General features: G+C 39.9%; 1 protein-coding gene and 1 long non-coding RNA gene across 2 annotated transcripts; one reads left to right on the forward strand and one right to left on the reverse strand.

Moving 5' to 3' along the window:
* Positions 1–5784: 5784 nt before the first annotated feature.
* LOC103697922 (transcription factor MYB36-like) lies at positions 5785–7793 on the reverse strand. The gene is made up of 3 exons (XM_008779863.6): positions 7580–7793; positions 6891–7020; positions 5785–6762 (listed from the first exon to the last, which is right to left on the reverse strand). Exons 1-3 carry the CDS (start codon positions 7713–7715, stop codon positions 5973–5975), a joined length of 1056 nt encoding a protein of 351 aa, XP_008778085.4. The 5' UTR covers positions 7716–7793; the 3' UTR covers positions 5785–5972.
* A 24534-nt stretch (positions 7794–32327) lies between these two features.
* Positions 32328–46835, forward strand: LOC149768367 (uncharacterized). Its single transcript, XR_016399519.1, has 2 exons — positions 32328–32467; positions 40384–46835. It is a non-coding gene; the product is annotated as an uncharacterized LOC149768367 (long non-coding RNA).
* The last annotated feature ends 14113 nt before the right edge of the window (positions 46836–60948 follow it).

A 60948-nucleotide genomic window follows, 5' to 3' on the forward strand; every position in this document is an offset into this window, starting at 1 on the left:
TAGCCAAGCCGAGCTTCCCCGAATCACAGAACCCAGAGATCAAGGAATTGTAGGTGTGCACATTGGGAAGAACTCTTTTACTATCCATCTCCTTCAACACCCGCCGCCCCACCTGCCCTTCATCAAGATGCCGAAGGGGCGCTCGTCGCCGCGGGCGCCGAAAGCTGCCATTTTTCAGCGGAAGAAGTTGCGGGCGAGGTCGATGTCGTGCTGGACGAGGGCGTCGAGGACGGAGTTGAAGAGGCGGAGGGAGGGGGAGCGGTGGGGGCGGAGGAGGTTGGGGACGCGGAAGGCGCCGCGGGGGTTGCCGGCGCGGGAGAGGGCGCGGATGAGGGAGATGAGAGTGGTGTCGTCAGGAGGGGAGGGGAGGGCGGAGAGGAGGCGGAGGGCGGCAACGGGGCGACCGGAGGAGAGGAAGGAGCGGAGGAGGGCGGTGGAGGCGGCGGGGAAGGAGGGGATGCGGGCGGCCCATCGGAAGATGCGAAGGGCGGTGGAGGGAGTCTTCTGTTGAAGGATGAGGCCGGCGAGGTCTTCTTCGGGGGTGGGAGTTGGGGCTGTGGTTGGAGTGGGGAAAGAAGAGGAGGACGAGGAGGAGAAGGGTTTAGAGGGGAGGAAGGCTGGGAAGAGACAGCGGATATAGACTGGGGAAAGAGGAGATTTTGAGGGGTTGGGGAAGATGAGCATGGGACTCGGTATAACAAAATCCCCAATTCGGGCTGTGGACCGTGGTCAATTTCGGGCTGGCATTGGGCTCGGGCTTGGTCCGGGCCCAGGCCGGGCCAATGGGAAACCCGAGCCCGGCCCGAAATAAAATTGGGCTTAAGTTTGCAGCCCGAGCCCGGCCCGAAATTCATTGGGTCGAGCCCATAGCCCGGCCCGCAGGCGGCCCGACCCGATGGGCTTCGGGCCGGCCCGAGCCCACTTCCAGCCCTAACCTTGGCTGATGGTTTGAGTGATTAAAATCATTTAACACATTGCTTAATGTTTGAATTTAAATTCAAATAACAAACAATGTCGCCATGTGTCAAGCAATGGGTCCATGTGCCATGCAATAATTTTGGTTTATTTAAAATTCATGAAATCCAATTCCATGTCATCAATAATTGCCACATCATCTGAGCCTAATCCCCTTGGGTTGCACCTAATCAAATTTGGTCAAACCCGAATTAAAACAAAGCAATTTGGTTGAACCCAATCTAATCAGGTCAGAAACTGATTGAGCTCAAATTGAATCCAATTCAATTTTGGCTCATGCAAACTCAATCAAATTGAATTATTACTTTGTGTTGGACCTAATTCAATTAGGTCAATCCCCAATTAAGAACAAATTAATTTAAAATTAATTTGATCAGGTTAAGTTCTTTTTGGTTCTGACCTAATCCAATCAGGTCAAAACCCTGATTGAGCCCAAACTTGAATCCAATTCAATTTGGCTCATCCTTAGCACAATTACTCAATCAAATTGAGTTTATTAGTAATTTAATTACTAATTAATCCTTCAATAATTACTTTAATCATTTTATAAGATAATTTGCCAATCAAATTGACCAAATTACCCCTGAATGATTCTTAATCATTCACCAGCTTTCTTGATCAATCAGGAATCTTCTATGCGTGTGACCTCATAGGTTCGAACCTAAGCCGGTGGTATAGGAACAATTTTCTACACTAATCGATGTGACCATCTAGCAATGGTACCCGACGTCCGGATAGGTCGAATATATGCGAAGCAAATATTCTGGAATCCTGAACTATGGTTACTGTATAATTCAATCCCTTTGACTCCTAATGCCAGGATGACTTAGAGCTCACTGTCAACCCTATAATTAGTACATCCATTATGTGATTAACTTTAGATATCCCGTGACTCCTTACTGGGATTACCCTGGCCAAGGTTTTGCTAAATTAATCACAAGACATTATCTCCTATTTTCAGGAGGGGTCAATTCCATCTTGACTCACAACTGACTACGCAAGTACTTGACTGCACCCAGTGACCTTCCGTCACTGAATTAGAAATTCAGGTAGTCCGGTACCAAAGTACAGTGAGTTGCTTGCTAGTCACAGGTTGCGGTCTCAGGTCAGAGGGCCAAACTTATACCCATATCCACTCGAAACATCTCTCGACAGTAGAGCGTTCCGGAATTGGTCACGTTCAGTGAAATGTACTCCTACACTTCACTTGTGTGGCATACCAGTGTCTCCACACTCCTTGGTTAAAAGGACAACCAACGTATATGTCACACAACGACCTAATCTCGATAATGTTGTCGTCCTAGTAACAACATATCATTTCGTCGCAAACAAGTTTAAGGACTCAAAGATAAATCCTCCTTTATCATAACATAAGTCCTAAGGACTTCATCATATAAGAGTTCATTTGAAGATGAAATGATGAATAATGCCAAATAACACTTTATTAATTTGTCAATTCATTTACAAAATTCAATCATCAATATGCTGACGATTGACATTTAGGATACAAATTCCAACAATGACATGGGTAGGAGATCTAAAGATTTTCTAGTCGTGTAACCATTCACTACCTCAAATAGACTCATGCTTACGGGCTTGTTGACTGAATTATTGCATGCAAATAATATAAGTGTCGTGCTGGTGCTTCCTAGGGTATCAGGTCCATCATCACACTCTTCCTCAATTTCTTGAATGTCATCGAGGTTTGGTTCGTAGATTTACTCCTTTAAGTCATCTATGTCGCCTTCCTACTCTTGCTGAGCAATAACGAAAGATTTGTTAGCACATTGGGAGACAACGTGACCAAAACTTTAGCATATGTAACACTGAATTTTAGAATGAGGTTTGGGAGGCTCACCAAGGATTTCTTTGCCGTTAGTGTCTCGGCTTGGAACAGAGGCAGTAAGAGGGGGCCTAGGAGTAGTGGACCCTATAGAAGGCTTGGACCCTGAAGAATTAAGATTTTTGGAAGTGCCCTGAATGTTCGGGCACTTCTCAAACATGGTCGATTGGGTACTTTGTCTCAAATTGTTCCATTGATCAAGGAGATCGTCTTTATATTAAGGGGCAAATATTTTTCTTTAAGTTTTTTCTTTATTTCACTCCAATCAGTTATGGCAGGCTGACATCTCCTAGCCAGAAGCTGTTCAGTATTTTGCCAGAAAAGCTTACCTCGACCAATGAGCTTCATTATGGCAAACCGGACTTTCTTTCCATCAGACAAATTGTACCACTCAAAGAAGTGGTCCATTTCGTGTAGCCAGTCTGAAAAAATCTTTGGATCAAGACGATCATCAAATGTGGGTGCTTCAACCCTAACGCTCAGCAGCGCATCATGATCACGGGGCTCTCAGGTTCTATGTTGTATCGATAATCCCTATTGACATTAGAGATAACATTAGGGAAAAGACCCTGTCCTCTATGATGAAGGTAAGTTTGAGGATGACCTGGGAAAGAGCTAGCGTCGAATCGACCCTGTCGGGCCGATCCTAGATGGTCTAGGGTTTCATCCTTGATCTCTGAGCTTTCCAAATAGGAGGCACTACCTTCTTTGGATCCCATGATCCTCTAAAGAGAAGCCGCAGTTGAGTCTAGTCGGGCATAGGCCTGGGTGGACACTGTGGTTAGGTTTTCGACTGCCTTCATTAAGGCTTCGATGCGGGCATCCATGGTCAGCTAGGACTCGAACTGAGAGACAACACGACCACTACGAAAATGAATATACCGGGCATCCATTGTTAGCTAGGACTCGAACTGAGAGACAACACGACCACTACGAAAATGCATATACCGAGGGTGATAAATTATATTTGGCCCTATAATGCGAAGACAGTGGTGATTCCTAGGCAAACCTAATGCATGAAAATATTGTCTAAAATACAACGTATATGCTCAATATAATTAGGAGCTAACTCTAGCAATTGAAATCAGCGTAGAATTACGTAATAAATCCTGACAAGTAATTACAATCAGATAGTACTAGTTTTAATGTGTTGTAGGGCTGCACAAAGCCTCAAAAAACTTCTAAAGATTAGGTAGCCCTATAATTAATAACAAAAATAGGCCACTACTAGGGTTTTGGTGTTGTCTGGAGTGGGTGTGTTGAAATTTTCAAGGAGTAATGTCAATAGAGCACTCTCTATTAATCTTATAGTGTACTCTCTTGTATCCTCCATGTAGATTGTCCATTGTAATATTCACTATTAATAAATGAGGGGGAAATTAATCTTATAGTGTACTCTCTTGTATCCTCCATGTAGATTGTCCATTGTAATATTCACTATTCCTTGCTTGGTCAAAAAAGAAACGTAAAGGTAGTCGAAAAAAAAGCCCCGGATTGGCAAGTTCTTTTACAATGGCATGAGATAATGTCCTTAATATAGGTTCAATACCTTTCTCGTGTATATATCAAAAAATGAAAAGTAAGATTAATTCGGACAGGCCCTATAAAACTGTTGGAACATTATTCTTACCAATCTTTTTCACGAAAAAAAAAGAAAAACAGTTGTCTAAACATTAAAGAGCATATATTACCTCTCTAGTCTTCTAGGTATGTTCCCATCATTTCATGATTTCTTTTTTTTGTTTTACTGATTGCCAAAGGACTTCCAGAAGTTATTAATTAGTTTACATTAGATCTTTGAAAATAATGAAATGATATTAATGAATATTTTATCCTGTAGTATTTTGGATCAGAAATTAAATGAATAGAAAATCAGTTTATCAATTAGGTACAAGATATAACAACAGGAATCTTGATGGCTTTAATCATTTCAAATTAAGCAACATGTGAAGCATAGAGGATCTAGCAACTCAAAAGGAATTTACAAGTTCAAAGCTCATAACCAAAATTCTTGATAGTCTAGCTAGAATGATGAACACCCAACTCCTGTATAAACTGTATTATCTCGTAGTTGCAATGTTACTAAGTATGTACCGTGCAAAGCAATGAGAACAGTAATCAATTTTAGTTAATGACATGCAGGTTATGCATGATGTTATTTTGAAGTCTAGAGAAGGAAAAAAAAAGGTTTACTCTTATGGGTTATAGATGACTTCATATGGAAAATATTGAACTTTTAATGTCACTTTAATCAAATGTAACTGAATCATACATGAAATGTAGAAGGCAAATTAATTAGCTAGTATTCTCTTGGGCAGATCGACCAACCATGGAATCATCAGAGTATAGCAGCTAAGATGAAGGTATTCCTCTCGTACGTGCTCAATAGCTTGGATTCATATTCTAGGACAAAAGGAAAGCTAAAGAATGCATGGTGGGTGACAGGTGCGGGAAGCATATTTTAGTCCCTATATGGATATGATTCCTCACCTGAGTTCAAATACACCATGTAACAGAACCTAACAACAGTGGAAAAAAGCTCAAACATAACCATCTTTAGCAGAACCTAACAAGAGAAGAAAAGGTTAAAACAAAAGAACTGTAACAGAAACTAACCACAGCAGAAAAGTTCAAATACACCAGTATATGACACAACGTAACGAGAGGAGAAAAAAGGAAGCCTGCAATGCCACGTAGTTTAGTAGTTCAAAGATGCAGGCAAGTGCATTTATTAATTCCGAAAGGAAACGTGGCCTCATATAATCTTTGTTGAGGGAGCATGCGAGCTTGCAATGGCTGCAGAGCCAGTGGCTATTTTTCCTTAGAGATCAACTGCTTCAGCATGCTATCCCATGGAATCTCATCACAAAAAGGAAACGGTTGCTAGGAACCGGACAACTGAAACCTAATACTTAGATTCTTCATTTAAAAGTCTCTTTATACTAAAGTCACCAATATGTTATAAATGAGATGGAAAATTATGAATTAAGAAGAAGGAAAGAGGAGCAAAGAAATTCTTAAAACTAGATGATTAATTGTCTTATAGCGAGAAGAACAATTAATACACTATTATTCACACATTTACACCATTAGTCTTAGACTCTTCATGCAGAATCACTAGGACCAGACTCTTAAAGCTCGGCTCTAACAAAAGCTATAAATCATACCCTAGCCCATATTCCTGAAGCAAGTCAGGCTGGAGATTGGAAGCAAAGTCCCAGGATACTGATGACGACTTCTCGTCAAAACCACTGGTAGCCCACCAATTCATGCTCTCCTTGTCGCCGTTCATATCTCTGAAACAGTCCAGCTCAGTTTGTTGTTGCTCTTCCTGCCTGCCGAAACACCCGTTCTTCCCGCAAAGCAAATCATGGAGCTCGTCTTGAAGTCCCACGGCAGCAGCATTGAAGCTTGGGTTGGAATTGTCCATGCTGATAGTACGGAAGATTGAAGGCGAAGGGAACCCTAACGTAGAGCTGTTCGGGTCTTCATGTATATTAGCATTCATGGGATTCGGCATGTTGGGTTTGATCGGTGACACGTTTTGATGAGAGGGCTCTATCATGGTGGCATCAGATTCTTGTTGCACCGGGGTGGCAGCAATAGAGCTGGCATCAGTGTGTTGGATATGGAAGAGCTTATCTCCCAAGGGATGGAGCTTTGGCCACAGTGCAGGGTTATTATAGAAAGAGAAGGGATTGTAGAGACCTTGGAGCTGCATGTGGAGTTGCATCCTTTCAAGGGCCGATGTGCTCAAAGCTTGAGAAGATGTCTCAGGGCTAATCCCATTGGTTTCCTCATTTGTATCTTGGCTAATGGAGAGGCGGCGAGACTCTGATGAATCTCGTCGCTTCCCGAGGAGTTTCTTCTTCAGCCTGGTGTTCCAGTAGTTCTTGATGTCATTATCTGTTCTCCCTGGCAACTGGGCTGCAATTATGGACCACCTGATGCATGAAATTTAGGTTGTAATTAGCCATAATTGCGAATGATGCAAAAAAACTCGTATGCTATTGCCATGAGGGGCATAGAAAGAGTGTAGAGAAGGAAGAGAGAGGAAAAAAGATCGAGTCACCTGCTTCCAATGCTAATATAGAGGCTACAGATGATTTGATCTTCTTCTTCCGAGAACCCACCATGTTTGATGTTTGGCCTCAGATAATTAAGCCATCTCAACCTACAACTCTTGCCACATCTTTTCAGACCTGCAACAGTTATCACCATGAGTTAATCAAAACAAGGCTTCTAGCTAGGTCTTTTTAAGCCCTCTCGTTATTTTCCTCGGTCATATGTAGAGATTGGCGTGCGATGTATCAGTCTTCCATAAGTTAGTGAGCGGAAAAATATACGCATGACAAAAATCTCTCCCACCCTCACAAAAAATTGGATCACCAGAAGAAAGACATGGACCTTTTCCTGGATACAGAAAGAAGAAGGTGGTATAGGACTTCGTAGATCCCTCTTTTCACCCTCTTCTTCCTTGAGTACAAGACGAACCATCCCCACCCCTTTCATTCTAACCCCAACTGTTTCTAGCAAATAATCCAAGAAAGCTCTCTCCTGGTCCCGTATAGGAAGCAATGGATTAAAAAGGCATGTCACTGGATTAATCAGGCCAGACTTAGTAATGCTCTCTCCCGATCGATGTTCTAAAAGCAAAGATGAACTTTCTCCTTGAGAATCCATTCAAAGATAAAAAACTTTATCCTAAAGAAAAAACAACAAATCAAGAAAGGAAAGGAAGTGTCTAGGTTTATTACTAACCAATCTTTTGAGGCAGTGCAATCCAGTTGCCACCAGTCCCGTGCTCGTCAATATAAGTCTTCAGCTTCGCATCCTCCTCAGGAGACCATGGTCCCTTCTTCACATTAGCCTTGTCACAACATGGAGCCCTGCCCATCTCTCTCCACTACCTTTCTCTCTCGCTCGCTCTTTCTTAAGCTACTGCTACCCAAAGAGAAGATGATGTCTTAGGCGTAGTTGGAGATGAACCGAGGATGGTGCGGCGAGCTTTATAGGAAAAAAACCTTGAGAAGATGGGGTTATGTGATGTGATGCTTACGATAGGACAAAGCTGCCGGTGAACGGATTTCTGGGGTTTCTTTTGATCACTTCTTTTCAGCCACCTTTATAAATTTCTTCATTGCATGGCTTTCCCCGTCTCCTCTCTTTTTAACATTTGTTTAATAGATTTCAAATCTAAGATTGACGAAGTCCACCATGGTATGCTTACCGCGTGTCAGTGCTCGAGTCTTGGCCCAGATAACTCAAACTGCCTTTGGAGACCTGACATCGATCACGGCTTAATTTACACAACCTTACACCTTTTTTTATTAAGGTTACCTGCAGGACCTAATAGAGATCATGGTTTGGTTTCCCACTGAAACAGCTATTACAAATATTGTATGGGATTTGCTTTGTTTCCGAATAATATGATTTTTTTTATTTTTGATGCATGTTGTGTGGGATTTGATTCGATATATTTTTTTCATTCTTAATGGATATTGTGTGAGATTTGATTCTTTTTTCTTTGTATATATATATACACGGCTGTTCATGCCACATGAATAAAAATACAGAATGCCTCTCGTTACTACTCTTATCGACAGCTACTGTTCAATTTTGCTGATTAACGGCGTTGAACCGATTCAGATCAAATGTATGGAGGCCACCCAGAAAATGATTGAGGGTACTGATTGGGTGGGAAAATTGATGCCAATGACCACCTTGCTAGAATATTGGTTTCTGTTCCCGTCTTGCTGCTTAATTTTGGTGTTGTTGAGACCACAAGCAGATTATTATTAGGTACATTTGAGACGACTTAGCAAACTTTATGTTCCTCAATAATTTGTTGTCACTAGGTGTAGGTAGTCTTCCCTCATTCGAGAAAACGAAAAAGAAAAAGGTCTCCTGCAAAGGGATTTATTAATCTGGCTGTCAATCTTAAGGCTCGCAACTTGCTAGCTAGTGGTGTTATTAGACGTCTTGTGGCGTGTTTAAATAGATATGATTCAAAAGAAGCTAGCTAGAGACACTTATGTCAATGTTTTCCACTAATTTTCCAAAGTGAATGACTCTTGTTACTTTGCACTTTGAGACTGCAGCCGCGCGTTTCAAGTGCCACATTTCAAAATTTCCACTGAACTTAAACCTGCTCTTGTGAAAGCATATAGTTTGAACACAATGATGCCGAATAAGTCTTTCTCAGAGAAAGATGTATCTATCTGCAGTTGTAGTGGAGGTAGTATGACTCAAAAGATTTCCACCAAATGCTTGTCTTTATGGGAGCATATGTATATAATTTGAATGTAAATGATAGCAAGAAAGCCTCGTGTTGGCTACTAGAAAGATTCTAAGAAGCATGTGTATCTTGGATTTTCTTTTGTAATTTTTAAGAAATTGGATCATTTCTCAATTTGTACGTGGGGCCATGCTAATTCGGATGTCTCTGAAGAGAAATGAATATCCTGGATTGAATAAAGATGATGTTGCCTTTCTTCCAAGTGATGAGGGAAAAAATAGACAATAAGGGTCTAAATGGCTCATTCCACTCACCAAATTGAATGTGAAGATCATTTTCATTCTTTTTGTTTTTAAGTATGACTATTAAAGTTATTACGATACATATATATATATATATATATATATATATATATATATATATATATATATATATATATATATATATATATATATATATATATATATATATATATATATATATATATATATATATATATATATATATATAATCTCATAAAGAAGGCATTACGATCTATAGTTAACTATTTCTGGAACATGCATCACAGATGTAGGAAAGTATATAATTCATCCTTTCTTATTGAAAAAGGAGTAATTCATGCCACGAAGTTGTATTCTGGACTGCTGCCCGATCAATTGCTAATCATGGCACACCCAAAATCATATTTGTGGTCATATAACTTTTTGTTTCCAAAAAAGTTCAAGATAATGTTGGTGACTCAATATCAAAGCCACATAACTCCCTAAATAAAATAAAATATCTCATATCAAGCATTTAATTTGATAGATACTTAATTCCACTATACTCTAGTCTGGATAGAAGGCATGCATATTCACCCATGATGTCAAAAAACTAATGCAAACACAAAAAATGATATCCTATATATTGATAACCCATGAATGGGAAGCATGGGCTACACATGAGACAAAATAATATGTTTTTGATGTTCCCCGAACTTTTATTGCCTTCTGATACTCTAATTTTCTGATGTTTCTCGAGTGTTTCGAAGCAAGCGACATGGAAACAAGGTTTCTATGATAGAAACCAAGCCCTATGTGCCATATACACGATGGAACTTTCTTTATCAAATAATAATTAATTGGATTTATGGTGGTAGAAAATGAGCTATGTAGCGACCCAAATATATTTGGGGTTTTTAAAGGTACTCTGGTCGAAACTTTCTAATCGATCTAAAATTTGGGACGAGTAGATCAAAAGCAGCCAATCTATAGAGCTAGAGCCTTTCACTTTAGCCTGGCAATCAGTCCTCTCGACAGCCAACCTGAGCCAAGTAGAACCTTCTTGCAGCTAAGGCAGCTTGACTCTTTTGCTCAAATATGTGCGAGGTCTTAGCAATTTCATCATATGCTATGTGGTTGCGGCACATCCCTAGATTATTGCACCATGTCTATACGTTGTTATAGCATGATCCCAAATTTGTTAGGATACAATATGCAAAAGAGGGTCTTAATTATAAATAAACTTGAAAAACCATCATAAGACGTAAGAATCGCTTTACTACCCAACACTCAAGTGTTGAATAGTGTTATCGATCAACCATCTTATTCTTCTTCGTTATCTTTCACTAAAAAATTCTATCTGACTTGAACATTGGAGAGTCCGACCAGAGCTAATCCAATGAGCCTCTGACCTTCTCCTATTGTCTTGCAGGTTCGCGGAAACAACTTGCATAGCATCAGGATTAATTAAATATAGTTGTTTATGTGAAACATTCTCAAGGGTCAAGACCGATAGAAAATGTGTGCAGGTTACCGAGCCCTATGGACCCTACATGATAGAACTTTCTTTTATCAAATAATAATTAACTGGATTAAAAGTCAACAAGCAACTATCCCAATTCACAATGAAACCCAACAACCCTATAACAAACATTATGCTTGACCAATAATCCAACCATCTAATGGTCCATTTATATCTCAACCACTAGCAACAAGCTAACTCAAAGACAAGGTTACCATGGTAACTTAGACATCAATCATCAATTCAAAAGTTATTAGTTTCTATTATCTGACAAAGACGGAAGAGTTCTACCTAAAGAATACAAAGACGGAAGAGAAAGAATGGAGAAAAAGTAAGTTTGGGCTATGTCTACCTAGAGAACACCCATACTCTCTTCGACAAGTGGATGGGAGCCTCCTATTATTCTAAGGAATGGAGGAAGAAAAACCCAAAGGGAAGGTGTGGGGATTGCCAAAGTTTTGTGGGCCGACGACGAGAGAAACTCGCATTGACCTCGGTTTGGGATTTGGCGTAAACTTGGGGTCCATGACACGGCACCACCACCTTTCTAAAAGTTAGAGCGAAACACCGTAAAAGGGAACCTTCCCTCCTACAAAGATAGAATTAATTACACAAGGAGACTTGGATATGAGGAAGCAAGGAAAAAGAGAGGAGGGCGCGGATAATTTTTCTCCTTGTCCTTGCCTGGTGTTTGGAATCTCATGGAAGCTGGCTCACATCATCACGAAGACCGCTCTTAAACTTGGGATAGAGATAAGCACAAGGGATAACAAAAGAAGGAAAAGACAATGGGCAGTGGGAATTAATGGGAACTTTGACGGATCTAATTGGATTTTTGCGTTTGAATAATTAACTGTCTGCAATTGTGCTTCCATACAAGTACAAACTTCCACACTACGATATATAGAGTAATATATCATGATTATAGAATCCAACCAAGGAGGATGGGGGAAGAACCTAGAGATCTAAGATTGTATGGTGATCTTGGACTTGTTCACACATTTGCCTAATTAGGTTCCGGGTTTGAATAGTTGATGGCATATCCATAAGCATTTAGGTTTACATGCATGATTACCATATAATCATGTTTTCCTCCCTTTCTGTCTCTACAGGAGGGTTTAGGTTTGTGCAGTAAAGTTATTATCATCCTATGTGGGTGTATGCACGCATGCTTTCTTATCCATGATATTTGTATGGATGAAAAGGTTGCAAGAAATGGCTTTATCATAATGCTGCTTTTCTACTCTTGTATAACCTTTATTTGAAGCATAGGGCGAACGGACAAATTTTGATGAGTTAATTTTTGGCATCTCGATTTGACATTTGAATATATGTTTTATATGTAGATTTGTATTTAGATTTTTCAAGATTTTATTAAGATGAATGGTTGTTGGAACTTTTTTTTTGTTTATTGTTTGCTCGAGAAACTTTATGGCTGCTGCTAGATAATGAGATCAATTAGAGTTTGATATACCTTGGATATATGTGCATAAGACACCAAAAATAAATTCAAAGAAATGTTGGCATACACAATACTTGACCTATAAATGATTATAACCATGTATGTAATCTCTTTAAATTCCTCCTGTACATCATGAAAGAAGATAGCCTCTTTTTCTTTTATTTTTTCTTTCAAAGAATATCCATGCATGATTGTCTTAATACTACCTCATTAAGAATGATTTCTCGCTGCATCAATCAAATCAAGGGACGATAGGATAATCTCTAGATCAACTAGCCAATAAGGAAAGGGGATTTAACAATATTTATATTGCATGGTCATTAGGAAGAGAACTAGATCATGACTGACCTTCCACTAACTCCTCCACTTCATAATTTAAGCTTCATGAGTTAGAAGGTCCAAGCGTACCTTATTCTTGTGGCTAGTGGACATACAGTGCAAGATAACATTAAAACAATAATTTGTGATTCAGTAAAATGCCCCCTTCGTCAAATCCTGTCGGTATTATCAGGTGAAATCGGTGGACATATGGCTGAACAAGTTGCAGCATAAAATAAATAGCCAACCATATATGCCTAGCGAGAATATATAGCGATGGCAAGCAAAAACTCTTCTGAAATTATTTTATTCATATGCTTTGCGGCTTTGCCCCGCTTTCAACATGTCATTGCAGCGAAGACGCTGTCCTGGCGACTAGACAGATTAGACAGCAAACCAAACTCTTTGATTGCTATGCTTATAATTAGCACATCATGGTATCTTTTCTGCTGCATTCTCTATTATTTCTTCTTCTCAAAGAACCAATCCATATCGTAACCGTACCAACCCTTTCAACGGAGATGGGACAAAGGTGGCGAGGGGAAGAAAGCAGTGGTGAGCTCAGCGCTCTCATAACTTCCGCGCCGTTGCTTCCGCTCGAAGTACGTACCCTGCAGAGGAGTCATCTCCCTCTGCCTCCCTCTTAATCCCATGGCGTATCCGATCCTCATAAAACTGATTTTACTTTACTCATAGTAAATCCGGGATAGAAATAAATAATGGTGAAATCCATCCCCCGAACTAAATATATTTGATTCTTCATAAATCTTCTTCTTAGGATAAAAAAAAATTAATTTCTATGCAATATATATATATATAGCTTTTTTTCGTCCAACCTACTCTAATTCTATCCATCCTTTTCGGCCCCACTGTGAGATAGATACAGAATGGATATGCGTAATAGTTTACCGGATTCATTGCCATTTTTACATCATGTCGTATGTAAGAAAACTTTCTTTAAAAGTTTTATGTTTTTGTTGAAAATTTTGCTAGAAAAATATAGTTCTTTTGCTCATCGTAATCTAGATATTTTTTCAGAAAAATGCAAGAGAGCACTGCGAAAACTTTGTCTTCTAACTTCATACAAGCCAATTAATGTTGGTTTTGCACGCAGAGAGACAGGGTAGGACCACAGCCTCTATGTCAGCCGTTTGACCTTGTGGGCCGGGCTCTGTTGGTAAACTTTTTCCGTCTTCCTTTGTTTATAGCGGCATGCAATGAGTATAAAGTCAACATATAATAGGAGCCAGCCAGCAGCATGAAGCATGAGATGCAAGGGAAACTGTAGTAGCCGGAAAATTTTTAATTTTCTTCCCGAACGGGAAATGGGGATAATTTTTAAAATGCGAAAATATTATGATGTTACCACATCATGTAACTGTGGAAATGTTTAATGAAAAGTCTGTCATAATAAATTCTTTCCCTTTTCATCAAGGCTGTAAAAGAGAACACAATAACATGACTTTCTGCATGAGTTAGCTTTATGAGCTAATAAACTTTATACACTGTTACTATATTGCTTCCATATATATCTTTATTACAATGAAGATGGCTTTTCTGTATCAGGCCCTTTTGGTACCTGGCTACCAGATCATGCAATAATAGATGGCACATGGATTGGGGTGCGGGTGTGTGTGAAGGAAATAGCCAGAAATCAATGGATTTTTCTTTCCATGTTAAATGATAGAAAAATTTAATATTGATTGATCTCAACAAATTATATTTATTATAGATTAACTAAAAGACATGTTTATTTAAGGAGAGTTGGACTCTGGAATGAAAATGGAAATGAGTAACTCTCATTCAGCTATCTGGTTGAGCAGAGTTCCATTACCATTCCAATTTCAGAGGAGAATGAAAATGGCTCAATCTTCCAAAATACAATCCCTACTCTTTCCTAGTATTCAAATCTAGTTCCGATTCAGATTTTGATTTTGGTCAAGAACCAAACGCATTGGACTATATGGCCATTCCAATTCTAATTTATTTCTGATTTCGACCGTGGACCAAATGCACCTAAATTCAAATTCTAGCTAGAGATCACATGTAGTTTTATGATTGAGCCGTGCTTATCTCTCTTCCAAGTTCTAGCTATTGCTATCAACTTTTTGTTAATGTACTGGAAAGTGACTCCTATGTTCTCTGTACTCTGAATTCCCTCTCCCCTTTTTTCGGCACTCACTTTTAGTTCTCTGTAAACTCGTTTCTTCTGTTTCTCATTTAAGCAAAAGACGTGCAAAATGATGTCACCTTTCTTTGTTGTTACCATGTGTTCTTGTATGCGAAGAGAGTAGTCCGTGAAATTAGTCATAAAAGTCATAGTAAATTAAACGTTGCGAGGATGCGTGCGGCATGCTATATACAAATGCTTGTGTGAATTAAATTTTCCCACATTAGTAAAACTCTCTCTTTATATATCGCCCAACTACTTCTCCAAATGCTTTTTTGTCAGCTATATATGGATTTATTCCAAGAATAAACACTTCGAGAATCTAAGCAAGGCAAGTTTAGGAACGGAAATATTGCAATAGAAACTATCACTGCTTGGTTATGGTTGGCGGAGGCCGGTGTAGGCCAAGTTAGCAAGGCTCGCCCACGACGGAAGCCGGTGTGGGCCAAGTAACAGTCGAACGCCGGGTGGGCGTTTGGGATAATCGGTTTAAAGACCATGGTTAAACCTTTACAATCATCTGTGGGTTTTAGTGAGGTCGTAGCGCCTGCGGTTCTAACAGTGATATCAGAGCTAGCGGCATGGGTTCGATTTCCAAAATAAGCGATTAAAAAAAAAACTTTCTTGCTGGAGGGAGGGGGGCGGAATTGTTGGCGGAGGCTGGTGTGGGCTAAGTCAGCAGGGCTTGCTTGTTGGGGAATTGTTGGCGGAGGCCGGTGTAGACCAAGTCAGCAAGGCTTGTCCGCGGCGGAGACCGATATGGGCCAAGTCGCAATTGAACACTGGAGGGGCGCTTGGGATGGTCAGTTTAAAGACCATGGTTAAATCTTTACTATCATCTGCGGGTTTTAGCTTTTGAACTGTCTCGGTGTAATAATCCTGATAACGTGTCAGGTTCTGGATGACAACAAAGAGTAGCTAAAACACCTTGTCAGTACAAGTCGTACACTATTTTGCTTGCATGCATGATGCAACCTATCAGACTAAGAATTGAGCTCTGAAACCAGGATTTGGGGTTCAAAACGGGATCTAACCGTGCCTTACGGTAAAAAATTGAGGTTATTCTTCTTGTAAGAGAATATCTTCAGGGTGACGTATCATGGACCGTCCATTCATGTCGTTTTCCTTTGAATGCAAGCGTTAAACGGTTCCAACTTTCAAACCTCAGAGGATATAGGCTTTGACAAACTCCGTACCTAAAAAGCTCGTTAAACGGTTCCAAATCAAGCACTTGCCACTCGCCTCTAAAATTTGAGATAAAGATAAGCAATCCTTTGACTTCGTTTTGGTGTTCCAAAGCCAATCACGAAACTGTATGGGCGAAAGAAGTCCATTTCTAGACGCAGAGCAAGATTTATGCAGCCAAGGTAGTTGAAGGTTGTTGATCAGAGAAGGGCGGCACTGTAAGTTAATGTTGCATTTTTTCCTATCAAATGTGGAATAGAGAAGGGCTGTGAAAGTCCAGGTTTAGTATTGATATTTAATGTTAAGGATGATGCAATACCAGATTTCTAAGAAGAGGGGGCACATTATGGGCTGGGGAAGCGAAGCTGCCTACATCACTCCGAAATTTATTATTTTCTGATTTTATTGGATGTATGTATACTAGAACTGTATGAATCATTCGTTCTAGTAAATTAATAAATAAATTCTCTATTAAAGCCTCAAAATATAGCAGGCAGATTGAAAGTTTGCTAGTCTTGGGCTAAAACAAGTAGAAGCAAAATCAAAATAGATAAATTAGTTGGGAAATAATTAGTCATTTCTTGATACAGGTGTTTGCATGAGTACTTGGAGTCGGTTGCAAAAAATTGATGTAATATGATGCCAGTGGGTATAATAATAGCTTATATTCCATGATTTGGCTTCATTACTTAGTCCATTTGAGGTGATGGGAGGATGGGAAGAACTCTTCTACTGGCCATATCCACATACAACATCCATACGTGCACAGTCATCATGATGACATGGGCTACCGTATATATGCTCGCATGCATACCCGTCAAGATGCATATATACATGCTTGTATGTCTTCATGGGCTACCGTATAAGTGCGCTCATGCACATCCCTCAAGACGCATACATGTAGAGTCGCAAAGTGTTGTAATATCTCTACCATGCCAGAGTCAAAATGTTATTTGTTTATTATATTTATCTCCCATTCCAGTTTGCTCTTCCTTTCCTCTCTTTCTTTCTTCATATTTTTCCTAATAAGAAGTTCTATTATAAAAAGAAGGTGGTAAAGTCCCCATTTTATTCAATTTCTAGGAAAAATGTAGCCACCATAGTTTGATTCCGGTTAAAATGCGGGTGCTTATTAGTTCTTTTGGCTTTCCAAGTCCAATCTGCACAAAGAAACTTTACGCCAATTAAGAATAGTTTCTGCTCTTAAATAATGTGCCGGTCCAGCCTCTACATCTTTAGGTTCTTTTCTCATGCCACCTAACCATAAGAGAGAACTTGGGTACATCCATTCTAAGGTCGTGTCCAGGCCATAAAGCTCTCCTTAAAGAAAGCATATGCATTCAAAAGCATAGGGCCCTTTTTAAACCAACCCACACTTCGATCCTTTCTATAGTTTATAAGTTTGACTAAAGAGATAGAGCATCATTTAGAAATTAACTAATTTGATTGTGTGGGTTGGTGATCAGTAACTTCATTCCACAAGACCCTTCCCAAATCTTAGCTACACCATGAAATCAACATCAAATTGCCTGTAGTATTAAGTCGACCGCATTAGTCTTACAATAAAGAACCCCGTTCTAAACGTTAAGGCATGTTTGAAATCTCTCACATAAAGCATATGGATACACACGAAGCATTGTCTTGATGATTTAATTATCTAGTGGTTTACATCAAAAATTGTTAGGGTTGGTAATAATTTTCACTCTGGCTCGTCTAAGGAGTTAGTTTGCATAAATTTGGCTAGCATGGGCCCTCAATAATTCATCTCTTTTGGGCCAACATCATCTTTCACAGATATCTTAGACTTGGGCCCAAGCCAGTCCCTGAGCCAAATAGTTGACTTTTTTGGCCATTGAGTATTGACCATCATAAGACTCAACTCTGTGGTCAAGAGTCAAAATTGACAATGTAAGCACTATAATTGGATGCTAAAGCAAAGCACAATGCAAGGGAGAGACAAAAGGGACTGAGCTCACTGCCATGCAAGTAAAACTATATTAATCAAATAAACAGTATAAACTAGAAACCAGGGAATATGGGTCTCAGAATCCTCCAAGGAGATGCATGCGAAGCTACCTCCACTCCCATTGCAAATCTGACTCCATGGAGCAGAGTCACCTAAAACAACTTCCGGTTGTGAAACTTTCAGCTCCAGCCCTTAATAAAGGAGGATTGGCTTATTCCAATTGATGCCACGCTTAATTTTTTTGGATAAGGTCGTTGATACGTCTTTTGGGAACCATGGCATACAAAACCAGGTTGTGCTGGTGCTCTTGTTGGGCTCCTTTTAAATAGGTTAATTTTCTTTTTTTAGGTAGTGCTTGAGAGTGGTTCAAGGACAGGATCTTCTTTATCCCTCAGTTATCTATGTTTAAATCTAATTATTTCATAGGGAAAGGTGATGATACTAGATTTAGTACAATTGAGATCATCAGCAATAACATATAGCTGCTGTGTGTGCATTCTTGAGTAATCATCATAGCTTGCTAATTTGATAAAGGAGTGATTCAGTTAGAGCATGGTCAATGGCTATAGGAATGCTTATAATGTCTAAATGTTGCTTATGTTTGCGTAAGACCTGAATATGAAATTCTTTACCCGTTTGTTAATTAATATTCAAAGGTTTAGACTAATCGAACTAGCTAGATACATGTCATGCTCTCCTTAAAAGAATTGTGCAAAGCTTCAAAAAATAGTAAGTTCATTGCTGTAGGTTTTCTTATCAAAAGCTGTTGGTAAGAATATTTCATGGATGATTATGTAAGATATGGCTTATGATGATGCACATGAGAGGGTATGATGCTTTTTCTCTAATAAAGATTATTGATATTGTCACTAGCACATACAATTTGAACAAATCTTGTCTTTGGTTGTTCCGAAGGACAAGATGAAAAATGGAGGCCTTCACCTTCAGAGCAACCAGGAATAGCCATGACAGCAACTACTTGCTTCCCCCTGAGTAACAAACTAATAGTATAACCACATCTCAACCAATAATTGGAACTCAGCAAGTGGACTGAGCCTCAAATAAATCAGTTTGTTTTCAAAATCTCTGAAACTTTGAGCATGTAGATTTTGATATACACTGTTGACTAAGCCAAAGAATAGATACTTTGGACCTATTTCAGAAAATATTGAAATCAGAGAACCAGGAAGGAATGATGGCAGCACGGGGGAAAAAAAGAGAGCACCATGTTTCTTTTCTGGTGCAGAAATATCTCATAATAACACAAGCCTTTTCTGTTCTTTGTTGCCAAAGCCGAGGAGACAAGCTTTTACATTACCTGAGCATAACCATGATGGCAAAAACAGCACTCATCCCAAACACAAAAAGCAACCTACGACCCCATTTATCAAGTAATATTCATCTATACTATTACTACTCCTAAAAGCAAATAGTTGAAGTCTTTGATCGTCCTCATTTAAATGATTAAGATATCCTATTGAATTATTCGATTAATCTAATAATTAATCCCAATGAGAATCCAAAAAAATATGATAAATATGGCTCTTTCTTTGGTTGAATGCATACCTCATCTCTATATCTCTCTCCCATTTCTCGCACCCGGCCTATAACCCCCACTACATCTGCCTTTTCATTCTTAAAATACTTAATTAATTCAAATAAAAGTCTTTCAGTACTTTGGTAAGAGATATTAGAAGGATTGGTGTCTCTTTCTATTGTTCTCCCTGCTATATCTCCCAGCCAACCTGCATTTCTTATCACTTACAAAGACAACCTCTCTCTTCCATCAAGGAAAAAAGGAGAATCTCTCTATGTTGTGTCCTCTCTCTCCTAGCCAACACGAGTCATTTTTCCTCTTTAAAATCTGGTACTAGGTGTAGTCAAGCACGAGATTATAATTAATCATCTGTATAATTAAATATATTTGACGAGGGAGATGCCAAAATCTCCAAGTTCATATGAAAGATATATTATTTTCCTTCCATAAATAGATATTTAATAACGATATTATAAATAAAAGGACTTTTCTAAGTATTGCATGCATGTATCATTCATAAGGTAACCATAGAGACGAGGATTTGCGAGGCACATAGCAGTGTTTTACGAGTTTTATCTAATCAAATACGCTTACTAGTCAGGCTTTCAGAGGAAGGTATGTTCATTAGATATCCATGTATGATAATAAGAAATAGTATCAACTAGAAGCAGTGTCCAACTGATATTATCTCAATTCTTGAAGTAGAAGCTGCTGGAATAAATCAAATAGTATCGGAGACACAGGGATAAGCAACGAAAACCATGTAATAGAGAGCCTGAAATACACTGCTTGAATTAGAATCTCCAACAATTAGAGCAAGCGTTTCCTGACCATACTGCTAATAATCCCATGCAGATTTCCCAAATCTATGAGAAAATCTTCAGATAAAAGTTGGATATATCTAATGACAGCTTTTGATGGAAGAATGTGATTACAGTAATATAATTATAGAGCTTTTAAGGTGCATTCAAAGGCTTCCGTGCCTACCTTGGACACAAGGCTTAACCCAGATGCCCACAAAATTCTAACTCATGCTCACCTCATCCAAACGCAACCAGCAGCACTCTACCTGCAATTACTGAAAAAAGAAATTCCACAAAACTTGCTGCTGTGCCATCTTCTTGCAATGCAAGGGCAGCAATGGTTCCCCATGGCAACACTACAAAAAGAAGAAGCAAAGCCGACTCTTGAATGCCGACGCTATGGAAAAGCGTCGGCAAACTTGGCTGGCTCTAGAACTTTTGCCGACACTTATTGGAAGCGTCGGCAAATTAAGAAAATCCATGACGCTTAAAAGCGTCGTCATAGTCCTCAATTCCATATGACGCTCGGAAGCGTGGGAACTGGTTATAGGGCGACGCTATTACGCGTCATTGTTCTTCCAGACCTACAACGACGGTTAAATGCGTCGGGATAATACGACGCTTATAAGCGTCGATATTAGACGACGCGTATAAGCGTCCTCGAAGGCGAGCACACCACCCTAACCCAGCGACCGACCCCGATCAAGCCCTTATTTCTCCTCTCCGGCGCTGCTCGAGCTTCCGTATTGCTCCTCTCCGACGCTGCCCTAGGTTCCGTCTTGCTCCTCTCCGGCATTATTGTCACTTCCGTCTTGCTCCTCTCCGGTGCCGGCCGTCCGACTCCAACCCCTTCTCCTCCTCCCTCCTCTCCGGCGCCGACCGACCGACCCCAACCCCTCCGCCCGAGGTATTTTTCTCCTTTTCCCTCTGCTCCCTCCTTCTCGCTTGTTCTCCTCCTTCTCCGCCTCCTCTTGTTCGTGTATTCATTGGTGTTTCTTCCAAATTTTACTGATTCTCTTGCTTGGCCTCCGCTTGAGGATCTCCTCCTCCTCCCTCCTCTCCGGCGCCGTCCGAGCAACCCTCAAGCCTCGATCGAGCGGTATTCCTCCTGTTCGGAGACCGGCATTGACCGACCGGCCTAAAGCAACGAGGTACTGTTCTTTTTATCTGATTTTTATTAAAGGAAAACCCAGGTTGGATTTCATTACCATCCGGAGGAAACATTCCTATGGTTTCTCGAAAACAGCCCTAATTTCTTCATGGTAACTCCATTGAACTGGGTTAACATTAAGGAACAACCTTTCTTCATCAAAGAAGAAAGATAGAACTAGGGAAGGGACCTTATTTCTTGATTAATTACATTAACGAGAGATACAACAGGGCGCTGTACTCCAGTTTGAATAGGTTCAGGCCCCCAAACAAGTAATCCCGGTAAGCAAATTGCCGAGGCTAGTTCTACTGCCGTGTTTATATTTACTGGAGTTTGAAATAGTTCCGGCATTTTCTTTTTCTTTTTCTTATTTTTTTTTGGCAGGAAAAAGGATTAACATCGTCTTGGAAATTGTACACTATAGAGTCATCAAGTAGCTTAGAATCCCACAAGAAATCATGCTGGAAGCTTGCAGTCCTTTTTTTTTTTTTTGGTGAAATCTTGCAGTCCTTCTGGTGAGTCCTTCTGGTGAGCCAATCCGCAATGTTGTTGCCCCGGCACTCCTATTTACTACAATATCTGGTTCAACTAGTCTCGGCACCTGCATTAAAGAGACTAATTCAGCTTCCACTTATTCTGAAACTTGTATTATAATACCTACCTTGGCAGAGGTAGCTCCCATGTTTGAAGTGTTTTGGTAACTCAATACCAAAACTACTTCAAAATTGGCACATGAGATTATTTCATTCAATCCCCACGGCAAGGGATTGAAGGGCATTTCAATATTTTTGTGAAGCTTTGCTGTTGTACTTCTTTTAAGATGCTAAACTACTGCTGTTGTTATACCTTTAGTTTCGATTAATTTAATTTTGTTACATGCATATATGTGCATGTTTATCTTCATGTGGATCTGACGTGTGCATTTTCTGGCATTTAGAGGATGATTTTGTATCCATTCATGCTGCATCACTCTGTAAAGCAAAATACCTGTTTCCTTTAATCACTGCTGCACTTTGAAGATCATAACTGTTTAGTGCAGCCTTCAAGATTCAAACTTCAGGCTGCTTTGCTTGTTGGTGATTGGATTAAGTGGCGTAAAATCGGATTACAATCCTTATTACATAGAAATTATTTACGTAATGCATAATTTTATGTGAGTTAACAGGATAATTAAACCAGTTCTTGCACTTTGAGATATCCTATTATGCAAAGATTGTGTCCCTCTCTTTAATCAGTTCCATTTACGGATTTCGAGTTAAAAAAGAACCACTTACCTATGCGTTGAAGGTCTGGAAAGAGCAAGGGACCACTCACAAATTTGGATGGAAGTTTTAACATAATGGAGAAGACCTTGGTATAGCATGTGCATTGTACTGACAAATGATCTCACTAACAGAAAACATATACAAGATTATCAATAGATGTCTAACATGATTATATTTGCTTAAGACATGCTGTATATATAACTTATACAGTGCGGAATATGTATTTATTATATATATATAATAAAGTAACCCTTGTTTCTTTTCTATCTGTTTTACTATTTGAGAGACATGAATATGTTCACTTTCCCATTGTATAAAGGAATGAATTCTTGTATTCTGTTGAAACTTGCTGACAGAGTACACCTAGAAGATGTGGTAAAGTATGGGTTGATTCTTTAATCTGTTTGTGTAAATGATTGGTATCAGCCACTTGACTGATGGATTGGTATCATTCAGTATTGTCTGGACTTTAGCTTCTTTGTTGAGATGTCCTAATTTTGTTTATATTTTTTTTATAAACTACAGTTAATCGGTATTTTAATAGAATGGACAAAAGTTGGATGAATAAATTGAGATCCAGTACCGAATATTTGGATGGAGTTCAGAATTTCATTAAGTTTGCTTTTGAGAAATCTAATATGAACGGGAAGATTTATTGTCCATATCAAAAATGTGTAAACGGTTCTGCTCTTGATCCAAAAATTGTTGAAGAATATTTGGTGTGGAATGGTTTTCTAAAGGGTTATACTGAATGGGTTCTTCATGGAGAATTCATACCTTCATGTAACTAACCCTCCTATCTAGAACACACCTTCAATTTTGGAACCAGTGACACGGAACAAAATTCTGTAGAAGAAGATGATATAAGGGGCTTACTTAGAGATGCTCTTGGACATAGTATTAGAACTGTAGGAGAAGATGAGCGTACAGTTAATGATTAGTCCATACATGTTGATGAATCTATACATTCTCATGACACAGCTCGTTATGATAACTTGGTGAAAGATTGTGATCAAGAACTGTATCCGGGTTGTAAGAATTTTATGAAGATTTCTTTTCTTCTGCATTTATTACATTTGAAATATTTGAATGGGTGGTCCAGCAAGTTTTTTACTATGCTTCTTCAATTATTAAAGGATGCATTTCCGGAAGGTGTTACTTTGCCAACATCTTCATATGAAGCCAAAAAACTAATAAAAGAGTTGGACCTTGGATACGAGAAGATACACAGTTGTCCGAATGACTGCATTTTATATTGCGGTGAAAATATCAACCAAGAGTCGTGCCGAATATGTGGAACTTCACGATGGAAAAAACATAAAGAAGACGAGAATGATTCGGTGACTAAAGTGGATGCTCATGCTTAATAAAAAAACCAAAAGTCGTGCTCAATATGTGGAACTTCTCTCATAGTTATTGCAATAACTAGGAGAGAAGGAAAGCTGATGCTCATGCTTAATTCTTCTATATGATAACATCCCTCAATTGAATAAAAACCCAATGTCCAAGGCCGTTGCTTATAGTAGTCCTCCAAAAGCAGCAAAGCAATAACATTTTGGTATTGCTGCAGCCTGAAGCTTTCATCACAATCATAATCATAATCATAAAAGTCATCCGCAGTCAACCTTGCTTCCATGACGGAACTGCGAGTATCATGCATTTTGCTGAAAATTGTTTCCAAAACCAACGTTCTCTCCCTGTTCTTTGCCTTCTATCCCAAGCTGGTCTGAACACAACAAAAGGCGCCGTATCAAGCATAACTAGGGCTGCAAGTGGGTCAGGTTGGATCGGGCATAGGCACAATCCAAATCCAATCTATATTTAAGCCAGGTCAAGTAATTGAATCCAAACCTAGTCCATTTTCATTCAGGTTGAATCAAATTGGGTACTCAATATTAATTTTACAAATCCATTGGATTTTTTTTGTTCATATCTGAATAATAATCCTAAGAAGATCATAACTAACATATATAAATTGCTTTCCTAATTATGTCAAAAATATATTATACAATAACCTAATAGAATGCAATATGTAAACATTATCAAGAACGTATTTTATATAAGGTTTGGTTGATGACCACAATAACTATGATTAACACATATTATTGGCTAACTATATGACCAAACAAAACTAATTCCTTATATTCAAGGAGAAATTCAAAGTATATATTATACTAGTGTAGAATCAGTTCAAGTCGATTTAGGATCAGATTGGATATTGGGTGATTCAGAGCTAGTTTATATTCTAAAGGGTCATTTTTGAATCCAAGCTTGATCCAAATAACTCCAATTTAGGTTGGATTGGATTAATTTCAAATCGATTCCAAATTGGAAGCGGCCAATCCGATCCACTTGCAAATTTAAGCAACATATGTCCCACAAGTAAGGGGGATTGTAGGTCCGGTTTGGTCATATCCATACCCAAACCTAAAGTATATCTACAGGATCCAAACCTAAACTCAAAGCCTAATTAGAATTTTATATCCATGTCTAATATTAGACCCAAAAAAATCGGATTTTGGTTCAGGATTTGGTGAAACTGAATATTTAACAGGTTGTTTTGTTATACTTATTGACTATGTTTTCAAATTATTCAATACACACAGAATATCACTTCATAACTTGACAAACAAGAAAAATTGATATATATATATATATATATATATATATATATATATATATATATATATATATATATATATATATATATAAAAGAAAAGTTGCACCTAAAAAAGGGCATCTTACTGTGAAAAATGAAGGAATACATATTTTACAATAATCAAATGCAGTGCAAATACTAAATCGTAACAAATATATTATAAAAGTTATTTATCAGTAACAAATATATACTAACCATAACCATACTTGACACGTAAATTTGGTGGAAAAAGGTGGTGTATGGTTTGTCTGCCCTCTACTGGATTTTTTAATAATTGAAAGGAAAATCACAAATATGCACATGTATGCACATGCATATTTATGTATGCATGCATATAATTGTTGTTAGATGTATGTCCTAGAAGCCAATCTGACGGATACATTATTAATTCTGGGACATAAATTTGTACTTGACTTTATTATTATTGAATAATAAATGGGCATCTTTTCATTCATATTGTTTATGTGTCTATGAATCGTCCAAGGAATTAATAAGATGATGATACATATTCTCAAGAGTTGAGAATTTGAGCCATGTATCGTTGGTGATTAATTTCTAAATGCTCCTGATCAATGGATCATCACGAGGACGGTGATCGATCCGATCAGTGCACAGATCGCTTTTCTTATGGATGGACGAGACTCGAGTCCACAGTGTAGGGACACTGAAGTGATAGTGTAGGTGCTTGTTAGAGAATAAGGGTACTGAGCGTGACCAAGACAAGAAGTCACTTGGATGTCTATCCCTCGTCAGTGACTTACTTGATGTTGCAATAGTATGACTAGTCCTTTGACCTGTGGTGCTTCGGCTATTCACAGTGAGGTTATTGTAGTTTGACTGCACATATATATGGTCTCTAGTCATATGATTCCTTGTAGTGTAGATTGGCTGTAGTAGGTTCACTGTAGGAGTATGGTATGCACTTACATGGAATCTATCGATCTTGATAGAAGAGGAGTGATCCTATGTGATTTATTAGACTGAGTTCTAAGACCTTGGCCAGGGCAGTAATATACAGTAGAGAAAGAGTTTTTCACTATCGGACTTAAGTCGAATAAATCTAGATATATGACAGACGACGGGGTTTGACGAGTTATCCATGACCTCCGGTCTGTAGGGATCCACGATAGAAGGACTATATCATACGATAACTGTACCTAGAGGTTCATCATTCTATTCTGCTGGGTAGCCACTACATACTGCTAGGTGTCACTGGTGGATGGTGAGACTCACAGGGATCATCTCGCTGGTCGATAATCCCTGGTGAGTTGAGTTGGAATTTTTTCAACCCATTAAAAGAAGTTTTCAATGATATTGTGATAGAGATTGCAATATATCTCACTACCAGTCAGAATAGAACCTATGGGGTCACACACATTAGAAGTATTGACCGATCCGATGGTTGAATTGTGATTGAGAATCACATATGATCAATTAGATTGATAAATTGAAAACCCACTAAGAGTTAGTGGTTAGAAGAAGGAATAATTGCAATCGGATTGCAATTTAATTTAATTAATTGGACTTGATCATGAGTCCTACTTGGAGTGGGATTCATGAAGTCCTAATTGGATTAGGATTTCAAATTAAATTAGAGTCCTACTTGGAATAGGATTTCTAAAGTTCTAATTATCTTAGGGCTGAAATTTGAACAAGTCCTGATTAGATTAGAATTTTCTCAAGTCCTAATTAATTTTAATTTTAATCTAATTAATTAAATGACTCCTAATTGGATTAGGATTGAAGAGTTCAATAGAGTCATGGTTCAATTAAATCCTAATTAGATTAGGATAAGGAGGAAATTAAAACGAGTTCATATAAATCCTATTTTGAATAGGATTGGACTCATGAAATGAACCCAAATTAAATCACCCTTTAATTTGATTAAATGGCAAATTTAATTGGACTTAAGGGAGGGGCCCACGCCCCTCCCCTTGGGAAATTCGTGGAAGAAAAAGGAGGGGCGTAAGCCCCTCCTTGCTGCCGAGTTCAATGGATAAGAATGAGCTCCTTGAAAATAGGAGCTCATCCTTATCACATAATGAATTAAAAGGAGGGAACCCCTCCTCTCATGCTTTTCTCTTGGGTGTTCACGGCAGCAACCTCCCATCTTCTTCCTCCTTTCAGCCGCAAGAGAAAAGGGAGAAAAAGAAAGGGTAGCGTGGCCTTCTTCTTTCTCTTCCTTGGGCCCAGCGCAGGAGAAAAAGAAAAGGCTGCAAAGAGCCTTGTTTCCTCTTCGTAGATCTTTCCTTCTTCTTCCTCCTCTCAAGGCAATTAAAGGTTGATTCAAAGGAGAGGACTTCAGCCATCAATAACCTTCTCTGCAAGGAAGCTAGCATCCTGGGGAGATCCAAAGGCTTCGATCGACTCATTACTTCATATGGATACCCGTAGAGGCCGGACGCATGTGCGGCTTCCACTGAACCCTCATCAAATACCACGTGAATCAGATTTGCGGAGACCATCTACCCGCACAAGGTGAAGATCTGATCTTCTTAATCATGATTTTAAAATAATTTAATAAGAATTTAATCCTGATCTATCTACAAAAGGTTTTAAAATACGTTCATGCGATGAACGGGATATGCACATGTCTTTCCATTGCATATCTGAAAATTTTTGAATTTTCAGCGGCATGTGACACATCCTATTAATTGTGTCGGGTTTCAGGTTTTCCTTATGGATCTATGTAAACCTAAAGCCAAGCCAGTAAAATTTTAGATCTAATTCCGCAACCCAAACCCAATCCAATAGCTTATTGGATTTCTTTCTATACTTAAACCCTATATTTTGGGTCAGTTTTCATTCAAGTTAGCAGATTATTATCCTCAATCACGCTTGGCCATCAGCAAATTTGCTAAGAAAGAAAAGCAAGAAGCTGTCAGAAGTCTCGGACCAACCCATCATGTACAACTAGCTTCTTGTTAAAATGAGGCATTTACCCTTCTAAAGTCCACTTTGAGGAAACCCTATTAAGGGCTAGCTCAGAGCATGAAATGTAACCCACCGTATCAACGTGAAGCTTCGTGGAGCCCAGTGAGACATCTCATCCTTCATGATGACCATAAAAATAAATCCAGTGACAAAGTTTTTGTCACCCAAATGGCTCCTGCACTAACCTTATGAGGGAGCGCAGATCATAGAACAGAAATCGAACGTCTTGCATGGAAAAAAGCTTAGAGCCAAACTAGCTTGAATATCCTAGTAACAGGAGTTGAAAGCTGAAGCATCTGATGAATATCAGCAACAATCTTGAAAGGAGCGAGGGAACAATTAATATCATCTCATTCCATAGATGTCACTTCCAAATATAAAAGCCAGTCAATATCTACGTACTTAGCTCATGGTGAACATCATACATCAACTAAATGAATTTTACATTCCTAGCACCACGAACTTGAACAATGATATTCAAAACACAAGCAAGAAAAGAGGTAATCTGGGATGGCAGAAGTCTTATAATATGCATTCTAGAGCCTTAGCAAAATGGATTGAACGGCAAACCAGCCTACAAACACTAATCTCGAAGATCCCCATGCTCATACTCAACCAAACATATGCAAACCCTTGGCCACCAGTTCATTTATGTGCTGAATCCCACCAGAATACTGCCTTTTCAGGTCTACTGAAATTTTAGAGCGTCTACACATCACATCAAGTTTTGGAATTCAATACTATCAACATACGCAATGGTCAGGCATAGAAATCAAAGCCTTCAAGAATAGGCAACCAATTGATTTATCAAATAATGATAGTAGTAATTAATATTAACAAATAAATTTAACATTATGTTGCTAAAACATGAAAAACTAAAGGCGTATGAAATGCACAAGAAATTTTATCTCAGTTTGAATATCATTTATACAGCACCAAACAACAAAGATGAAAGATGATGAATGCCATTTCTCTGCGAACAGGAGTTTGTGTGCATGCGGAGAACAAATGCCACAGCATGATATACAATATTTAGCACCATGGCCATGCTAGACGAGGTATGGATCAAGCATAGTACGTACTGCCCTTATCCTACAAGATTCTTATTCCCTTTTTTACCTGTTGATACTGTTCAAAATTTATTCCCTTGGAATTTTGTGATATAATGTGCAAGTGGACTTTTCAAGTTCTCATCCTGTTGGTCAACTCTGTTGCTTATCATCATGGATTCACAGTCTCTCACCCTCCGACCAACATCCAACACACAAAAAGAAAAGGAGCGAGTTTCTTCATAAAATTCGAAGTCAAAGGCTGAAATTATACCAAGAAACAAAATATTTAATTGAAATATAATCAAAATATTGAAATAGCAATGGAGGAGAGTTAATGAGAGCATATATGAAAAAAGGATGAAAATCTAAATGCAAAGAGAAGAAATTAGCATAAATCTTGTAATTAGGTATCTTCACCCACACACACACACACACATGTATGTATGCATATATGTCTATGCGCGCGCATGCGTGCGTGCGTGCGTGCGTATATGCATGTGTGATTTTTTGCATGTATACCTTTCAAAATACATAAAATTATATAAATATCCTTGTAAAATTACTATTTGTATGTATACTCTCATAAAACACTCATTTTGCATGTATGCTCTTTTTTTTTCTTTCTTTTTTATATATGTATCTATACTATCTAAAGCCGTTAAAAAATAAATGATTTAAATTTAAATGATTGACATGTTCTTATAGATAGATGCATAAAAAGAAAACTTTATAAGGGTACACATGCAAATAACAAATTTGTAAGGGTATTCATGCAATTACGCATATTTAGGAGGATATACATTTAGAAAAATTTAATAAAAATGATCAAAATTCAGTAAAGATAATTCAGTTATTCTTAATAAAAAAAGATGAAAAAAAGATTAATGTTATTATGTTACATGATCTCATATTAATATTAACTTTTATAAAACGAATCATGTTGCTTTTACAAAATTTTTACCTAAAAAACAAACAACAACTCAATATTTACAAATCACTAAAAAATATTTTACTAATCTAAGCATCTATAATTAATTTAAATTTAATATGCTTTAATCTTTTAAAAATAATGAAGAATATATAGATATCATAGATTTAATAATAATAATTATATTAAAATCAAATGGAAAATTGCATTATTAAAATAATTGCCTAATGTTTCAACTTGATCGAATCATGATCTTAAAAAAGAAAATTAACAATGTGGCTCAATTTTTTTCGACTTGTCAATCCAATTGAATCATAAAAGATTTAGTAAGTTCTAGCTGAATTTTGATCTTTTTTTAATATGTTTTTAATATATACTCGTCTAAATATGAAAAATTGCATGAATATCCTTGTAAAGTTGCTATTTACGTATATACCTTTATAACTTTTTTTTTGCATATCTACCCTTAAAGTATTTCAGTTATTTTAGTTTTAAGCCGTTTATTTTTAATTGATGTTAGATTGTGCAGATACATATATGAAAAAAGAAGAAGATATACATGCAAATAGTAATTTTACAAGGGCATTCATATAATTTCATAGAAGGACATGCATACAAAACACTAATATATATATATATATTGAGTTCCGAATGCAAACTAATAAGAAATCAGATCATAATCCTACTTTGGTTTGATCAGTTCATCGAAAACTTAATTTAGACCTTACTTTATTGTAAAGTAATCCGATCAGGTTATTAAGTTTTTTATGTATCATTCATGCCCTTTTAGTGTCTTTTCTTAATTAAAGGAGAGGTAGGGTCCATATACCATTTTGCTAAGAATAACAAGTCATGATAATTGTTACATATTTACATTTTTTTTGGTAATAATTTATTTTATTTTTTTGAAAAGAGAGAAATACTTTATGATTGCAACGGCTGAGGAACAAATTATTTGCATCGATTAAAGTGGAAGCATCTATATTCTCAACAACACGGTTGCAAATTCCATCACATGATCATTTCATGCTTTTTATTGCACGCATCACTTGGGCCTAGGATGATATGATTATTACTAATTGAAAGGATGACTAAAAATAAAGATGGTTAAAAATATTTACAATATGTCAATCCTCATCCAACTATCACTTAAGGAACTGTGGTTGGAGAGCCAAGCATTACCAAATCCACAAAACAAAATCAAGAAAGCGAAGAGAATCCGAATTCTATACTGGATTCAAGATTGGAGATCTCTTTGAGCGGCTTTTCATGACTTGCAGAGGAGATGAAAGTTGGAAGTCTGACCCTTAATAATTTTAAAGAAAAGAGAATTTTTGATGAGATGATTTTAGGGACCGTGAACGTGTTTTTTTTAAAAAAAATTTATATAAATATCCTCCTAAATATTAAATTTTATATAAATACTCTCATATAATTAATATTTATATATATACCCTCATCAAATATTTATTTTGCTATTCTATTCTTCTTTTTTTTATTTTTGTTTTTGCATATATACTTATGCCATCTAACGCGGTAAAAAAATTAACGGTTTCAAATTAAAATAACTAAAATATTCTTAATAGATAGATGTGCAAAAAAAACTATTTATAAAACGATCGCGATGGAAAATAAAAAAATAATTTCAATTTTTTTAAGTAAAATAAATATGATTACGAGGGCACAAAAAAATATAATTTTTTTTTTTAATGGTGTTAGAAGAATCAGAATATTTGTGCAAAAATAGTGTTCACGAGGGCACAAAAATAAATATAAATTTGCGAGGGTATCTATATAAATTTAAATTTGAGAAGGATAATTATGAAAAAAAAATCTTCTTTTTATGCGATTTATACCGTATGCCATAATTACGCGTGGACGCGGAACCCCTTGCGTCTCGCGCGTAACAGACCTTCTACCGTATATACGCAATAACGTGTATGGCTTACGCCGTATCCGCATTGTAGTCCTATAAAAGTCCCTTCCACTATCATCCGCTCGAATTTTTCCCTCCCTCCTGCATTCGGATTGGGCTCCTTCTTCCTGCCCCCCGAAGCTCCCCCTCCCGTCCATGACCGACGCCCCCGTCATCATGGATGCAAAGGTCTTCTCTGGGTCAGGGTATCGATTCCCCGCCATAATGGATACAGAGCTCTTTTTTTTTTTTTTGGTGACATACAGAGCTCTTCTTTAGGTCACGGTATAAGTTCCTGACCTTCTCTCCCATCGTTCTTGGCACTTGGTGGTATCTTTCTTGATAAATTTTACGCAAGAAAATTTAATTTCCCCATCTTATCTTTTGAATTTCAATGGACTTTCCTGTTTTTTTTTTTTTTTTTTTTTGAGATTTAGAGCTATAATGGGGAAATTAGGGCTTTGATGCTAGACACTGAGATCGTTCTTGATATCTCTCGTTAGAAAATTATTGAAATTTTTGGATTCTTTTGTTATTTTGTTTTCTTTTGCCTGATTCGGTAATTAGGGTTTTTGGCAGACAATAGTTGACCTGATTTAAATTTCTTGGAGCGAGATTTAGTTTCAGAAGGAATAATCTTGTCTGAATTTTCGGATGTGATGGTCTAGTGTTACAACTGCTAGTAGTGTCTACATCTACTCAATATATGCTAATATTAATATCAGTTTGTTTGTAGTATTGATGGTCTCGGATCATCTGATCTTTTCGCAATTCCTTTTTCTTTTTTTTCTTAAATTATTTTTACTGTAGTCTCCTTCTTGATGGTGCTTATTACTGGTGTTGGGTTTTGACCCACATGACCACAACGTGGTCAGTTACGAGATGATTACCGTAACTGTCTCCTAGAGAAGTGGAAGCATAATATCCTTGATGGTAGGATATTCGAAGGGGTCTCACCCTCTGCCCATAACGTGAACACAAAATCGGTCTCCATCACCGAGTGTTTGAACAGGGGTCAAGAGGAAGAAAGAAAAGAAGCGTTGATCGTTCAGCAAATCCATGGATCCAGGTATGCAACCTTTCATGGTTCTATTTATGATCCTATTTACTGATGGTTTTACATGTGGTATCAGAGCCTGGTTCATCCTAGAACCAGATCACGGTAAAGGGTAGAACCAGATCATGGTAAAAGGCCTATTTTGACAGTCCCATGGACAGTCCTCCACGGCTGCAGGGACAAGGCATTGGGATAGTCTGACCCTGTGACGGCCGGCCAAGCAACCCCAATGCCGGATCCATGGATTTGAGAAACAACCCCACCCGGGGTTTGACCTTGCTGACGCCGGATCTGGCCGGCATATGGCGCCGAGAGCCAACAAAGAATCCAGCGTAGCCGCCGGCCATGGCCTCACTCCCACCCAATAAAAAAAAGGGGAAGAAGAAACACTTACCGGATGATCACCGTCGGGCGGTGGTTTCCTGCGGGTGGCGCGACCGCCCGGGTGACGCTGTCGGGCGGCGTTTCATCCGGCGTCAGGCCCATCCCGGTGGCGCCGTCGGGCGGCACTTCGTCCGGCGGCATGATCGCCGCCCGCCGCTCCTAAGGGCCGACGGGCTGGGTTCGGCGGAACCCCAGCCTGCCGGCGTTGCCCCTGCTGGCGTGCAACCGCCGGTGGGCTCGCCATCGGGCGGCGAGTCCACCGGAGGCAGGCGGGCCCTCGCCGTCCGGAGATCGGAGGCAGGTGGGTTGGGTTCGGCGAAACCCTAGCCCGCCGCTAAAAGAGGAAGAAGACGGGTCGGGCCAACCCGTCTCCTCTTCCCACTTTAAAAAAAAAATTAATTTATGTTCTAACGGGTTTTGGGCATGAGTTTCGACCCGAACCCGAAATCGGTAACCCGTCTGCATTTAAAAGGGCATAATGGGCATAACAGGCATAACGGGTTCGGGTTTTTGGGTTTCGACCCGAAACCCGAATTCATTTGGCCAATAAAAAGGGAATTTTCAGTTAAGCCTTTATGAAACATTTTATTTATGCATACAGCCCTTTCGGGGATGTTAAAAGAATGAAAATGTTTCTGTTAAGTCCCTGTGAAATATTCTATTTATACTGAAGTCTTAGAGGGCTGTTAAAAGATGAAAATGTTTCTATTAAGTCCCTGTCAAATATTTTATTTATACTGAAATCCTTTGAGGGTTGTTAAAAGATGAAATTATTTCTGTTAAGCCCCTATGAAACATTTTATTTATGCTGACATCCTTCCAGGGCTATAAGAAACAAAATATTTTATTTTAGTCCCTATAAAGCATATTATTTATGCAGAGGTCCTCAAAATATGATAATTTAGTCCCTGTAGAATATATTATTTATGCAGAGGTCCTTGTAGGGTAATGTGATAAAAAAAAAATTTGTCTTTTATTCTACATTTTTGTATACTTGATAGCATGATATGACACATGTACTAATTGTGTAGATTAGTAAAATTTTAAATACAAGTTTTATTTTAATGTCATATTATGAATTGTCAATCATGTGCAATGTTATTATTTTATTTTGATGTCTATATTATGAAATAGTTTGGTAGTTACCAAAGTAACCCAACTAGAATGTTTAATAGACATCAAGTCATCAAATACTCTAATCCCAGGTATTAAGATAGTGACTTTGCAAATTATGACTTACAGTTTTTCAATCATGAGATATTATGGATTGGCCCAAAGGTGCACCACTTTCAAATGATTGATTTGCTGAGTTAGGATAATTAATGAGTATCTTTGATTTAATAGGTATTGGATGCTCAAAGGCAACAGACCTATTTGAATTTTGGACCTATATCATTAATTATTCCTAGGTGAATTGGGAATCACCATAATAGTAATTTGGTGTTTCATAATTACTACTCAAAGGCGTATTATGGTAACACTGTTTATGTTATTCATCATTATTGCTAACTCAAAGTGTTAATGTTGTAAGCATTTTCTTATTGTTAATTTTCTTATTGCAGTATCAATTCCTGTTTCGCTTCATTCGCAAGCTTCATCTGTTACGATCTTTAATGAAACTAATTTCTCAGAATGGAATGAACAAGTCCAGTTTCACCTAGGTGTTCTGGATCTTGATTTAGCACTCCGATCTGAGAAACCGGCTGACATTACTGATTTGAGCAGCTCGGAAGAAAGGTCTTTTTATAAAACTTGGGAAAGATCGAACAGATTGAGCATTATGTTTATGCGGATGAGTATAGCGAACAATATCAAGTCAACGCTTCCTGAATGTGACGGTGCTCAAGCATTATTGAAAACTGTGGAAGAACGTTTTCGATCTGCTGATAAGTCTCTGGCTGGGACATTAATGGCTAAGCTTACCACCATGAAATTTGATGGTACTTGTGGGATGCATGAGCATATCCTTGAAATGACAAATATAGCTGCTAAGCTGAAGGCTCTTGGAATGGATGTGAATGAATCCTTTTTAGTTCAATTTATTTTGAACTCCTTGCCTCCTCAATTTGGATCATTTCAAATTCACTATAACACTATTAAGGATAAGTGGAATGTGAATGAATTGACCAGTATGCTTGTTCAAGAGGAGACAAGACTTAAGCAACAAGTACATCATTCTGTCAATCTTGTAAGTCATGGAGCCAAGAAGAAATGGAAGAAGCCAAGAAAGGGCATGAAGAGTGGACCATCCAAGGGTAAAGAGCCTCATCATGATACTGAGGTTCATAAGAAGAAACAAAACAAAGATAGATGCCATTTTTGCAAGAAATTGGGACACTATCAGAAGGACTGCCATAAACGCAAGGCATGGTTTGAAAAGAAAGGTGAGCCTTTGGCTTATGTATGTTTTGAATCAAACCTTACTGAAGTTCCTTCTAATACTTGGTGGTTTGACTCAGGTTCTAATGTTCATGTTTCAAATACGATGCAGGGATTCCTTACAACCCAGATGCAAGATCTAAATGAGAGTTTTATCGTTTTGGGGAATGGGGTTAGAGTTCCTGTAACAGCTGTTGGAACCTATCGTTTGTTTTTAAATACTGGTTGTCATTTAGATTTGCTTCAGACTCTTTATGTTCCTTCTATTTCTACAAATTTAATTCCTGTTTCTAAACTTGATGTTGAAGGATATTTCTTTAAAATTGGGAATGGTAGTTTGCGTCTTTTCAAAGACAATGTCTTCCTTGGTTCTGGTGTTTTGTGTGATGGTTTATATAAAGTAAATCTTGATAATTATTTTGCTGAAACTCTTATGACCTTGCATCGTAATGTTGGAATTAAACGAAACCTGATAAATGAAAGATCTTCTAACTTGTGGCATAAAAGATTGGGTCATATATCCAAAGAAAGGTTAGAGAGATCAGTAAAGGATAGGATTTTGACAAACTTAGACTTTACTGATCTCGGTATGTGTGTGGATTGCATTAAGGAAAAGCAAACCAAACACACAAAGAAAGTTGCCACGAGAAGTGAAGAACTTCTTGAAATTATCCATACAGACATTTGTGGGCCTTTTGACTTCCCATCATTTGGTGGAGAGAAGTATTTTATCACCTTTATTGATGATTTTTCACGTTATGGTTATGTCTATTTGTTGCATGAAAAATCTCAGGCAGTGGATGTCCTAGAGGTATACATTACTGAGGTTAAAAGACAATTAGATAGAAAGGTAAAAATTGTCAGGTCTGATAGAGATGGTGAATATTATGGTAGGTATGATGAAACAGGACAACATCCTGGCCCATTTGCTAAACTCTTAGAAAAGCATGGTATACGTGCCCAATATACTATGCCGGGAACGCCACAGCAGAATGGAGTAGCTGAAAGGTGTAATCGTACACTTATGGATATGGTTAGGAGTATGTTAAGTAATTTTTCGTTACCCATATCGTTGTGGATGGAAGCCCTTAAGACCGCTGTATACATATTAAATCGGGTTCCTAGTAAGGCAGTTCCAAAAACTCCCTTTGAGTTATGGACAGGAAGGAAACCGAGTTTAAGACACCTGCATGTTTGGGGTTGTCCAACGGAGGCCAGAATTTATAATCCACATGAAAAGAAATTGGATTTTAGAATGATTAGTGGATACTTTATAGGTTATTCCGAAAAATCCAAAGGGTATAGGATTTACTGTCCTAACCATAGTACGAGAATTATAGAGACCGGTAATGTCAAATTCATTGAGAATGGTGAAACCAGTGGGAGTGATAAACCACAAAATATGAAAATTCAAGAAGTTAGGGTGCAAGTCCCTTTACCCATGACTTCTAAGAAAATTGTTGTTCCTACAGTTGTCACACAGTTTAATAACAATGAACAACAAATTAATGATCAAACACTCCATAATGAAGTTATCACCACTGAACAAGTTGTAGAAGAACCACGAGGGATGACATTAAGGAGATCTCAAAGAGAAAGAAGATCTGCCATTCCAAATGATTATATGGTTTATCTACAAGAATTTGATTTTGATATAGGGACAAGAAAAGATCCGGTTTCTTTTAAACAAGCCATAGAAAGTATTGATTCTACTAAATGGATTGATGCCATGAAAGATGAGTTAAAATCGATCAATCAGAATGAAGTCTGGGATGTCGTTGATTTGCCCGAAGGTTGTAAGACAGTTGGGTGTAAGTGGGTCTTTAAGACCAAGCTCGACTCAAAGGGTAATGTTGAACGACATAAAGCCAGACTAGTGGCCAAAGGTTTCACTCAGAAAGGAGGCATTGGTTATAAAGAGACCTTTTCTCCTGTATCTAAAAAGGATCATTTAGAATCATTATGGCTTTGGTTGCACATTATGATTTAGAGTTGCACCAAATAGATGTAAAAACTGCTTTTCTGAATGGAAGTTTAGATGAAAAAGTCTATATGGACCAGCCGGAAGGTTTTCCATTAAAGGGAAAAGAACACATGGTTTGCAAATTAAAGAAGTCAATATATGGTCTTAAACAAGCTTCCCGACAATGGTATCGCAAGTTCAATGATACCATCACTTCCTTCGGTTTTAAGGAAAATATTGTTGATCAGTGTATATACCTGAAGGTCAGTGGGAGCAAGTTTATCTTTTTGGTCCTATATGTTGATGATATATTGCTTGCCAGTAGTGATCTTGGCTTATTGTATGAAACTAAGGTTTTTCTCTCAAAGAATTTTGAAATGAAAGATATGAATGAGGCAACCTACGTGATAGGCATTGAAATATTTCGTGATCGATCACGTGAATTGTTAGGGTTGTCTCAAAAGGCATATATAGATAGAGTTCTAGAGAGATTTGGTATAGAGAACTGTTCAGCCAGTGTTGTTCCAATTCAGAAAGGGGATAAGTTTAGTCTCATGCAATGCCCACAGAATGAATTGGAACGTAAGCAGATAGAAAATATACCTTATGCTTCTGCAGTTGGTAGCTTGATGTACGCTCAGACCTGTACCAGATCGGACATCAGTTTTGCAGTTGGAATGCTAGAAAGATACTAAAGTAATCCAAGGATGGATCACTGGAAAGCTGCAAAGAAGGTGATGAGATACTTGCAAGGAACAAAGATTTACATGCTTACATATAGAAAGTCAGATAGCCTTGAAGTGATTGGCTATTCGGATTCAGACTTTGCTGGATGTGTGGATAGTAGAAAGTCAACGTTTGGCTATTTGTTCCTATTAGCTGGAGAAGCAATCTCATGGAAAAGTGCCAAACAGACAAGCACTGCTTCGTCCACCATGGAAGCAGAATTTGTGGCATGCTTTGACGCCACGGTTCATAGTTTGTGGTTGCATAACTTCATCTCGGGACTTGGGATGTCGACTCTATTGCCAGGCCGCTGAGAATCTTTTATGACAATACTGCAGCCGTCCATTTCTCCAGAAATGACAAATATTCTAATGGTGCCAAGCACATTGAGCTTAAATATTTTGTTGTCAAGGAGGAAGTTCAGAAACAAAATGTGTCTATAGAAAATATGAGGACAGAGCTCATGATTGCCGATCCTTTGATAAAAGGTTTACAACCAAAGACTTTTAAAGAGCATGTTGAAAGAATGGGTCTTAGTTGTAATCCATGATATTAATTGAGGATTGTATTATGTTTATTTCTTTGGCACTTAGATATAATTGATTATGTTTCTGATTTTCCTGTTCTTCAAATATATGTATATGTATGGGTTTGAATGTATGATTACAGGAATTGTCTCTGACAAAGACATAATGTTTGACCATTAAAGATACTTCTCATTTATGGACTGTGGTTAAATAATTTGCTAGTGTTGTAGTACTTGAAAGGAACTATGTCATTATGTTGATGTGGAACCGCCTTGACTCGTATTAGTAAGTTGTTTAATTATGGTATTATGATGACCCAACTTACTGTGGATTAGAATGATGCGCGCCTAATGTTTATATCATTCTAACCAAAGTATGGTCATATGGGCCAAGTGGGAGAATGTTGGGTTTTGACCCACATGACCACAACGTGGTCAGTTACGAGATGATTACCGTAACTGTCTCCTAGAGAAGTGGAAGCATAATATCCTTGATGGTAGGATATTCGAAGGGGTCTCACCCTCTGCCCATAACGTGAACACAAAATCGGTCTCCATCACCGAGTGTTTGAACAGGGGTCAAGAGGGAGAAAGAAAAGAAGCGTTGATCGTTCAGCAAATCCATGGATCCAGGTATGCAACCCTTTATGGTTCTATTTATGATCCTATTTTCAGATGATTTAACAACTGGAGTTTTTCCATTTTATTCCTCTAAGAATGTTTGCAGGTATAAACATATCTTCTCTGCTCTATGTATGCTAATTGTGTGAAACAGTCTGTTTCTTATACTATTTGTGGTCGTTGATCATCTCATTTTTTTTGCAGTTGCATTCTTGGACATCATTATTATGTTCTGGCTTGCAGAACAATCTTATAATGATAGGTTCATCTTTTTGCTGCAGTATTTAGTTCAATATTCTGCTCACATGTTTCTTGGTGACTGAAATTTTTACTGCTTACCATATGGAGCTACTCTATTGCAGTTTTCTTTTTATTTTATAGTTTACACACTTTGGGTTATGAATTTACTATTATATACCACAAGAGACCGTTTCTGATTTGTCCCTTTTTGCTATAAATGTTTATTGTCAAGTGATTTCAAAATGCAGTTGCATTTGCTAAAAGTCATCGGATCATTGTGATAGGAAGTTGTCATTGATTTGCAGCTTATATTTATGGACAAATTTCATAGAAGTGTTGCAATGGATGGAGGTTCTAGGTGGGAGGTGAATGCTGTAAGTTCTTTTTTTTTTTTTTTTACAATGATCATGCTTTAACTCTGATCGGATGTTTTTATCTTTGAAAAAAGGTACTATGCATCTGTTGGAAGAATCTCACTTCTGTATTATGTATTGATACTTTGGGAAGAAATATGATACATCAAGTTGGTAGAATCTTATCTTAGAAACTAATGTAAACTACTTAGTACAATTATCAACATTGATAACAAGTTGTATCTTTTGTTTTTTTAAAGCAAAATGACCATTCATCTATGTAACGTGGCTGCCTATACTCTCCTATGATCTGTCAAAGGTCAGTTGTATTTTATTATATGTCCTTTATCACATTGAAACTTTTTAATTTGTCTAGCCACCGAAATTAATATTGATTCCCCCAATACGTTGGGCCATCTGTAGTTCCCTCTAAATCCTGCTTTCTCCATGGGGGGCCAATATGTTTGGTATAATTATGTTTCTGAATTAGTGATCTGCACGAACCATGATTTGTTTTTCATCTACTTTGTATATTAATTTTTTTTAAACTGTATGAGTGCCAATCTTCCGTAGAAAGCCTTCTACCAACATGTATTTAAATCTTATTGAGGTTTTGGGTTTGCAAGTTAATTGAGGAATTGTGTACACTTCTTTCTTTAGTTACTCATCGTGCAATAACACAGCCTTCTAATTGGTATTGGATGTGACCTAACAATTTATGGTCTACAATGGGTTAACAACTAGTGCAACAAACTTGGTCAATTAAACCTGACTCATTATTTTTAGGAGTTAAAGGACAATTATATGATGATTGGCCATATGTACTTTGAGATAAAGATGCTTTTGCTTAGACACTTGCCAAGTGAAAAATATGGAAATGTAAATGGCACCACTTTTTGAAATATAATGTTGGTTCAGCTGTTTTCTGGAGTAAAATGTTGCTATAGATGACACATGATAACTGATAAGAAGAGTGCATCTTGATATGACCATGAAAATTCCTTCAAAAAGAGGCCTGTTGGGGTTTAGATGGTCTCTAAGAAAGAGAATCAAGAATTAGAGGATGGTTGACATGCACAGAAAAATGACAATTATAGTCTGTGATAATATCTTACGTTTAGATGTGATCAGCGAACCAGTTGAGGCGGTATGTGGGAACATGGCATAGACAATTTTAGACAGCGATTCCTCATAGCTGTGGCAATGGAGCTTGTGGCTGAAGGACAGTCAAAACATTGCACCTATCAGATTCTATTTCTGATCTTGCATTCACAGGATGTGATGAAGAACAACTGGTGCAGCTCATGCATTTGGCGGGTGTGCTGAAGGATAACTGGTGCAGTGCAAGCATCCTACTCCAAATGGAAAATATGGTTGAATTTAGTAGCACAAGTAATCCTTTATTGGAGGGAGAGCTTGATTGACTTCTACTGGTGGGGCAGGTTAAGAGAATGCTATATTGGTGAAGATGTTTTAACAGGGGTATAATAGGTGAAAAAAATGTTTGGGTCTTAAAATTAGCAGTTGACTTTATCCTGAAGTAGATATAAGAGGACCCTTTCTATGGCTATGGAGTTTTTGTACTGTGGCAATTCTATAATATGGTATCTCAGAAAGCTTCCAGCGAATTAATCAAAAGGATAGAGAAGGCTAATTGTTGATAGTTGATGATTCTCCTTTCAGTATTTGACAAAAAAATTATTTCAAATTTAAGTAGTGTGTCGACACTATGATTGTTGAATATATTTGTCTATTGTTTGACAGGTCTTGGTAAAATAGGGCTGGAATTTCCTTCATTTCATGAAGTTGGTGAAGTTCTATAAAATTTCTGAGGTGTACTTATAAATGCATGTTGAATTGACTTACTAAGCGTGAGAACTAGGAGCGGTAGGAACCACTGACTACTTGGGCCAGGCCTTGCAGCCAGAAAATGGGACGTCAAATGGGACTGCATGACTGATATTCAATTTCTGTGATAAGAAGGGGGGCTACTTGAGGGCTTCAACTTTCCTCTCTTGGTCTGCTACAACTTTTCTGGCTATTGAAGAATATTTTCTGAGGTTTAAATGGTTATGAGTAATATTCGGTACTTTTGTTTTTGAACCATATTGATGATACTGAGAAAAAAGCATAAGCATTTTTACATGAATACTCATCTATTTATCAGTTTGAAAATTAAAATGTGCATAGCCCTTAAGTTGGAAGAAAGACTCACTTTCAAGCCCAATCTAATATAGAAGCATTCAAAAATGTATCAAGCATCATTTGGGTGTCCAAGGGATTAAAATACAGAACATGCAAGTTTAGACTGACCTTTATTTTCAATTGTAAATGAGTAGATATTTACTGAGCTTGCACTTTAACAAAATTTAAGATAAGATCCATTCTGAAAACAAACTTGGATGTTAGCATGGATGAATTTGTGAACCATAGCAATGCATTTCTTTGTTCCACCTTGCCATCTTAACTAGCGAACAATGTCCTGTCACATTTGCTCCTAAATTTTAAATCTACATCTGATGTCAACATTTCTAACAATATTTTGATAGCAAAGTAGTATATGGCAGAACCCTTGGTTTCCCCCCGACCTTTTCAAAGCAATATGCAGTGCCTTTGTGCTGCCATTCCTTTCTTGCAACCGTTCATATACTGCAATTATAGTTATTCTCGATAGCTTCTTAAATCAGTATGTTATTGGACTTGACATGGATTGCAATTAGTTGACTACTGACAACAAATTAATTCCACATGACAGTTGCTGCAGATGTCTGGTGCATATATGCAAGTGCTCAGTTTGCATGTCTTTTTATGACGATAAGAAACAATTTGCAAATTATACTATCTTGTCATTTGCATTTTTTTTTTTGTTTGAGATTAAATGTATGTTGTGTTTTTGACAAGGAATCAAGGTACGCCGAACCGATACCGGTCGGCGTACCATTGGGGACTGGTACCGGTTGGAACCAGTACCGAACCGGCCAACTATGGAAGGAAAAAAAAAACTAATGCATGCGCATCTGCGTTAAAGCCATATAGTGGCATTAAATGGCCCATGCGGGCTTTGCTCGGGGAATCACGCGCGGCGCAGTTCCTAGCGCATGGAATCGCGCGCAGGCGCGCTGCCTCGCGCGCGGACACTCTCTTTTTTTTCTTCTCTTCTTCTTCCCAAACGTTCTCTCCTTCCTTCTCCTTTCTTCCCCTCTCTCCTCCTCTTTTCTCCCCTCTTTCCCCCCTTCTCTCGCGAGCAAGAGTGGTGATCCTCGTCGGGGTGCTCAGGAAGGGGTCGGCTCGAGACCCGGTGCGAACCGGTACTCTTCTTCTCTTCTTCTTCTTCTCCTCTTTCTCTTCTTCTTCCTCTTCTTCTTTCTCTTTTTTTCTCTTCTTCCTCTTCTTCTTCCCTACCTGTGCGAACCATTTTCAAAGACTGTACTGTACCGGTCCCGGACGGTACCATTACGGTACGGGCTGAACTGGCCGGTACAGGCCAATTTAGCAGACCTTTCAAGGAATGAAGTGTCTCAAAATTTTCGAGACACGTGCAAGGCATGCAGTTATGACATAAGAATGCATGCCTTTAAAAGTTACGATGTAGTTGTTTGTGGCATAGTCATAGAGATTAATGTAATTCACATTTTGCATGAGTTTGGAATTCTCTGCTTTATAGATCATTTAACATGAAAAAGCCTGCCAAATTTTGCTATAGCCAAGTGATAATTTGGATTTATCTGATCATGAAGGTCAAGATCTCATGTGTTGTGTGCTATTCATGAATTTGGAGACATTGGAGGAAATTTTAGAATGTAGTTGTGGAGAATTACTTTCATGCAGTTTTTGGCATGTTGATGCCCCTAGGGTACGCAATAGTAGTTTGTTTATCAAGACTCTTTCAAAGGTTAAAGATAGTAGTCATGTAACCTATGTCGTGATTACCAAGTATGTCTATCATATGTTATGTACCATACCTTATCAGTACCTTATTGATATGGCACCAAGATTTGGTTCGATATATGAGTCGAACCGGTCCATATTGGTCTGAACCCAGCGGAATTGCCCAGTAACGTTCAAAATTGGGGTGCGTCTGTACTGTAACGACCCATACTTCTCAGTTTCGGAATGGTACCGATAAAAGGTGAGAAAAAGAAGGGCACAAGTTGTCTCGATACGGGTTGCATACCATAGCGTATCAATCGTACATTACCAAATTGGTATGGTACCCGATATTGAAATTCCGAACCTTGTCAACTACTATCTTAGGTACATATTATCGGTCTTATGTATCAAATTTTAATTCATTTGGACTTAATGCCTAGTAGAGATTTTCTTGATTCAATAATTCCATCCAAAAGTTTGGAGCCTCTTTTTACTATAGTGATTCCAATTATCCTTTTTAGTGGGATTCATGTTCAATACCATCTCAGTTGTTCTAGATGATAGCATCAATTCCTTTTAGTGCTTCATGCAAATTTGTGTGCAAGCTGGTAATGATATGTAACCTTCTCTATAGAAAAAATTGTCTGTAGTTCTGCACATATATGCCATCATCTTTGATAGAGGGTTTCCTTTACCTACAAAAGGCTGAGGATGCAGCCACCATCCACTCTTAGCAAGTCTTAAGTCCATTTTGTATGATCTTGGGCTTTTCAGTTAGTGAGGATTGTAATGCTGGCCTTATTTTTCTGTTGTTTAAATAAATTTCAGTACAGTGTCATTATATTTACTTGTGTTTTTCTTCATAGTTCATGTGATTTTTTCCCCCTTTTGGATGGTCTTGCCACTGGTAAAAGGCTAACCCCTTGATTGGTTTCATTTATTAATTTCTGCTTGTGAGAATTAGGATCCAACTGTGTACTTGGTTCATTGGTTATTCCAAGAAAACTACAAAGATCTAGATGCATGCATTTACTCTCCATGCCAAAAATGCAAGAAACCAAAAACTCCTTGAAGTCATAACCTCCATGTTTGATGAGTAACTATATAGAAAAGCATTTCAATTTAATAGCATCTAGTCTAGTTGGAACTAGCTGAGACAAGGTTTGATGACTAGTACTGGGTCGTACTAGCTTGCTACCCAGTTTAGTACTGTATAGACCTGAGGCATACTGGAATTTGGAGGGAGGGAGGGAGAAGGAGAGGAAGGAAGGGAGGGGGGTATGTCTGACCTATCTGCAATCTCCAGGCCATGATACCCATCGTTGGCTGTAGGAGCAGCAGTATGGTAGCGAGAAAGAGAGAGATGTGGCAGCCTGATGAGAGAGAAGAGAAAGAGAGGCGGTGATCCATAGTTGTCGTTGTCGAGGACGGCGGCGGAATCCTAAACATAGTGAGGGTAATTGTGTGAGAGGAGGAATTGCAAGAGGGGAAAGGAGGGTTATAAAAGGTTGAACCTGGTTCGGTTCTAGAACAGTCCGAAATCATAATGGTTCAGCCCTGTTTAGGCTGATTTTGACCTGGGACCGAATCAGATGGACAAGCTGTCCCATTTGCTGACTGATCCAGTTTGGCATGCCCTGAACAGTCCCCGGTTTAGCAGATCTGAGCTGATATTTGTAAATTATCTAAATATGATTAGTGAGAATATTAGAAATTAGACCCTAAGATGGAAGTATGTATTAGATCCATGCACATGCATGATCGCTTAATGTATGCATTTTATATGCTAGAAGTCCAATATCTTACATATGATTATATTTAGAACATAAATGCAACTCTGATCTAGATCAATGGTGATGAAACCAGTGGATTGTTGATAGATAGAAGCAATATTACATCAACAATTTTATAAATGTATTTTTTGGCACGGCCACAATCAACATTCTGTGTGGGATTCCATCAAAAGCATAAAGGTCATGTTGTGCAAGTAATTCCAAATTTATGTTCTCTTTTAACTTCATAGCTAATGAACGATCAGGATTAGCTGTTAATTTCCTTATAGATAATGAATTCACTATTTTCGATAAAAAGGGGGAAGTGCATTCTTACAGTCAAACCACCTTGTAGAATGTGTTTATATTTTAAGTGGAGCTAGATGGTAGAGCAAGATTAAGATAATTCAAGACAAATCTTTCCATTCAAAAATGCATGTCAGCAAACTATATAGCTGGTTAGGTCAAGTGGTATGGACTTTTTCATAACAGCTACTTCTTTGAAATTTGAGTTGCATTTCTTTTACTGTATATTCATTAGTTTTCCAGAGTCTGTTGCATTTATGAGGTGCTGGATTTGTTCTTGCAGCATGGTGGTTTGTTTCCTTCTGGTTGGTTTTAGGTGCACTTCTCTAATGTAAATGGGGAATGAAACCAAAGATGAAGGATCATTCCTTGCACAGTGTATTTGTCTTGCATTGTTGATGCTCTTCCAATGTGCTGCATTGTAATACACTTAAATTTTCAACAAAGTCTTCCTAATCTTGAGGTGCATTTTTCATTGCCAAGGAAAAGAAGTATCTTTTCCAGCTCTGATGTCACGTACTATATTTTAGCAAAAATTCTGCTTTCCAGCACTCATGGTGTGAAAATCCCATAATTGTTAGCTAGAAATAGAATTTGCCAAGTGATGCTCATGTAGCCTAACCTTTGCTTTGATGCATGGTAGTTGCAACTAGATGCTACATTCTTTCTTGATGATGTACTTCCTGAGGATGCTATTTTGATTCTCATATTATGCGTAGCGTCCCGTGAGATAATTCAAGATCAATGGAAAATTTGTGTGTGACATATAAAGCAGATTTGCGAGTTTTCTTTTTCTAATGGAATTCATGGAACTTCCAAGCACATATTAATTTATATATAATATAAGTTCCCTAACTAAATAAATCCATAAAACTCCTTACATCCTTTTATCTCAAGCATAATATATCTAGACCTTAGTTATCTGTTGTTTCTCAAGAAATGATTTTGCTGTCTCAGTTTGATTAATCAAGCACTATTTGTGGATGCAAATGTCATTGCCATTAAAATCCCGTTTAAGTATTCCTTTTCTGCTTTCTTATACCTATTGCATTTTCCCGTTGGACAAAATATTATATGGGAGCAAATAAAGTAACTTGTTTCTCCTGTACCCTTAATGGTTGCTTACATCTTCAGAACAAGTGCCCCCAGCATTTTGAGGCCCTAGAACATTAAGGTGTTCTTATCTAATCATGACCCTGAGAGCCTTGTAATCATTGCTTAAAACTTAGTACTATCTGCATCTATCAATTATATCTTATTACGGCATTTTTTTTCCTTATCATTTGGTGATATGAAATATCATATCTGATACGAAATATCAAAAAGATGGCATGGGATTTTAAGAAAAGAAAAGGAGCAGCAAGAATAAAATAATAAGAACTTGCAGAAAATGACAAATAATGGATGCCCCAAAACGTTTTAAATCAAGAAGAGGCTTAGAAACTTACAACGCTTGAGGCCGGTGGCCTGCGTCCTTTGTTATTTCCAAAGGTACCATGCCAGTGTGCACATGTTGACCTAGTATATTACTTCAAGATCAAAAAGCGTGGCATCTTCTTGCGTGTGTTACATATTTTTGAAGGTTTAATATAATTTTGCAAACAGATGGTTGGCACCACTTTTCCTAAGGGCTTACTGTTGAAGTATTTCTCCAAAAACAATGGTAGAGATGGAGATCATGATCCAAGATAATCATTATTTTGCATAATAGAATATGCAAGGCTTAAGCATGACTTACGGGTGATTATTCCATGGGGCATTTCCTCTGTAGCGTAAAATATGTTTGACTTTCTACATAATCTAGAAAAATGAAAATGCAATATTATTATGAGCACCGTAAAGGAGTTGAATTGCAAAAACAAATGGCATGCATTTCTCAAGAGTGTGCAAAGTTGCAACAAATCATGAAAATTTTTTCATAGACATAACATGAACATTGAGAATTGTACAAACTCAAATGGAAGTGTAATTTTGAGAGAGTACTTAATGCTCTACATCATGCTAGCTATGCTGAAATATCCACTAAAATCTAACAAGCATTCGCAACATGCAAGTAATGCATGTTAGAATATGTTGCAATATCCAATGATAGGATTAGCCATCAAGCAATCATACGAAGTCACAAAGAAACAAGTTAGGGAATGTATCTTGCACCATGACAATGATACTAGAAAATTTTTCCTTGTATCATGCATGGTCTACTTGAGATGGTGGGGTGATTCTGTCTTCTCTTTGCTAACTCTTTCATTGTAATGGGAGGATTTATGGGCTATGTTTTGTTGAGTGCAAAGAGGGATTTAGATCTGTATTAACTATTATGGACCCATCCATCCATCGTAAGTCCAGGTTCTAGTAGGTTCCCTGTCTCCTTCCATATACAACTAGAAATAGTGTGCTTGATTGGAAAATCTTTTAGAAAGGTTTAAGTTTTTATTAAAACAAAGTTCTAAGGAGAGCTTAACTAATGATAATTTAGGTTGCATTAGGAAACAAGCGAACTACAATGATATTTGATTTGATTGTCACAAGGTCAACATTAGATAGCCATTGTACTTGGTCAGCTCTATCGCATTGTTCAAAATGGTTGAATGCCGATTTATTGCCACTTATGGCTTTACAATTTCTTTAGAAGAAAGATGGACAAAGTCTATCAATCAAATTTCCACTGAAATTATGAAATATAATGAATGTGAGATTTGAACCCAGCCTCCTATGTCATTAGGATTAAAAGAAAGATGAGAAGAGCCCATGTAATTTCATTGAGATTATCAAATATAGGGAAGTTGAGAATTGAATCTAGATCTTGCATGCCATCGCATTCATCGTTAGAAAAAAAACACACTCACTCATCGCGTGGAGTCGTCAAATGTGGCCATGTCGTCTTCTTCTTCCTTTTATTTATTTATTTATTTGGTACAAGTGGCCATGTCTTCTTTTAGACTCTGGTGACCCTCATGAGTTCTGCAGTCGTGGCCCCTCCTTGAAACCTGGCGTTGGATTCTGTCTTTTCCCCAAAAATCAAGGACTACTACACTTCCTGACAGAGGATTAAAAAAAATATTCCAGCTCCCTAGGATCTCGTTATGATAAAAAAAAAATTCTGGCACTTTTAAACCAAATCCCATGCCTCTCCATCATATATCTTGTTGGGCAAGGAAAGTGAAAAATTGAAGTAAATGGCAATCGAAGTCACCTGGCCGACCATTAAAAATACATTCAACAAGAAAAGGGGAAACACCTACCTGTTGTACCTTCCCATATGTCTCACTCATCCTCGCTGCGCACGTTTCTTTGATTTTTCTTCCGTCTTGATATTTATATTGTTTCTTTGATTTTTCTTGCAGCATTATATCGTGCAAGCAAACTTATATGCTCATACCTTACGAAGGAAAAGAATAATATTCTGCTTATTTTAAGTGGTGGTTCATTGGTTGAAAGGGAAACTAGTTAGCATTCTTAACTTTTTATAAATAAACTTTATGCAATAGATCCCATGCTCCACCGTTTAGTCATCGTTCAATCTGGTTTCTGGTTTATTTGCAGTAGAAATTGTAGTTTTTGATCATTTAATTTTTGCTCGAACATTAGTTTTCTTTCCCCATATCTTTATGCTTGCATGTTCGAAAATGATGTTCTAAAGATTGTCCAAGATATATAAATGTCGGAAGTATGCCGATTGGTTGTGTTGTGGTTCAAATTTGGCCCGAGGGTGACCACACCAGGGGGGAGTTGAGAGAGCTGCTAGTTGGAGCGGAAAAAGGGGAACCATCTCCTGCGAGACGACGTACCTGCACAAAGCCTCACCGTTGGTTCCTGTGAGGGCCCTCCGATGCTCAAGTTAGAGTGAATCTTTATTGGTCCAAAAAAGTCCTCATAGTGTTACCTGATGGGACTATTTATAGTCCTCGTAGATGTGTTCAAATGGCGGAGGTATGACCCGTCCTCATCATGGGAGGAGATGGTTTTAGACATATGGCGTGCAGCTAGATCTTGCTTGAGACACATGGCGTAGGCCACTCATGCAAACGGTAAGGCGTTGATAGGTGTGATGGAGTATGGCTGGAGCAGCATGACATTGTCCTTGACTATCGTTGGCCAGCAAGCAAAGCATGGCGCAGTGACGTTGTAATGTACGGCCACGTAGGCGGGTGTGGGCACACACATAGATACGGTTGTGGGTGAGGCCGAACTCGATGAGAGGTCGCATCATATATTCGGCGAGGTCGGCTTGACAGGTGTTGAGGTCGGCCTAGCTTCTTCGATTACGAGGTTTGCTCGGTAGGGCACCCCGAGCTCGAAAGTTGGGGTGCGTTATTGGATAGGGTGCTCCGAACTTGGCTGGGGCGTATCGTCGAATATTAAGGGCGTTCTGAGCTCGGGTTGGGGTATGTTGGCGAATATAAAGGGCACCCTAAGCTCGGGTCGGGGCATGTCGGCGAATATAAGGGGCGCCCCGAGCTCGGTTGAGGCGCATCGGCGAATATAAAGGCGTCTCGAACTTGGCCAGGGTGCATTGGCGAATATTAGGGGTGCCCCAAGCTCGGTCAGAATGTGTCGGCGAATATAAGGGCACCCCAAGCTCAGTTGGAACGCGTCGACGAATAAAAGGGGGGCCCCCCGAGTTAGGTCGGGGCGTATCGGCGCATAGTCCTGTGGTCGAAGGAGCTCTTGGGCTCACAGCTGACATAGCAGGGCGTTCCGAGCTCGGGTCCGGGACATCAGTATAAGCATCAGAAAAGGTCGCCACAGGTCGTAGTAGTGGAGAGGTCCAGCCGAGGTCAACTGAACCTTCGGCGGAGTCCGAGATCGGGCTAGTTCTGAGCAGGACTGAGGTCTTGCCTGGTCGGTGTTGTGGTCTGCTCGACCAGGATGGGATGATCCTTGCTCTGAGCAGGACGATCCATTTTGCCCCCCATCATTTGCTCCCCGACTTCCAAGGTCGAGTTGCTTTTCGGCTCAAATGAAGGAAATAGTTGAATTGTTGGTTGTCCTGCATCATGGCTACGTGCTAATGAAGATGTGCGCCTTGGGCAGGAGACATGGTGTGTTATTGGGGCTGATGGCTTCGAGCCGGGCTCGGGTGGCTCAGGTTGCTACGAACGTCACTCCAAGTAGAAACGGCTGTGGGAGCTTTTTAATGTGCCACGTGCGCGCTTTTTTCCGAGGCATTGCTGGATGGAACGCGAAAGGGCCAATCAATAATGCCCCGTCCCCCAAAACGCCTCGTTTGATGGAACACGAGGGGCCAGTTATTAATGTCCCGTTCTCCGAAGCGCCCTCTACAATGGTCAGCTTTTAGTGCTGCGATCCGGAAAGATTTGTTGAGGTCCCTTCTGGGCCTACCAGGCGGTGAGATTCGGCTTGCTTGATCGCTTAGGTTAGCCGATTAGAGCTATTGTAGTAGGCTATATAAGGCCTAGAAGGGACCCTAGGATCCTTATTTGACCCCTCTTGCCCCTACTCCTCTTCTTCCTGGCCGTCGTTGCAGTGGTGTTCGAACTTCTCCTTGGGTGTTTTTGGAGCTTCCCTGCGACCTTTGCGACTAGCCTTGCTCTCGATTCCCGGCGATTATTCTTCAGTGAACTCTTGGATAGGTATTCTATCCCTTTTCGGTCGCTCGGAGAATTTCTTGTCTTTTTTCCCTCTTTTTTGATTTTGGGTCCAAGGCAATGAGGTCGCCAAGGACCTTGATGCTCGGTACAGGTTCATCCCGAGCCCAGGCTTCTTCAGATGTGGAGGAGGTTGAGCTTGAGGTGAACCAAGGTCCGTACGGGACCAGCTGGAGCATTAGTGTAGAGGAGCTGAGCCTGGTTCGGGCTCGGTTCTTCTTCCCTCTTGAGTTCGTCCTTGAGCTTCCGGAGCCTAGGGTTCGAGCCACCGATCCACCTAGAGGTCGGATCGAGGTATATATAAAAACACTCCGAGCATGGCTGAGGTTCCCTCTATACGGGTTTGTGAACGAGCTTTTGATGGCTTACTATCTCGTCCCCGTATAGCTTGCTCCGAACTCGTGGAGAATGATAATCGACTTCCTCTCTCTCTGCCTTGCACATGGTCTGCCCCTCCTGATGAGCGTCTTTCGGAGTTACTTTATATTAAAAGGCAACCCCACAGACAAAAGATGGTGAAACTTCTCTTTCCGGGAAGGCCGCAAGCTCTTTCAGGATGTTCCTTCCTCCATTCATGGATGGAAGGATAAATTCTTTTTTGTTTCCTCCGAGCGGTCGTGGGGGTTTAACCCGACCTGGAGCTTCTTGTGAGCCGCGGTGAATAACAAGCTCTCCAAGTTATCACAGTCCGAGCATAGCGTTCTAGACAGGTTGCTCGGGCTAAAAGAAACTCCATGGCTTCTTGGCTTGCTCAGCGAGGAGGCTTTATTGAATGTCGGCATGAGCTTAGCCCGTCTCGAGGGTAAGGGCGGTGTAGCTACTTCTCTTTTCCTTTTTCCATGCTGGATTCTAACTAAGTTTTTTATTGCTAGAAATTGCAAGGATGGTCTTCGATGTCGAGACTTTGATGGTTAGATACAGGAAGAGGGTGGCTGCCTTGGACGAAGCTCGGTCCGAGAGAAAGCCGAAGAGGGCCAGAGCTGCCTCTAGCTCTGGGATTGAGCGGGGTGAGCTCGCTCAGATTGATGCTTCCGACCCTGCTTGGGCTGGGCTCAAGTAGGTCCCCTCAGTGGAGGTCAAGGTGCCCCCATCGGCGGCAAGAGGGGGCCCTTCTGAACAAGTGGCGGCCGTGTTTGTCGGCCGAACTCGGAAGGCTCACGAGGCCACCCGACTACACGAATCAGGTCTTGAGTCGGAGAGCGGGCTGGAGATCCCAACTTCTTCCAAGGTTCCGACCTCCGCTGGGGCCATGACTCCTCTCGAGGCGCCAACCTCAGCCGGGGCCTTGGCTCCTCTTGAGGTCCCCTCTTTAGAAAGGGTTGACTCTGCTCCCTCCGAGCCCAGAAGGAGGCAGTTTCAGCTTGAGTGTCGTGTGTTTGAGGATGACATGGCTCTCGAGTCCGGCGACGTCGCTCACGAGCTCATGTGTTGTGCCATACTTTCACACGATCGTGCTCGAATGGAGGAGCAGGACCTTGACAACTTCGCCGGTTAAGCTTATTCAGCCAGCATCATGGTGAGTAACGTAGCCCTCCCACTTCTCATTCATTTTCTTCGTAAGTGCTTGACCTTGGCTGACATTTTATCTTTTATGCTAGTCCCTCCACATAGTCGACATCCTAGTGTCTGGCATGCTTAGCTACCGGAGGCAGATGAGGGTACTCCAGTCGAGGATGGAGCACGCCATGCTTCAGAGACAGGAGGCCAAGGCTCGGGCAATAACTACCATGCAGCGGTGGCAAGAGGCCGAAGAATGGGCAGCGGCTGCTGTAATAGTGGCGCAAGGCCGAGCAGAGGGCAGCGGCAGCATGAGGCGGAGAAGAGGGCGGTGGCTGCCGAGCAGCGGAAGGCCAAGAAGAAAGCAAGGGCGGCCGAAGCTCTGATTATGGATGGACTCGCTCGAATTCGAGACATGGAGGCTGAGCACGCTCGGGCTTGTTCGTCCGCTGAAGGCTGTATCTCCGAGCTTAAAGCTGCACTGGACGGCCAGTGGGACGAAGCCGAGGCCCTGAGGCTAAGGGCTGAACGACTCGAAGGGCTCATGGGGAAGTCCGCCCGGGAGGCTGTCGAGAATTTCCATCAATCCAAGGAGTTCCTTGACGAGCTGGCGGAGGAGGCTACCAGTGCTATGATCCAGGGCTTTAAGAACTATCATGATCAAGCCCAACGGCTCTGCCCTGGAATTGACCTCAGCGGCCTTTAACCATATATGGGCGAAGCTGCCGGAGTGGAGGACGGGGATGCTGCAGAGTTCACTACTGAAGTTGGGCTGAAGATCATCCTCGAGGTCGCTATTGGGACTGAGTCGGAAGCCGTTCCTGAGGCCGGCATTGAAACCGCTCTTGAGACTGCTGTCGAGGCTGAAGCTACTCTGAGGTCGATGCTGAGGTTATCCAAGTCGATTGAGCTTTTGCAAAGCCGCTCAGGCCTTTTGAATTCAGCCTGACCTCAAGGTCGGCTCCTCTTGTACTCGACCCTTGGCCCTTTTAATATCAATGAAGTACATTTTCTTTTTAAGGCTTCACATTTTGAAGTCTGACGAAGTATTTGAACTCGTCCCACTTGATACTTTGTGTTGGGCTTTTGTGTTTGGTTAACTAGGGTCCAAGCTGTATAGCTTAAGCGCTAGCTTAGCCTACACATAGTAGGACCCTTGTGTGAAGTTTTCGCCAAGTCTCTGCGCTCAACATTTACTTCTAACTTAAAGATGACCTTGCAAAGCCAGTGAAGAGCTCACTTATTCCGGAGCCCGTCCACTGGTGCGCTTTAGGCATCCAAGTCAAGCATCAGGTCTGCTTCGGACCTTTTGCGAGAACTGAACTCGGGGTCTTCTTTTTGCATTATAGTGTGCGAGGGGACTTTTTAGGCAGGAGATTGTCGTAAGCTTTAGCACCTTTCTGCCTTATAGATCTCTATGGACTTCAACTGGGGCGCTTGATTTAAGCTTGGGTCGCCCTCAGATTTTTTTCAAGATCGAGGTCGGGAGAGCTTTTTCGGCTTGTGGTCAGTTTTGCAGGGCGATCTTGGAGGATAAGGGTACCTACAGTCGAACGAGCTCGTAGCTCTTCATTCGATACTACAGGGCACCTTGAGCCCGGCTCGAGGGGTGACATTGGAGAGTAAGAGAAACCAACTTGAGGATAGAGACAAGCTCGAGAGTACTAGCTCGAGGACAGAAGCGAACTCGAGGGTAGAAACTAGTTCGAGGATAAAAGCGGACCCGATGGTAGAAACCAGCTCGAGGATAGAAGCGGACACGAGGGGAGAACCAGCTCGAGGATAGAAGCAGACCCGAGGGTAAAGACCAACTCGAGGGTAGAAACGTGCTCGAGGGTAGAAACCAGCTCGAGAATAGAGACCAGTTCGAGGGTAAAGATCAGCTCGAGGGTAGAAGCGTGTTCGAGGGTATAAACCAGCTCGAGGATAGAGACGCCCCTTTGAAATGCAAGAGCAAGAATGCCATGAGGGAGCCCTATCTCAGAAATGCAAGGACGCCCCCACTCAGATCAGGGTTTTTCGACTCTACAAGACACCCCCGCTTAGATCAGGGCGTCTGTGGTCGATGAGGATAGAAGCGGATTCGAGGATAGAAACCAACTCGAGGGTAGAAGCGTGCTCGAGGGTAGAAACCAGCTCGAGGATAGAGATCAACTCGAGGGTAGAAGCATGTTCGAGGCTAGAAACCAGCTCGAGGATAGAGACGCCCCTACTCAGATTAGGATGCCTCTTCGACTCTTCCTGATTCTACAGGATGCCCCCGCTTAGATCAGGACGCCTGTGGTTGATGAGGATAGAAGCATACTTGAGGGTAGAAACCAGTTCGAGGGTAAAGACTAGCTCGAGGGTAGAAACCAGCTTGAGGATAGAGACCAGCTCGAGGGTAAAGATCAACTCGAGGGTAGAAGCGTGCTCGAGGGTAGAAATCAGTTCGAGGATAGAGACGCCCCCACTCAGATCAAGGCGCCTCTTCGGCTCTTCCTGACTTTACAGGACGCCCCCGCTCAGATTAGGGCGCCTGGGGTCGATGAGGATAGAAGCGGACTCGAGGGTAGAAACTAGCTCGAGGGTAGAAGTGTGCTCGAGAGTAGAAACCAGTATGTGGATAGAGACCAGCTCGAGGGTAAATACCAGCTCGAGCGTAGAAGCGTGCTCGAGGGTAGAAACCAGCTCGAGGATAGAGACACCCCCACTCAGATTAGGGTGCCTCTTCGGCTCTTGCTGACTCTACAGGATGCCTCTCACTCAATTCAAGGCACCTGTGGTTGATGAGGATAGAAGCGAACTCGAGGAAAAAATCAGCCCGAGGATAGAAACCAGCTCGAGGATAAAAACCAACTCGAGGGTAAAGACCAACTCGAGGATAAAACCGGACTCGAGGATAGAAACCAGCTCGAGGATAGAAGCGGATTCGAGGGTAGAAACTAGCTTGAGGATAAAAGCGGACCCGAGGGTAGAAACCAGCTCGAGGGTAGAAGCATGCTCCAGGATAGAAACCAGCTCGAGGATAGAGACCAGCTCGAGGGTAAAGACTAGCTCGAGGGTAGAAGCGTGCTCGAGGGTAGAAACCAGCTCGAGGATAGAGACGCCCCCAATCAGATCAGGGCGCCTCTTCGGCTCTTCTTGACTCTACAGGACGCCCCCGCTCAAATTATGGCGCCTGTGGTCGATGGACAACTTTCACAGGGCACCCCAAACTTGGCCAGGGTGCGTCGCCGTATATTTCTGCAGTCATGGGAGCCCTTTGGCTTGCGATCGACACAACGAAGGGCGTCCCGAGCCGAGCTCGAGAGGCGACTTTGTAGATTTGGATTCTGGAGTTACGAAGCATTTTAGCTCCCGGTCGATGCTGCAGGGCATTCCGAGCCGAGCTCGATGGGCGACTTTGTAGATTTGGATCCTGCAGTCGCGGAGCATTTTAGCTCGCAGTCGACATTGCAGGGCGCCCTGAGCCGAGCTCGAAGCACGACTTTGTAGATTTGGATCCTGCAGTCGCGAAGCATTTTGGCTCGCGGTCGACACTGCAGGGCAGCCTGAGCCAAGTTCGAAGGGCGACTTTGTAGATTTGTCTTTACATATATAACTCGTGTCACGGAGACAACCGGGGCATGTCGAGTCCATTAAGGCATTTCAAAGACGCTTCAAAGAAGTCTCAGAGGATAATTTTATTGATGACACATTCTAGGATTTAAAACCTTAACCTGGATGGGCTAAAGTTTCATCCGAGGGTAGTAGCTTAAGTCTCGAGTCAGGGAGCCATTAGCATGTGGGATAAATGGCTATGGCATTGAAGGTGCCCGCGATGGGACGGTTGTCGCTCTGCCCCTCACGCGGCTTCGGGATCTGTCCTTCGGGCTCCCTTCTGTCAGCTTGACCATGGACAAACTGACCTAACAAACCTCGGCAGATAAGTGCCTCGATCTCATCACGGAGCTGGTAGCAGTCCTCCATGTCATGACTATGATCTCTATGGAAGCGACAATACTTATCCGAGCGCTTCCGTGACCCTGATGGTCGCATCTTTGATGGGAGTTGGAGGTAGCCGCGACCCTTGATTTCCATGAGGATCCTTGTCCGGGTAGATGTGAGGGGAGCGTACTTCCCAAACCTTTGGAGGGGAGCATATTTCTCGGGCTTCTGGAGGGAAGACATCAGATAAACTGTGCTTCTAGGCCGAGGAGGATCTCTCTTGCGCCAGAGGGATTTGCTTCTTGATCGACTGCGCTCCTTATGGCGTTCCGCGACTTGGTCCTAGAGAGTTTGGATTTGTCGCTCTATTTTCTCGACTTTGTTGTTGAGCTCGGCGACAAATAAAGTTCCTACTTGCTGGAGGCCTTGAATAGCCGTGGTAAGTGTTTGGACTTGCTTGGCGAGCAGGTAAAACTGCTCTGGCTGGACCTGAAGGGTTTCGTCCGCCGGCGTAGGCGCTGTAGGGGATGGACTTTAAATAGAGTTGCTGGGTGTTAGTACCCCGCTACTCGAGGCATTTGAAGCTCCGTGGCTCCTTGACCTCATGATCACGACTCAGATCCTTTCTTTAGCGCCAAATGTTATGGTTCAAATTTGGCCCAAGGTTGACCACACCGGGGGAAATCGGAGAAACGGGAGCCACCTCCTGCACGACGGTATACCGCACAAAGCCTCACTGGTAGTTCCGGTGAGGGCCCTCTAACGCTCAAGTTAGAGTGGATATTTGTTGGTCTAAAAAAGTCCTCATAATGTTACCTGATGGGGCTATTTATAGTCCTCGTAGAGGTGTCCAATTGGTGGAGGTATGACCCGTCCTCATCATGAGAGGATATGAGTTTTAGACATATGGCACGCAGCTAGAGCTTGCTTGAGGCACATGGTGTAGGCCATTCCTGCAAATGGTAAGGCGTTGATAGGTGTAATGGGGTATGGTTGGAGCAGTATGAGGTTGTCCTTGACTATCGTTGGCCAGCAAGCAAAGCACAGCGCGGTAACGTTGTAATGTACGACCACGTAGGCGAGCGTGGGCACGCACGTGGATGCGGTCGTGGGTGAGGCCGAACTCGATGAGAGGTCGCATCATATATTCGGTGAGGTCGATTTGACGGGTGCTGAGGTCGGCCTAGCTTCTTCGATTTCGAGGATTACTCGGTAGGGCGCCCCAAGCTCGAGGTCGGGGCGCGTTGTTGGATGGGATGCCTCGAACTTGGCCGAAGCGTATCGTCAAATATTAAGGGCGCTTCGAGCTCAGATCAGGGTACGTCGGCAAATATAAAGGTGCCCCGAGCTCGGCTAGGGCGCATTAGCGAATATAAGGGGCGCCCCGAGCTCAGTCAGGGTGCGTTGGCGAATATAAAGGCGCCCAGAGCTCGGTCAGAACGCATCGGCGAATACAAGAAGGGCGCCTCGAGCTAGGTCGGGGTGCGTCGGCATATAGTCCTGTGGTTGAAGGAGCTCTTGGAGTAGGGCATTCCGAGCTCGGGCCCGGGACGTTATTATAAGCATCAGAAGAGGTTGCCGCAGGTCGTAACAGTGCAGAGGTTCGGCCGAGGTCAATTGAACCTTCGGCAGAGTCCGAGATCAGATTGGTTTTGAGCAGGACCGTGGTCCTACCTGGTCGGTGTTGTAGTCTGCCTAGCCGAGATAGGATGATCCCTTGCTCTGAGCAGGACGATCCATTTTACCCTCCATCATGTTGGTTAGAAGGGAGCTTCTGAAAGTGCCCTTATGAATATGAACTAGGTCTCTTATTACTGCTTGTCTCGGCTTAGATGAGATTGATGTTCTTGGTTTTGCCTTTTTCAGGAGATTCTAGATCCCCATTGTCCCACAAATACATATACATGTACATAAAATACACACACACACAGATATATGTATGCATGTATATATATGTGTGTGTATATATATATATATATATATGCTATTTAATCAAATTATTATAAATGGAATAATGCTTTGAGCAATAAGAAAATAATATAGCACCATATTCGCTCACTTTTGGTCGATATATGAATAAAGAGAGAGTTAGGCAAGAATTTTTTTTGATAAAATGATCATTCCAAAAAATATCCATGATAGATCTTTCAAAATTAAGATATGCACTGTTGATCATGATATATATTTTAAAAATACCTGAAGACTAAAAATCATCTATTTTGGAGATCTTTTTTTATGCATTAAGCTAGAAGAAAATGAATAGCATAAATGTAACTAATAAATAAAAATATGTCATAGGCTATAAAATTTACAAATCTAAACCATTAATCTTGATCTAAATATTGATTTTGGATGCTTATATACTACAGATAAAACCAAAATACGATATCATATTGTTAATTACATTCATTTTTTATTCATTTAATATACAGAAAAATAACCTTAAAAATATATTATTTTTTATTTCTAGATATTTTATATAATATAAATCTTAATTAATAGTGCAGATTTTAATTTTAAAGATTCATTACTAATTTTCATTAGAAAGCATTTAAGGTCAAATGCTCTCATCAGCATTCCAATGTTATTTTTTTTTATATACATCTAATTGGGTTTTGCATGGATAATGTGATAACATATTGACTACGAACTATTTTTCTAGCGATGATAAAACAAGTCGCGTGCAATACCGGTGGACAAGAGAAAAATATCTGAAGAGTATTCCCAGCAACCAGGATTTCTAGTTATATAATAGAGTAAAAACTGGTGCCTAATATATAAAAAGAATGCAATCAATGGCTATTCTCCATTTTGGATATAGAAAAAGTATTACTAAATTATGATGACATGTCAACTAGAATAATTGCTATAATGATAGCCAGTTCTCACCGGAGATCTCAAGGAGGAAACATCCGTATGAAATTCTTAGCTTTAATTTAATTATATAGAATATTCTTAGCTTTAATTTTCGTTGATGGTTCAATATTACAGCATTTGAATCTTATATAATCTGGTTGCATTTTATTTTTTTATTTAAAAATAAAATAATAATATAAATACAAAATTTTAGAAAAGATTTCAGTTTGCCACTTCCGCGATTTGAGGTATGGCACTTGTATCAAAAACTTACGATTGAGAAATATAACAGGATTCACCTTTGAATGATCTAAGTCCATCTTAGAGATACTACAGATCGATGAATAAAAAATGGCTCTATTATGATTCACAAGTTGTAAAACTTGACCCATATATTTTTTTTCACTAGATATAGGAATGACAATCAGATCAATTCAGGCACAAATTAGATCGTAGCGTATCAATTTAAACTTGATATATTTATTAAATAGATAAAAAAATTTAAATTTAAATTTGATTATTTTATTAAATAAATAATTTAATTTAATTTATAATGGATTGAAATAAATTAAAGGGCTCGTTTGGTTCGCGGGAAGTATTTTCCCTCCTAGGAATATGGGAATCAGATTCCTAGGAAGAAGATACCTAGGAAAGTACTTTTGACATGTTTGGTTAACCATGGGAAAGTGACTAATTTC

The sequence above is a fragment of the Phoenix dactylifera genome, chromosome 2, assembly GCF_051530095.1.
Source record: "Phoenix dactylifera cultivar Ajwa chromosome 2, Ajwa_hap1_PhDact_Kaust_v1.1, whole genome shotgun sequence".
In the NCBI taxonomy this organism is placed as follows: domain Eukaryota; kingdom Viridiplantae; phylum Streptophyta; class Magnoliopsida; order Arecales; family Arecaceae; genus Phoenix; species Phoenix dactylifera.

Bases quoted from the DNA above. Each gene is read 5' to 3' on its own strand.
- LOC103697922 (XM_008779863.6), bottom strand. From the start codon at position 7,715: ATGGGCAGGGCTCCATGTTGTGACAAGGCTAATGTGAAGAAGGGACCA. The intron at 7,021-7,579 runs GTTAGTAATAAA...TAACTGTTGCAG, and splicing joins TGCACTGCCTCAAAAGATTG to GTCTGAAAAGATGTGGCAAG. The intron at 6,763-6,890 runs GTGACTCGATCT...TTCATGCATCAG, and splicing joins TATATTAGCATTGGAAGCAG to GTGGTCCATAATTGCAGCCC.